The 72089-nt window shown below is 42.4% G+C and overlaps 2 protein-coding genes across 2 annotated transcripts in view; both read right to left on the bottom strand.

The window, feature by feature from the left end:
* Positions 1-17705: 17705 nt before the first annotated feature.
* Positions 17706-42056, bottom strand: CLDN11 (claudin 11). Its single transcript, XM_044667735.1, has 3 exons — positions 41831-42056; positions 36502-36666; positions 17706-18951 (listed from the first exon to the last, which is right to left on the bottom strand). The coding sequence occupies exons 1-3, from the start codon at positions 42054-42056 to the stop codon at positions 18719-18721; spliced, it is 624 nt and encodes a 207-aa protein (XP_044523670.1). The 3' UTR covers positions 17706-18718.
* Positions 42057-60110: 18054 nt separating this feature from the next.
* SKIL (SKI like proto-oncogene) overlaps positions 60111-72089 on the bottom strand; it is a 25932-nt gene continuing 13953 nt past the window's right edge. Inside the window, exons 3-7 of the mRNA XM_044667734.1 lie at positions 65522-65619; positions 63219-63469; positions 61792-62030; positions 61343-61567; positions 60111-60969 (exon numbers count right to left, since the gene is read on the bottom strand). Of these exons, the coding sequence (XP_044523669.1) occupies positions 60811-60969; positions 61343-61567; positions 61792-62030; positions 63219-63469; positions 65522-65619 (972 nt within the window). The 3' untranslated portion in view covers positions 60111-60810. The remainder of the gene's footprint in view (positions 60970-61342; positions 61568-61791; positions 62031-63218; positions 63470-65521; positions 65620-72089) is intronic.

Below are 72089 nucleotides of genomic sequence, written 5' to 3'. Positions count from 1 at the left end.
CTTAGTTCCTGATCTCAGAAAGCTTATACTCTATTAGAATTACTAGGAAACAGAAAGTCTCTTGATCCGTGGTCCTATATTAATCCTGTGAATGACTGGCTTGGATTCTACTTCCTGAGTTGTTTCCATGTCAGTTGCCTCCCCTGAAGGTACTCCTGGCAGTGCCATAAGAGCTGGATGACAAAAGTCAGAAGTAAAGGAAAGAGAGAAGTCAGTGGCCAGAATAATCCTCAGATTAGGTGATCTGCCTCTGACTTGTTCAACCTTGTATAAGAAGAGCTCTTTTCTGACAGCTGCCCTGGTTTGGGGTTGTTTGTTGGTGGTGGGTTTTTGTTGTTGTTGTTGTTGTTGTTGTTTTAATCAGACTAGCCTATTCACTGTGTTTAAAATAGAATTAAATGATTGAAAGGAGTTCTAAAACCTCCTCGTTTGCATTCCATTTCCTAAATGTTCTCCTGACTCAAACAGTCAGCTTCCATTCACAAAAATCAGCCTCTTGGGACCAAAACCACAAAATTCATGGGATGCGAGTTGGAAATTAACTCTTTCATCAGAAGCACTGAGAAGTCAATGAACAAACGTATACTTTTTTATAGCTTCTATTTAGGTAAAAAAGGGAGGAAAAAAAACAGCAAATTCTAAAACTCTTATACCTGTCATCCAAATTGTACTAGGAAAGAATGCCAAGAGGAATCTGATAACTGAAGTCATGTCTGATAATGGCACAAAATGAAGTTGGCACCAAATTCTTCTATGCACTAGGCCTGGATTCTAGGAGAATTAGGCCCTATGCTATGAATTTCTCATCTTTTATTTTACTGTGAACTTTTATTGTGATCTGTCAATGCATAAATAATAATCACAAAAAAAAACAAACCCAGAGTTCAGGCTAACAGAGGGAAGCTGTCAGAAATATACCCACTTAAAATAGTGTATTTTTTTCCTTATCCTTTCAACCAATATTGTCTGTGTTGTATCATGTCTTTATCCAATGATCAGAACACTTCAGTTTTCCTAAGGTGATGAAGTGTTTGCTCCTCTGGTTTTTTATCTGAAAGGTCTGGGCTTTTGTTTGTGTTAATCGGAGATAGAGCTATACTTTATTGTATTCCACTAACCTACTTTAAAAAATACATATATGGTGGGGCAGCTGGGTTGCTCAGTGGATTGAGAGTCAGGCCTAGAGACGGGAGGTCCTGGGTTCAAATCTGGCCTCGGACACTTCCCAGCTGTGTGACCCTGGGCAAGTCCCTTGACCCCCATTGCCCACCCTTACCACTCTACCACCTATGAGCCAATACACATAAGTTAAGGGTTTAAAAAAAACATATATGTGTATGTAAACAAAATATATATTTTCATGTTCTATTTTTAGTTTCACCACAAATTAAGAATGCCTAATAGATTGGACTATTACATTTTTACATTCCAGCAGAATATAAGCTCCTTAAAGACGTAGACTGTCTCCTACATTTGTATTCCTATTGCCTAACAGTAAGAACTCACTAAAAGGTCATTGACTGACCAATTAATTAATTAGACATCCCAACAGAAATCATAAACAAAGGCCTGGCCTTATAACATTTACATTGCTCTTTTAACCTACAAGAAAAAATATGTCATCATGCTTAATAACATTATTTAGTCCAAAGGATGAAATAATAACAATAACTTACTTCAGATTAAGACCATTCTAAATTCATGAGAATCTAAGGGATAAGGATATATACTGAACCTGTGGTTTCATTACTATAAGGAACTAATGAATAAGGGGATTTTCTCTACCAAAGGAGAATGGCACCTTTTCTGAAATTAGAGTCTTAGAAAGCTGCTTAGAGAACTAAGTCTTCAGGATCCCATAGCCAGTAGGTGTCAAAAGCAGGATTTTAACTCCCCTCTACCTGACTCTTGTGGCCAGCCCTCTACTATACTGTACTCTCTCTCCTTATTTTAGATTTGCCTTTTGTTGAATTAATAAAAATTATAGAATATTCCTTCCAGCACTCATTTTAATGACATTCAAGTTCCCTTGCCAAAGTCACAACTAACCAAGTGCTTACTTACAAACCCTGCTGAAGCTGCTTTATTGACCAGATAAGACTTATCTGTAAACAATATCCATGGGCTTACAAAGTTTCAAGGTGCTAAGATTGTTTCTCTTGACTTTAGTACATTGTTTCTTCGCAAGCCAAAAGGAAACCCCTCCAAACATTTTTCCCATGTTCTCCCAGAAATGTTTGCTACAAGTGACATAATTTAAAATATATTTGAATACAATCTATGAGTAAGTCCTTGGCCTGTCCTACTTTTCAAGGCTGCAAGATAGGGGACTTGTCCCTCATCCACAGTCTGAAAGGAAGCCCCAAGCTGGTGCTGGGATGAGAATAAGCCACAGATGGTCAAGATAGCCATGTGGAGTCCCCAAAGCACAGGGGGAGAATAGATGTCAAAACTAAGTCAAATACTCCAGATCAGAATCAGTTCCCTTGAGAGAAGTCAGAGACCAGGAAAGGTGGCTGAACCCCATGACTGTAGCATAGTTATAGTGACTGAATTGGGCAGCTAATCAACCCTTCTGAGCTTCAGAGCATTCAAATCACAGGCTGATTTGAATGATGTGATCTCTACATTCTAGAAAATCTGGACAGAGCCCTTTACCAAGGAGTGACTCCATGTTTTGTGATCAGATCTTTCTTTCCCCTCCTTTAAAGCACCCCCTTTTCCTCAAGGTGGAACATTAGCAGACATAATGTTTACAGCAGCTTAAATTGATGCTGAATCCCACCTCTGATGCTTACTACCATGGGACCTTTGGCAAGTCCCAAATGAGTCTTCCTCACTCCCAAATTGACCCTCTCTCCGTTATACCACAGGGTCTTTCTTCTTTCTTAAAAAGAAAAGGCACCCTTACTTTTTCTGATCTGCCTGAGTAAACCAGACAGTAACTGTATCATTGTTCATTTTCTCTCTGATTCTTTTTTTTTTATTCCTCTGTGAAAAAAATAAGCCTCCTTTTCCTTCTTCTCTCCAGTTCCAGAAGGTAGAAGGTACTATCTTTATTCCCATCTTAGACTAGGGAAGGTTATGATATTGGCACATGCTCTGAAATTGACACCTGCTTGCTGTCAATTAAATAGCGGAAGAATCCATAAGCAGCATTCTATGATGCATGGAGAAAAGATGACTTGTAAGACTCTCCCTTTAAGGAAATCATCTATGAATGCCATTGCAGAGAACGGAGTCTCTCTTGAGCTGGCAGCTCCCATTTATAATCATTTGGATCTCTCTCCTTTGGGGATTTTGAAGCATTTTTTGTGTCATGGACCCTTTAGGCAGTCTGGTGGAGCCTAGGGACCCTTTCTAAGAATCATGTTTAATTGCCTAGATTCACAATTGGAAGAAATACTGAATTAGAGATTAGTGAAAATAACAAATACTGTTTTTTCCATCCAAATTCACAGACCTCCACTGAAATCTATCCACAGACACCTTAAGGATGCATGAGCTCCTGATCTTAGAAGAGGCCAAGGAAAGAGACACAGCATTACTTAGAACAGTGATTCCCAAAGTGGGCGCCACCGCCCTGGTGGGTGCTTCAGCAATCCAGGGAGGCGGTGATGGCCACAGGTGCATTTATCTGACCTATTAATTGCTATTAAAATTTTTTTAAAAATTAATTTCCAGGGGACTAAGTAGTATTTTTTCTGGAAAGGGGGTGTTAGGCCAAAAAAGTTTGGGAACCACTGACTTAGAACTAGGAAACAAACACAGCTGAAGGATCACTAGTGTGCATTAGGTAACCCCTCTAACCTTTTCCCCATCAGTTGTCTTCACAGGCACCATTTCCGTGAGCAAGGATATTAACAGTGAATCTGAGGGTCACTGGATTTTTCCAGGAAGTCTAATCTCTGGGTTATCCTTTTCATTTTCATGTGAAGGTAAGGCATGAGTCCCCTTCTGTTGGGTCCTGGGAGTTGACTGTGCTCATGCCTCCCCTGACAAATAGCAAGAAAAGGCTAAACTGGGGAGAAATCCCAAGCTCCCATCTTCCAAAGCAAACATACTCTTTGGTTGCTGAATCATAAATACCTCAACTATTTTTGCTTACGTAAGCAACTCCCTAAGGTTTGCAGAGGACATCCCTGGTCCTTATTCTACTTGGTCACAACTGTCTGATGATGAAATTCAACTTCTAGCTTTCTCACTGTGGAAATATAAGAGAAAATCACTGTTTGATTTGTATCCAATGTTATAAATACAGCTTGTAAATCCTATTGACTTTTTGTTTTTGTTTGGTCCTTGAGAAGTACAACTTGCTTTCTGCAGATGGTATTTTCTGGTGTTCGTTCTCTGATGTTTCGGTTATGAAATTGCTGTATTCGTTTTTAAAAGTGTTCTTTTTTGTGGTTTTCAATTCCCATTGGTGCACCATACAATGGGGTCTTGTTGTGTGTTATAAAGAAAGAAAAAAAATATATGCAGATATATATTATGGAGTGGATTTTACGTTCCAATGACTGTAGTGTTCATATTATATTGACTTATTGAGAATGTGGGGAAATTCTAAACTTAACAAAATGTGTCTATTTTAATAAATACATAAAGCTTTATTGTGTGCCTTTACATTAAAAATGGGTTTATAAAGAGACTCAGGAACAGAAGTGTCTTGCTATAAATTTCCAGAGTAATGTAAAGCTTTTACACAGATAATTAAACCGAAATGACAACAATAATGGAGGAACTTTCCCAAACAGATTTTGTTAAGCTTAACCAATACCTAAACTCTGGCATTTTCTTTTGATCCTTAAGTGAAAATTAAGAGATAAATCTTGCCTTACATACTGCAATTTTCCTTTGCAGAAGGACCACTTAGAAGAGCTGATTTTGGTACTAATTGCTTTGTTGTGGAAAATGGTTTTAGTTTACACAATAAAAATATAAAAAAAAATCCAGCAGATTGATTTTTGAGATGTTAGTTTGGAGAAAGCCAGGTACACGGTCTCAAAGGAAAGAGCTCAAGTTCAAGTCTTGCCTCTGACACTTACTACCTGTGTGACTCTCAGCAAGCCAGTCAGCCTCAGTTTCCTCATCTATAAAATGGAAGGACTGGACTAGATGCTCTCAGGTCTTTTCTAATTCTAGTTCTATCATCCTTTGATTTGAGGTGTGCTGAATAGACCCCTTCCTTTCATGAGGATAAATGTCATTTTTCATAGTTATTCATAGGAGATTTCTACTAAACCCAGCTAAGTTTGAAGAGGCACATCGCCAGGTTGGCCTCAAGGGGATAAACACTTTGGCCACAGTAACTCTCAAAATGCACCCACTAAGTGATAGAAGAGTTCGCACTCCCTGAGTGGAAATGTCCAGAGCAGTAAAATTACACATACTGTAGGATTTCATGGAATATTAAATTTTGAGTTAAATATGACTTTAAAGAACATCTAATTCAACTCTATCTTACAGATGGGGAAAACTAGAAACATTGATTCAGAGAAGCTAACTGACTTGCCCCAGGTTACACAAAGAGTAAATAGCCAACCTAGAATTTAGACCCACATCCGTAAAGTATAAAATCCGAATAAGAAAGCATATAACTCTTCAAGTTCTTTCTCATCATTCTCTCTTTTTTTATATAACCTTTACCTTCTGTCTTAGAACTAATATTCAATATCATCCATCATCCAAGACAGAAGGACAATAAGGGCTAGGCAGTTGGGGTTAAGTGACTTGCCCACGGTCTCATAGCTGGGACGTATCTGAGGCCAACTTTGAACCCAAGACTTCCTGTCTCCAGGCCTGGCCTCTGTTCTCTTTTAACAAGAACCCAGGGGGCATCTGGGTAGCTCAGCGAATTGAGAGCCAGGCCTAGAGTCCTGGGTTCAAATTTGACCTCAGCCACTTCCCAGCTGTGTGACCCTGGGCAAGTCACTTAACCCCCATTGCCTAACCCTTACCACTCTTCTGTCTTAGAATCAAGTTCTAAGGCAGAAGGTAAGGGTTTAAAAAAAAAAAAAGAACAAGAACACAAAAGATTTCATTTCATATTGGCAATAGACCCTCCTGAACCATCCTATTTTAATTCACTAATTTCACTTCCTACTCACCATCAATATCAGTTAACAAGGATTTCTTGTTTATTATGAGCAGAACACCGTACTAAATACTGGGGTTACAAAGAAAGGGGGAGAAATAGTTGCAGACTGTAAGGATCTTCCATTCTAATGGGGGAGACAACAGGATAACAACAATGTTCCAACAAACTATTTACACAATTCATTAACGGGAGATAATCACGGAAAATTAAAGGGAATGACCATCCAGGACTGATCGGCCATATTCTCTAGCATCAAAATGCACTTTCTTTGGAGATATAATTAAAGCTTAACCAAAAAAATGAAGATGAGAGTTTTAAATGGGAGGTAGCTCAGGTTGGCAGATCTAATTGGCCTAGGAGTCAGAATCCTGAGATTCTAGTTCCGATTCTGTCACTAGAGATGTGGTATGTGATCCTAGGTATATCACTAAGTTCTGCTGGGATGAGGTTTTTTTTTTCTTTTCCTAATTTCTTTTTTTAATTCCATTTTTATTTTATTTTCAGTTCTAAATTCTCTCTTTCCCTTACCTAGAGAAAAGTAAAGTAAAACAAAACTACTGCAAACTTGGTTAATCATGCAAAACAAATTCCCTTGTTAACCAGGTCAGGAAGGAAGGAAGGATTCAGTTTGCCCCCTGAGACCCTCATGCTATCCACCTCCAGAGAGAGAATGAATAGAAATCAGTTTCCATGTATGCAAAATGGAAAGGGCTACAGGTAATCAGACCTCCTCGAACTTGTGAGCTGTGTGTTTCTTCTAGAAAATATTCAGATCTGGCCTGAGCTAAAAACAAATAAATTTTTTTCTTTAATTGAACTTGTAGACAAGTTGAAATATCAGGGATTCTTAATTTTTTAAGGAGTGGGAAACTTCTTTAGCTGTCTGTGAAACCTATGGACCTCTTCTCAGAAGGAAGCTTTTATGTGTTTTTTAAACCCTCAACTTCTATCTTAGGATCAATATTAATTATCAGTTCCAAAGGAGAAGAGCAGTAAGGCTAGTATCTAAGACCAGATTTGAACCCAGAAGCCCTCATCTCCAGGCCTGGTTCTCCATCACTGAGCTGCCTAACAGTCCCTGGAATTATTTTTAAATGAATAAAATCAAATACATAAGACTGAAAAAAAAACTATTGATGTGAAAATATTTTTAAAATCAGGCTCATGGAGCTCAAGTTAAGAACCTCTGGTAGATGACTTTCAAGGCATTCAAGGTCTCTTTCCATTCTAAGTCAATGATCCCAGTACTATCACCAGTACTATCATTCTGTCCAAATCACTGCCTCAATCTACTTCTTGTGAGATCCTAAGAGTTAGATCTGGAATAGATCTTGGACTTCACTTAACTTCAGCTCTTTTTCCAAAGTAAACAGAAGTCTATGGAGAAGTTCATTGACTTTCTCAAGATCACACAGGTCATGGAAGCAGAGATTTTTTTTTAACCCTTAACTTCTGTGTATTGGCTCCTTAGTGGAAGAGTGGTAAGGGTGGGCAATGGGGGTCAAGTGACTTGTCCAGGGTCACACAGCTGGGAAGTGTCTGAGGCCGGATTTGAACCTAGGACTTCCTGTCTCTAGGCCTGGCTCTCAATCCACTGAGCTACCCAGCTGTTCCACGCAGAGATTTTTTTTTAAGGCAATCTGCCCCTGGCCCAGGACTAAGAACAATGGTTAGAAAACCAATACAAGACTATTGATGCCATTTCTTTTACTCTCAATGTGGCTTAAGAATAGGTTAACTAATGGGGCAGCTGGGTAGCTCAGTGGAGTGAGAGCCAGGCCTAGAGACAGGAGGTCCTGGGTTCAAACCTGGCCTCAGCCACTTCCCAGCTGTGTGACCCTGGGCAAGTCACTTGACCCCCATTGCCCACCCTTACCAATCTTCCACCTATGAGACAATACACTGAAGTACAAGGGTTTAAAAAAAAAAAAGAATAGGCTAACTAATGTTATAACCCCTACCCAGGGTTGTGCTCCAAAGAGCATTGTAGGAGTTAAAAAACATCAATGGAGATTCAGAAACTACCTTCCCTGCTTCCTCAATGTCTTCTTTTTCCACATATTCAGATGACATCATTTCATAACCCATTTCCAAGTGCAAGTGAGCATCTTTGGTGCCAGAGGCCCCCACCTCACACACATTTCCTGCTCTATTCTAGGAGAGGTTTTGCTCACTGGCCTTCCATTAACCTCACCCAATCTAGCTCTGAAACTACTGAAAGCGTCTGAAAGCTGGGAGGTCCAGAAAGCTGACAGCATGCCTGAGCTTCATATAAGCGTGTGCAAGCCCGGTGCCCATGATGCATCAGAGACGAGAGAGTTTTGGGACTCTTTCCAAGTTCCTCTCCAGGAAAGGGGAGTCATTGATATCAATTAACCCAACCAGTTAAATGCTGTGTCAGGAACTCCTCTGGGAATGAGGAATGAAAATGACTGGAGGCTCTAACTGGCATCACATACGGTGACAGAAAGGCACTTCAGAAGCGAAATCCAAAAAGGAAGCAGAACTCATGGACAAGACTGCCCAAACTGAGCACAGGGGCCGGAAAGCTCTCGCTAGGCAGTGATTGGATCCCCTGACTCGGGAAAAGGTTTTTCCCAGGGATAGGAGGAAGGCAATTGCTTAGCAGTGGGAATTTCCCAATCCCATGAAGCCCTATTTCCAAATCAGTGCATGATAAACATGGTGCAGTGTAAAGAACTCTTTGGTGTCCTCAGTATCCTGGATCTCCTGACTAATTTGTAACCAGGAAGGGGGAGGTGGGAGATGTTAACTAACTCTGAGGGAGGGAGACAGGGGAGTAACACCATCTGATGTTAGATCATACATAGATTTAGAGGTGGGAGGGATTAAAGATGTCATAGGATAAGAGTAAACATTGAAAGGACTTTCTTTGGAGGTCATCTAGTCCAACCCCTTCACTTTACAGGTGAGTAAACTGAGGCCAAGAGAGGAAAACTGATTTGCTCAAGCCAAGTAAGAGAGCTAGGTCGCCAGACTCCGAATCCAAAGCTCTTTCCACTGTACCATCCTGTTATGATTAAGGAGGAGAATATGAATCAATGGGTGGTTAGACTGACAGGTGTCATGTCTACCAAGCAGGGCAATAAATTTAAAGATGGTAATCTGAGGACAAATAAAAGGAAGACTATTCTCATAGTGGGGAATAAATGCAAAAACCTCATTATCTAGAGACAGCTAGATAGCTCGCTCAGTGGACAGAGACCTGAACCTAGAGTCGTACCTGAATCCAAATCCCAGTCTGCTTACTGCCTGTGAGAGTCCCTTAGCAAGTCACTTGCCTCTGTGCCTTGATTTTCGCATCCATAAAATGAGGATAACAATAGCACCTATCCCCAAGGTCATTATGAGAATCAAATGAGGTAACATATAAATAGTAATCTGTAAATGTTAAATGCTAGTTATTATTATTTCCTCCAAGAGGGGATCAGGTTGAAAATATAACAACAAGCAAATATAGTCTACAAGCAAAGTACAGATGAACAATGTTGGGGGTGTTATAGAAGAGAATTCCTATCCGTATATTCAATTAACTAAATAGCCTCTGTGGTCTCTTCCCAGCTCAGAGATTCTCTATTTCTCAGGCTAATTGCCCCAGTTCATATATATGAATAGTTAACCATTATATCTCTATTATATTATTATATTTTATCTATACGCACTATATATCACATATTACATCTATATGCAAGGTAGATATAATAATTAGAAAATGATATTTAAACCTATCTCCTATATTATTGTATTCCTTTATATATTAATGTTATGGGTATTATTATATTTTATCTAGTTAATAATATAATTAACCTACATTATATTATTATATTACAGATATGGTTACATTATATCTAATTATTGTATAATATATCCATATCTAAAATAATATCAAATATATTCTATCTATATCTATTATAGATCTAATAATATATCATATCTATATAAAGTATATCTATGATATGGCATTTTATAGATATTATTATATCTGATTACTTATATGATAATCTCCCCATGATGGGTTCTTTTTTTTTTTTTTTTTTAATTTTAAACCCTTAACTTCTGTGTATTGACTTTATAGGTGGAAGATTGGTAAGGGTAGGCAATGGGGGTCAAGTGACTTGCCCAGGGTCACACAGCTGGGAAGTGGCTGAGGCCGGGTTTGAACCTAGGACCTCCTGTCTCTAGGCCTGGCTCTCAATCCACTGAGCTACCCAGCTGCCCCTCCCCCCGTGATGGGTTCTTAAAGTTATAGCTTTATTTTTTTTTTAAACCCTTAACTTCTGTGCATTGGCTCCTAGGTAGAAGAGTGGTAAGGGTAGGCAATGGGGGTCAAGTGACTTGCCCAGGGTCACACAGCTGGGAAGTGTCTGAGGCCAGATTTGAATCTAGGACCTCCTATCTCCAGGTCAAGCCCTCTAACCAGTGAGAAGCCGAGCTGCCTCGATTGCCCCAATTTTTTACTTCACTTTGCTAGTTTGCCCTTGGACATACACTTTCTGTGCATGATAACTCCAGCTCCATATTTATCACAGAAGCTGAGAGCTGACATTTGGAGAGGCTGTTTCCAAGGAGTTTAGAAAGATGAGAGATGGAAGCCTTCGGTCCAATTCCGGCCCAAAGTTAAAAAGCCTCGAAGCTTTGCAGAAAGCAGAGACTCCGTCCGCCTTGCGAGTTCCTCAGGGAATGCAAGCAGAAATCAGACAAACTTTTCCTCGCAGTTTCCTCGTTCATGTCAGGGTCACAGTCAATGACCAGCTCATTCGTGAGAAGGTTTTGGTGCCCCCGACTCACTCGCTAAATAACATTCATGCAGCATAACCACATGGGAAACAAGATAACTGAGGCGCAGAGAAGGGCCTCAGACTTTGGTCCACATTCCACTTTTGAAACTTATTGACTCTCTGATGTTGGGCAAGTTACCACTTCACAGTGCCCCAAGGTAGAATGAAGCAGAAACTGCCAGGAGGGGGGGCAGCTGGGTAGCTCAGTGGGTTGAGAGTCAGGCCTAGAGACGGGAGGTCCTGGGTTCAAATCTGGCCTCAGCCACTTCCCAGCTGTGTGACCCTGGGCAAGTCACTTAACCCCCATTGCCTAGCCCTTACCACTCTTCTGCCCTGGAGCCAATACACAGTATTGACTCCAAGATGGAAGGTGAGGGTTTAAAAAGAAAAAAAAAAAAAAAAAAAAAGAAACTGCCGGGAGGAATCATCATATTGATTTCTTTTTGCTTGACTCATTTGCCACCAAGAAGTTTCCACTGGTGACTGACAAAAGAAAGTCACACTGACATAGAAAACAAAAATGGCCGTCATCATGTACTCATTTGTACTAACTAAATTGCTGTTTCCTAAAAAGCAAAACATTTTTAAAACCAAAAAAAAAAAGGCCTTGAGTGAAGGACAACCCTGATCCCCCCTCCCAAGGCAATCTTTTAGACTTTTGGACAGCTCTGTGAGAATATTGTTCCTGACTTCAAGCCTAAATTCCTTTCTTTGCAGCTTACACCCATCACTTCAAGGTCTGCCTCCTGGGCCCAAGGAGAATGAGTCTATTCCCTCTTCAATACAAGGGCCCTTTGAACAGCTGAAAACAGCGATCCAGTCCTATTAATTCTTCTCTTCTGCAGGCTAAATATCCCCAGTGATAGCAACTGGTAGAATGTAAGATCCTTGGGTGTAAGCTGGGGGCAGCTGGATGGCTCAGTGGATTGAGAGCCAGGCCTGGAGATTGGAGGTCCTGGGTTCAAATCTGGCCTCAGACACTTCCTAGCTGTGTGACCCTAGACAAGTCACTTAACCCTCATCGCCTAGCCCTTACTGCTCTTGTGCCTTGGAAGCAATGTCTAGTATTAATTCTAAGACAGAAGGTAAAAGTTTCTTTTAAATTACCGTCAGAGGCCAAGAAGTGGGGAGGCAACATGATACAGGTGAAAGAACATTGCAGGGCAGTTAGGCAGCATAGTAGATACAGTACTGGGCCTGGAGTCAGGAGGTCTGGGTTCAACTCTAGCCTAAGACACTTCAGCTAGGTGTGTGACCCTGGGCAAGTCCTTTAATCCCTGATTGCCTAGCCTTGCCACCCTTCACCCTTCTCTCTTAGAAAAGAGAGAGAGAGATGAAAGAGAAAGATGAGAGAGAGAAAGAAAAAAGAGAAAGAGAAAAAGAGAAAGAAGAAAGAAAGAAGGAAGGAAAGAAGGAAGGAAGGAAGGAACGAACGAACATTTGATATGGAGTCATGGGATCTGAGTTCAAATTCTGATCCTATCACTTCCTACCTATTTGACCTTGAATTTTCTTAATCTCACTTTCTTCATCAATAAAATGAGGAGGCTGGACTCTAAAGTCACTTCCAGTTCTGGCTTTATGGTACTTGAAAAAGTCATTTGGAAGAGTTTTGCAACATTCTGAAGGCTTGACATTTCTTCATTTTTCTTTTCAACATAGGGGTCAAAGTAGTAATCAAAACTGGGCAATCAGGAATTTGACCCAAGGCACACAATTTATTTATTTTTTGTTTGTTTGTTTGTTTAAACCCCTTAGCTTCCATCTTGGAGTCAATACTGTGTATTGTCTCCAAGGCAGAGGAGTGGTAAGGGCTAGGCAATGGGGGTCAAGTGACTTGCCCAGCTAGGAAGTGTCTGAGGTCAGATTTGAACCCAGGACCTCCTGTCTCTAGGTCTGGCTCTCAATCCACTGAACTATCTTTCTCTCTTTCATCTCTCTCTCTCTCTCTTTTCTAAGAGAGAAGGGTGAAGGGTGGCAAGGCTAGGCAATCAGGGATTAACCCTAACCCAGCTGCCCCCCTACCCAAGACACACAATTTAGAGGGTGCTGATAGCTCTTGCGGTCCTTTAGCAGTGTAGAAACAGCAGAAATTAGCACCTTGTTCTCAAGGATAATTAATTAGTTTAAAAATTGGAAGCCTTCCGGGATCCTACCCACCCTTGCATGCTCTCCACACGCAGCCTCCCAACAAGGACTTTAACTGAGGAGGTAGCCCTTAGTCTCTATCTCCCTCTAGTCAGGAAATATACCCCTCTCACCCCATCACCTACTTGCTTTCGTGATGTTTGTGGTACTTGACCTGGGCACAAAAAGTCTAGTTATGGCTCTGCCTAGAGTATGGAGAGGAGACTGGTCCTTCCCTCCACAAGCCTCCCTTCCCCCAATGCTTGGTACACAAAGCTGCTCTCTGAAAGTGACATTCTGTATGATATTGAGAAACATGGATTCCTCAAGAGATGCTATTCAGGCCATGGACAGCATTGGAGGAGCATACAATCCACAATCCCCATTCAGTCTCCATAGAGCTGCACATCTGGGTGTTCCATAGTCCTTTGTGGGGGCCCCATCTCAAGAATCAATGGCAGCACTGATTCTGCCTCTCCTGACGGCCGTGCAGCAGCCCTGCTGTACTACCCAGCATGTGAGGTAATGGGCACGAATGTCCTGCCAAACATTTAAGAAGTTGCAGTCCACATTGAGTACATTGTATAGAAAGACAATATGCAACCCAGATTACAAAAAGAATACAGCAGGAGATAAAACCAAACTCTGTTCTTTTGTGCCCCCCTCCTCCCACCCACTAATTCAGCACAAATGTGGAGATTGTGCCCTTCAAGTACACAACCTTCTTTCTCTACCACTATCATACCTCCAGTAAAAGATTAGTTTCGAGATGCTTTGTTTAATCAGCCTCCCCTACGCTTCCCAGAAAACCATGAGTAACATTGGACTGTTTTCAAACCGACCATCACCAGCCCACAATCTACTCATAAGATGCCAAAGAGAAAAAAGAAAGAAAAAACTCAGCGTACCTCTCAAGGTCATCCTGCCTTCCCATTTTGACCAGGGATGAGGAGGGGGAGGCTACAGTTATCTCTTGACCAGAGATTTGGAGGCATAAAATGGACATAAGCATTGGAAGAGACCTTAAGGACTCATCCAGTCCAACTCTTTCATTTTACAGAAAAGAAAAATGAAGGCCAAGGAGAGAGACAATGACTTGATCAAGGTCACCTAGCAAGTTAATGATAACATAGGGGCTTGTCCCCATTTCTCCTGACCCTCAGTCTGGTCTTCTTTATTTGGCATTCTTCTGCTCTCATTCTCTTTGCTAATACACTCTTTTGCCCTAGTATTCAGATATGTGAACTTTGGATTCCCCATTTCATGGGTGAAAGTATATCCAGATTTGGACTATGCACATTAAAGCATTTCTGCTCATTCCCAACCCAGACCCAGAGTTCATAGAACAATTAAACACACACATACCTAGATATTATACATATATATGTATAAACATAGACAAAGAAGATAGATAGATAGATAGATAGACAGACAGACAGACAGACAGACAGACAGACAGACAGACAGATAGATAGATAGATAGATAGATAGATAGATAGATAGATAGATGGATAGAAGGATAGATGATAGATAGACAATTAGATAGATATACAGACAGATAGATAGAAAGATAGACAGACAGATAGATAGATAGATAGATAGATAGATAGATAGAGAGAGAGAGAGAGAGAGAGATAGACAGACAGATGGATGGATGGATGGATGATATATGACAATTAGATAGATAGATAGATAGATTGATAGACAGATAGATGGATGGATGGATGGATAGATGATATATGACAGATAGATAGATAGATAGATAGATAGATAGATAGATAGATAGATAGATAGACGGATGGATAGATGATATATGACAATTAGATAGATAGATAGATAGACAATTAGAGAGAGAGAGAGAGAGAGAGAGAGAGAGATCATCTGTAGGTCCTTAACAAATGCTTAATGAAATGACTATTCAATTACCTACCTACTTCTAGCTTACATTTTCATAGATTTTATATTTCTTTTTTCAGTGGGATAAGGGTGTTTGGGGAGAAAAATTAATTTTTGATCACTGAAAAGGTTATATAAAATAATATCAATACAGATATAATGATTTAGATAATATTGATAAAAAGGATATAGATAAAACCATAACTTTTAGCTACAAAAAGAGAAAAGGACATCAAGTGGATAGAATCACTGAAGATGAATTCAGACTCAAGGTGTGTTATTTGGATAAGCAGATGGGCCATTCTGCGGACAGCCTAGAATTTATTTTGAAACTTATTCACCTTTGCTAATGGACTTACCAACAGTTCTTTGAGGATAGGGACCTCTGTTTACCCTCATTTATTTTTGTGACCCCCAACACTTCTCACAGCAGCTTAGTAACACATAACTTATAAAGTTTAATTGACCCTTTGGAATAAAGTTACTTGAAGACAATTTGGATATCACACAGTCCTTTGTAGGATATTCAGTCTCATGAATTAATTCCTGTTTGCTCTCTTGACTCTGAGTCTTCTTATTCTATTCAACAAACTCCAATGGTTCCCTATTTCCGAAAAAATCAAATGAATTAACCTCGACCCTTTCTCACTTCTCCAGTTTTCTCATATTTTACACCCCTGCAAGGACTCCAGTGCCTTCTTGTTATTGATCCTCAAACATGACACTCTTATCTCTTGATCCTAAGCATTTTCCATGATTGAACCCCATACCAGGAATTTCTTCTTCCTCCTCTCCACTCCCTGGCTTCTCTGGCTTCTTTCAAGTATCAACAAAAATTCTTCCTTTTATATAAAGCCTTTCCCTATTCCCCTTAATGTTAATACCTTCCCTTCTGAAGTTATCTTATATCTTGTTTATACATGACTATTTGTATGTTCTCTCTCCCCATTCAGCAGAACTTCTAGAGAACAAGAATGATTTTTTGCCTTTTGTTGTATCCCCAGAACTTAGCACAGTAACTGGCACATAGTAGGCCCTTAATAAATGCCTAATGACTTGACTTGATTCCGTTCAATTACCCACTTCCACGATACATTTTCATAGTTCTTATATTTCCTTTTTCATTGGAGGGATGGTAATTGGAAAGAAATGTTAATTCTTGATCATTAAAAAAATAGATCAAATAATAAAATAAACTATCTTTTGTTGACTGACCAGTTTTTCATTCAGTGTTGGTTGGTGGGGGTTTTTTTGGGGGGGTGGGGATGCAGCAGAAAGCTAAGTCCAGACTTTCCAGGAATAACTGTTTGCTTTATGTCCTTACCACAATGATAAAATTGCCAAACATATGTACTTGGCCAACAGGAGGGCTATCTGGTCTGCACGAATGATTTTGCAAATGTTTTCCTGGAGATAAATTAAGCATCATTGATGAGATCCCAGTGCCAATGGAGTATTCAGCTGGGGGGATAACCTTCCTGATGGGTGCAAGCCTTCAAAACCACTCCATATCGAATAGAATGTTTATGCAATCCCCGACAACTAGAACAGATGTTCCCAAACAGGAAATGTTTGGCAGCTTTTGGAGCACCAAAATGTTTCTGAGATTCATATTTGATTTGAAAGACAAAGGAAAACAAACAAAGGTAGGGTAGTCTGTTTTCTCAGAGCAGACGCACATCTATAGAGACATCATAGAAGAAGAAAAAATAAAGAATTTAAAACTAAGTATTTCGGGGACAGCTGGGTAGCTCAGTGGATTGAGAGCCAGGCCTAGAGACGGGAGGTTCTAGATTCAAATCTGGCCTCGGACACTTCCTAGCTGTGTGACCCTGGGCAAGTCACTTGACACTTACTGCCTACCCTTACCATTCTTCTGCCTTGGAGCCAATACGCAGTATTGACTCCAAGACAAAAGGTAAGGGTTTAAAAAAAGAAAAAGGAAAAAAAAAAACTAAGTATTTCCATTACCCAACATTTACTGCTGCCCCACAAGATTGTGGCTAGAAATCATCCCTTTATTCAAAAGTTATTATTCCTTTAAAATTCCAAAAGGGTGGCTTTAGATCAGGTTTAAAACCTGTCCTGTCCCTTTAATCATTCTTTGGTCAAGAGGAAACTCTGATGAATAATTCTGTTCATAGCCCAGACTCCACATTCCACATCAAAGCATGGTGGCTTGATGGGCAGACATCACTCAGCCCAGGAAACCCATCACATTCCAGTTCCATTTCTACCATCAACCAACAGGAGACAGTGCTCCCCCTTGATGGAGTTTCCAACTAAAGAATGAATGGCCATTGGTGGGTACACTGATTGGTCAAGTACTAGCTGGCCTTAGTAAGCTACAAGATCCCTTCCAACTCGTTTTCCACTGATATGGTGGGTAGAAAAGAAGGATATTTTTATGCAATTCCTCATTGACTGGGAGTCAGAGGACCTGTGCTCCGGATGCCAGCTCCATTCTTTAACCTAATTTACCCAAGGGCCTCGGACCTCAGTTTCCCTATCTATAAAATTTGGGAAATGGACTGGATGGCCTCTAAAATGTCTTCCAGCCCTAGTGTTACCATCTTATAAGACAGAGCAGAATCCGCCGTCCTAAAGCCCAAAGGGACGTCCTTTTGACCACTAGTAAACATGGATGAAATTTCAAGTTTATAAAAAAAAAAAGTTATACCTCTGTGAGAGAGAGGAAGAAGAGCGAAGGCCAGTTTTGCAGAGTCTGTTATTTATTTTTACAGTACTTCACTTAAGGTACATCAGTACTTGGAGAGGTGGGCGTCTGTCTCTCTAGCGATGGCACAACGGGCCAGCATGGGAGGAGACCAAAGATACCCCAGTACAGCACATGTTCAATAATGCCACGTCAAGCTGGTTGTCAGAAGGGACACTAAGGGGGAAAGCCGGTGGTCGTGGTGGTCGTGGTGGTTTTTAAATGGTTAAATGGCAAGCTGAAATGACAGTTTAAGAACTACTCTGTACCCAGAAAGAAAGAAAGAAAAAAAAAAATCTGAAGCTGCTTTAGGAACTATCATTTGAAGCTAGGCGTGGTTAAGGACCGTGTGGTTAGAGCCTAAATGGTTCATTTCCTTCATGCCAATGAATGGAGAATTTCAGGAAAATCATGATTGCTAAAAAGAGCAGAGAAAACTCAAAGGTTATGTACAGAGAGACGGGAGGCCCCAAATTTTAAAACGGAAAAAAAAATCACCCGAAAGAGCCCCACCCCCTCGGACAAGTTACCAAAACTCAACTTTCCCCGGGCACAGCAAGTTCCAGATTTCCCGTCATCCCTCCCTCCCCACCCCATCCGCCCCGTTCTCTCTTTGTATTTGTTACAATTAGGTGACCTTGCAACTTAAGATGAGCCATCGGGGTGGCCCGGGAGGGAGCGCGACGAGGTTCCCGTGGTCACTGGAAACAGCTTGAAAGTGTCTTTTTTTTTTTTTCCTCCCTTCTCAGAAATGCGGGCTAAGAGAGAAGAAGGGGCAAAAATCACCCAGAACAAAAAGCCCTGCCAAAGCGAAATAAGATACCCAAAGCAAAAAGGATAAACAGAGGCGTGGCCCAAGGCTCTTTAATATGCATTGGGGGGAGACCTTCGACTGGGCAGAACCGTGGGCAACAGGAGGGGTACAACTGAGGGAGAGATTTTTCTTAAGGCAGCAGGTGGGCAATTCAGGCTACGGAACACTGGGGAGGAGGCTTTGCGTCAGAGCGTGGCGACAACCCGCTGGCACGTCGGTCCATCAGCTGGCGCACCTCAGTGGGCAGCCCGGGGAAGTCCAGTGGCTCCTTATACGTGGGCACTCTTGGCGTGAGTGGGAGAGCTGGAGCCTGAGGAGTAGTAGAAGCGGTTCTCGCCGAATGACTGCGCATCCCCGGAGCAGCACATGATGACGCAACCGCCGAAGAGGCAGAGGGTGGCCCCGATCCAGCCCGTGTACAGGGAGTAGCCAAAGCTCACGATCATGGTCTCGCGGTGGGCGCACACAGGGAACCAGATGGTGGCCACCAGGGCACACAGGGCTGGGGAAACACAAAGAAAGCAATGACCGGGGCGCACTTAGCAGTGGAAAGAATTCAAGACCTGGGTTCTAATTCTAATGGCTCTGCTATTTAATGTCTGTAGGGCCTTGTGAACGCATTTTTAAAGGGATTGCCATAGATGGTCATCACAAAGATCTTAGACTCTCCCTAGCTCTGTGACCCTGGGCAAGTCATTTTACCCCACTACCTAGCCCTCGTTGCTCTTCTGCCTTGGAACCAATACACAGGATTGATTCTAAGACAGAAGGTAAGGGTTTAAAAAAAAATGTTGGAGGAAGAACTGTGGGAGCAGAAACACAGAAGAAAAACAACTGCTTGATCACATGGGCTGATGGGGATAGGATTGGGGATGCAGACTCTAAAGGATCCCCCTAGTGCAAATATCAATAATATGGAAAGAGGTCTTGATCAATGACACATGTGGAATTGCTCATTGGCTACAGGAGGGGAGGGGAAAGAACATGAATCATGTAACCATGGACGTTTTTTCTTAATTAATCACTTTTAAAAAGTTGGGAGTTGTTATCACATGTAATTGGGAAAAGAAAATATTTTAAAAAGATCTCTTGTATCTCCAAACCTCTGACCCTGGGCTCCTAGCATGGAGGTCAGGTCTCTACAGGAGTCTTTAGCCACATTTAGCAGTAGACAATACTGATGAAAAAATATTTGTTAAAAGGATACAAAGGTTTTGCCAATACACACCCACCCTAAAATGGAAAGCTAAACTATTTTCTAGACAAGTCATGCTTAAAAAAAAAAAAAAAGGCAAAAAAGACACTGGCCTGAGCTATCCAAACAGGGAAGGGAAAAGGACACTTGGCCCAATTCTCCACTCACTTTATTCATATGGAGAAAATCACATTACATAAAACTGTCTATATATGTAGCTCTATTGTAAGTTTGCTATAAGGGGTATTGCTTAAAATAAATTAGCTATGACCAACTGGGGCTATGAAATCCCTCTGACTTCACTATTTATAGGATTCCTAAATGCAAACCTATGAAAGTAAAAACAAAAAAAAACAAAAAAAAAAAACCTGAATACATCTATAGAATGTTGAGGTTGGACAGGAATTTAGAAATCACCTAGTATGGGGCAGTTATGAGGAAAGAAGGAAAGGAAAGGAAAGGAAAGGAAAGGAAAGGAAAGAAAGAAAGAAAGAAAGAAAGAAAGAAAGAAAGAAAGAAAGAAAGAAAGAAAGAAAGAAAGAAAGAAAGAAAGAAAGGGAAAGAAAGANCCTCAGTCTTCTGAAGGTTGAAGTTATCATTAAGACAAATCATGAAGTTATTGACTGCCTTTGATTTTGAGAGGGAGGGAGAGAGGGAGGGAGGAAGAGAAAGAAAGGGAAAGAAAGAGGAGAGAGAGAGAGAGAGAGAGGGAGGGAGGGAGGGAGGGAAGGAGGAAGAAAGGAAAGAAGGAAGGAAGGAAGAGAGATAGAAGGGAGGGAGGGAGGAAGAGAGAGAGAAAGAAAGAAGGGAGGGAGAGAGGAAAAAATGAAAGCATCTAGTCCAGACCCCTCCTTTTACAAGTGAAGAAACTGAAGTCCAGAGGAATTGATTTGCTCAGGTGCACATAATTAGAAAGTAAAAGATAGATTTAGAACCCAAGAACCATGCTTGGAGACTAGTACATTTTTTGCTCTCTACCACACCATCCTTTTTCTTTTTTTTAACCTTTACCTTCTGTCTTACAATCAGTACTGTATATTGATTCCAAAGTAGAAGAGCAGTGAGGGCTAAACAATGGGGGCTAAGTGACTTTTCTAGAGTCACACAACTAGGAACTGTGAGGCAACATTTGAGTTCAGGTCCTGTCATCTCTGGGCCTGACTATCCACTGAGCCACCTATCTCCGTCCTCACTGACCTTTGAAGCAAAAGGAGATGATTAAAAACAATATATTGTTAATGAACTGGAGGAGTTCCATGTGAACTGGAAAGACCTCCGGAATTGATGCAGAGTGAAAGGAGCAGAGCCAGAAGAACATTGTACACAGAGACTGATACACTGTGGTAAAATTGAACGTAATGGACTTCTGTACTAGCAGCAATGCAATGACCCAGGACAATTCTGAGGGATTTATGGAAAAGACGCTACCCACATTCAGAGGAAGAACTATAGGAGTGGAAACACAGAATAAAAACAACTACTTGAACATATGGGTTGATGCGGACATGATTTGGGATGTAGACTCTAAACAACCACCCTAGTTATCAATAATATGGAAATAGGTCTTGATCGATGACACATGAAGAAACCAGTGGAAATGCACGTTGGCTAGGGGGAGGAGAGGGAGAGAGAATAAGAACATGAATCATGTAACCATGGGGAAAAAAAATTTTTCTAAAAAATTAAATTATAAATAAATAAAAGATCATGGAGAAAAAAGAAAAGATAAAAGAAAAAATATATATTGTTAGAATGAGATTTGTTGTGATAAGGTTTAACGTGGAAAACACAGGGATTTTGCATTGTGTGATCCATGTTTAATTTTTGTTTAGATTTCATAGAAGAAAAGGACGACAAATAACTTCCAAAGCCATTTAGGCTCATCCCCTGCTTCTAGACCAATTTGTCACTAAAATGTCTTATGCAGCTGAGTTTTGTTGTTGTTCAATCATTTTCAAGCACATCTGACTCTTTGTGACCCCATTTGGGGTTTTCTTGACAGAGATACTGGAGTGATCTGCCATTTCCATCCCCAGCTCATTTTAGGGAAGAGGAAACTGAGGCAAATAGAGTGAAGTGACTTGCTCAGGGTTGCATAGCCAGTAAGTGTCTAAAGCCAGATTTGAAGTTAGGAAGGAGAGTCTTCCAGACTCCAGGCCCAGCCCTCAATTCACTGTGCCACCTGGCTGCCTCTATGCAACTGAGGGACCTATCCTTATTTCCTCCTCTCTCCAGAAGCTGTGGGTAAGAGCTTGCAATGCCCTTACTGCCTTCTTGGCCTTCTCTAGAATGAGGGCGCTTTTGCCATAGAGGTTCTTGAGCATGGGCGCACTGCTCCTGGGAGTATCTGGAGGTCCACTTCCTTACAAATCCTATCCCTAATGGAGACTTGATTAGCAATGCTGCCAAGATGGCATGAGGTAAAGGGTGCAGGCTATCACAAATAAGGAAATTGAGTTCAATTCAATAAACATTGATTAGGTACCTATTGTGAGCCAGGCATGCCAATACAAAGGCAAAAATGAAATCATTCCAGCCCTCAAGGCGCTTCCATTCTACAACAAATACAAAATACGTAGCTTCCATGGGAGAACACACCAACAATTGGTTGGGACTAGGAAGGTGAGTCAAGAAAAGTCTCAGGATGGAGGCAGAACCTGAGAGGTGTTTTAAAAGATGCCAAGAATTCTTCTTTTTTTCCCCAAACCTTTCTTCCATCTCAGAATTAATAGTAAATATTCAAATACTCCAAGACAGACGAGTGGTAAGGGCAAGGCAACTGGGGTTAGGAAAGGCTAGGAAATGTCTGATATCAGATTTGAACTCGGGTCCTCCCAACTCCAGGACTGGCTTTCTATCCACTGAGTTACCTAGCTGACCCTAGGATGCCAAGAATTCTAAGAGGACAAGATAAGTCATGTGATACTATTTGAAAATAGTAAAGGGTTCCATAAAAGTAAGGTAGGAAGCAAATATCTTCACGATACCATTAACCCACTTCCATTTCCCAGCTCCCAGCTCCAGCAGACGTTCCTACACCTTTGGATTTGATCCATTTTTTCTTACACCATGAGTTCCAGAAGAGCAGAAATGGTTGCTTGTCTTTCTTTTTCCCCAGTATTTGGCACAATACCTAGCACATAGTAGGTGTTTAATAAATGCCAATTAACTGACTGTTAAGTTCTTTGTGAGTAGGGTTTATTATATTTGTATCCCCAGTTCCTGGCATATAGTAGGTATTTAATAAATGCTGGTTAACTGACTGAAAATTCTTTGTGAGTAGGATCTGTTTCATTTATTATATTTGTATCTCCACTGCCTGGCACATAGTAGGTGTTTAATAAATGCTAGTTAACTGACTGTAGATTCTTTTTGAGTAGGGTCTGTTTCATTTATTATATTTGTATTTCCAGTGTCTGGCACATAGTAGGAGTTTAATAAATGCTAGTTAACTGACTGTAGATTCTTTGTGAGTAGAGTCTGTTTCATTTATTATATTTGTATCTCCAGTGCCTGGCACATAGTAGGTGTTTAATAAATGCTAGTTAACTGACTGTAAATTCTTTTTTGAGTAGGGTCTGTTTCATTTATTATATTTGTATCTCCAGTGCGTGGCACATAGTAGGCAGTTAGTAAAAGTTGGTTGTCTGCTGCAGAGCCTTACTCAGTTACTATGTTTATATACTTCCAGCCTGTGTCCGCACAGGAGAAATACTGATACTTTCCTTTACCACTGGCACTCAAATTGGAACAATCTTTCTCTGTTTCTTCTACATTTGGAAAAAGATTCAACATTTCCTCACCAACAGGGAGCCCTTCAACCCATTGTACATAAGTTGATAATAACTAAAACACTGGCTTTTGTATAACAAGTCCTGAATTTCCACAATATATTAGGTGTTGGTTGAAAAAAATAGGAAGATGAGCCTCTATCAATGAGGAATGAGATCCCATATAACTGTTAGGACATAGGGCAACTAAGTGGTTCTGTGGATAAAACACCAAGATGGGAGACAGGAGGACTTGGGATCAAACCTGGCCTCAGACACTTTCTAGCTGTGTGACCTTGGACAAGTCACTTAACCCCCATTGCCTAGCTCTTACCACTCTTCTGCCTTGGAACCAATACACAGTATTGACTCTAAGGTGGAAGATAAGGGTTTTGTTTTGTTTTGTCTTTTTAAATAGCATTGGGGGATTGGGTCAGGTGAGGGTTATCCAGCTTCTCTGTCCATGCAACCCAAATTTACTAATGAAACTATAGATGGAATGTATGTGGCTTGAGGACAGGGTCAATTTTCTGTTATGCTCTTATTCCTCATCTTAGCATGGAAGTTCGAAGTTGGGTTAGAGAGTCTTGGAAGATAAACCCCGTTTATAGACTTCGGGCCCTTTGTCTAAAGACTAGTCTAGATAAGTCCCCAGGGCTTGGTGTAGCATGATGAATTCTCTGGCCAGAACAACTCCCAAAGACCTACTCAGTTACTGAGGGGTTGAGACCTGCATTGGTAGAGGAACTCTTCACACCAACCCAATCACAAATCCTTACAGGAGCCCTGGCACTGTGAATTACACATAGTAGGTGTTTAATAAATGTTGGTTGACTTGAGCCATCCACATCATTTGGGACTGTGCAAAAATGTGCAAAAGTTTGATCCAGGGCTAGAAGAGCCCTCAGAAGCCCTCATACAATTCCTTCATTTCACAGATAAAGAAACTGAGGCCCAAAGGTGTTAAGTGACTTATCCACAGTCACCTAAGTAGCAAGTGGCAACTGGGAATTTTAAGCTGTGCTGTGCTGACTTAAAAAGCCATTGTCCTTGGGGCAGCTGAGTAGTTCAGTGGATTGAGAGTCAGACCTAGAGACGGGAGGTCCTAGGTTCAAATCTGGCCTCAGACACTTCCCAGCTGTGTGACCCTGGGCAAGTCACTTGACCTCCATTGCCCACCTTTACCACTCTTCCATCTATGAGCCAATACACAGAAGTTAAGGGTTTAAAAAAAAATCCATTGTCCTTTTCTATCCACCATACTGCTTCTCATGCATGGTAAGAACCAGGTGCCATCTTTTGAAAGATGGTGCTGACAAGTTATGGGCTCAATTTATAATTTAGTTAACAAATTAGAGCTTGGGAAAATGCCTAGAAAGGCACTGATAAGATGGAATTTTTCATAATCAAAGATGGATATGTATACACCTACTTATTTGTACCTACTACCTAATCAGGAAGCTTAAGTCTTGTCTTTTGGCAAGCCTGTGTTTCCCCAACAACTCCTGAGACCACACATTGAAAAGGAAATATCAGGGGCAACTTGGCAGCACAGTGATCAAGCAATAGAACTGGGTATCTCCTAGATGTGTGAAAACTGAGCAAGTCACTTAACCCCAATTGGCTAGCCCTTGCTGTGCCTCTCTCAGACTTTTTTTTTAAACCTTTACCTTCATACTAACTATATGTTCTAAGGCTGAGGAGTAGTATGGACTAGAGCCCTACCCCAATTGCCTAGGCAAATGAGGTTAAGTGATTTGCCCAGGATCACACAGCTAGGAAGTATCTGAGGCCAAATTTGAACCCAGGTCCTCCTAACTCCAGGTCTGGCTGTTTATCCATTGAGCCACCTAGCTGCCTCTCTCTTAGAACTCGTAAGACTGACGTTGAAGGTTTAGAAAAAGGAAATGCCGATCTCCAACAGTGGAGGGAGATTCAACCGTAGAGATATCCAACCTACACTGATGCAAGTCCAGAACCCTCCTCCTCATCTCACACAAAAATAAACTTATAATTCTATGTAGTACATATGCATGTGGTAGCTCATCTCCTTCCAACTCTACCCCCTCCAAGGAGATGTTCCCAGCTAGGCTAGAAAGATCATAGCTTTGGGATCAGAGAACTTGGGTACATAGTGGAAGAGACCTCAAAGGCTATCTCATCCAACCCTCTCACTCTACACATCAAGAAAATGAGCCCTGGCAAGGTAAGTAACTTGTCTGTGATCACCCGAGTCCTAAAGATCACAGAGGGAATTGGAAGCCAGGTCCTGTGATCACAGAGTTCTTCCCACTAGACCATAATGACAACCACCTGGTATGGCTTTTTACTTCTATGGGGCTCAGTTTCCTCACAAAACAAGAGGATTGGACAAAGTTAACTCTCAGATGCCTTCCAGCTCTATCTATTATCCTTTGATCCTTTTCTGTCCCTACATGGCTTCCAAAAATGACAGATCCTCACTCTGATTCCTCCATGTCTTTTCGGTATAGCGGCAAGAGCAGGGCCTCTGGAGTCAGAGGAACTTGGTTTCAACTTCTGCCTTTCATGCTTCCTATCTGTGTGGTCTTGGACAAGACATTTAATTTCTCTCGGCCTCAGTTTCCTCAGCCATAAAATGGATGAATGGACTACATGGTTCTAAATCTATGATCTTATAAATATACCTGATGGTGCCCAGACATCCTGTTCTTCCAGCCTCCTAATTCACATATTCTTAAAGTAAGATGGCACTCAAATGCCAGAAACATCTTGATTTCCTAGCAGATATACTAGCCTTGGGTGGGATTCCTGTGGCTCTCACGAAACCACCACATCAAAACCAATGGAAAATGACAGACTGACTTCCATACCACAAGAAGAGAAATAAGAGGGTCATTTGAGATGCTGACCTTCAGTTGCCCTTAGGACAAAGAATGTTTGGGGAAGAGACTGAAAATAAAGGAAAATTTACTCTGTTACAGAAATGGCTTTGGAGGAGAGAAGAATCTATTTTGTCCAGTAAGAGCAAAACACAAGCCAAACCACTATTGACCCCAAGCCATTAGTAACAGCAGCTCCCATTTCTAGCATTCTTTCCTTTCAATAGCCTTGGAAGTTAAGTGATCCAAGTTTAACTATCACTATTTTACAGCCAAAGAAACTGAGGTTTAGAGAAGGTAAGTCATTTCTCCAGAGGTTCACAGGCAAGTTAGGTGTCAGAACTGAGATATAGACACAGATTTCACCAGCCTCCAAATCCAAGGCTCTTTCCACCATGTGGCCTCCACTATTAATAAAATTGCCTGCAATGGGGACCACAGAAGGCTCAAAGACCCACAAGGAAGACCCCACACACCTTAGATAGATCCTCTATGGTATGAGCCCCTCAGAAGGAGAATATGGATGGCTTGAGATTTTCACAAGGGGACACATCTGGGAGATCTCAGGTCCATTGAAATTATCGAACTCTTAGGGCATCGTTAAGGAAACTAGAAAAGATTTAGTAGATTTTTCCAAGCAATGTCTCCAGAGAGACAAATGGAAACCTGCCTGATGGTTTGGAAGGTTCTCCCTGATATTAAGGTAAACTTAAGTGAGGGTGACTTTTTTCTAATAGAAATAATCCAACACCAACTAGGTATGGGGATTTGAAGAAAGAAAGGGGACAGGGACAATCATCTTGACCAAATACTCATTTCTGGCTTTCATTGAAACAGACATGATCTGGGCCCTAGAAATGAGAAAGGTGACCATAAAGTCAACAGTGAAGTCACAATGGCCCAAGTCTTTCCTTCCTGTTTCACAGAAAGTAATCACTGAGAGGGAGAGAGAGAAGAGAGAAGGGAAGAAGAGGCAGAGAGGAGATGCCTGTCTATTTGTCTTGAGACAAGGGAAGGAAGGGCTGAATTCTAGAAGGGAAGGAGAGGCAGAGAGGAGATGCCTGTCTATTTGTCTTGAGACAAGGGAAGGAAGGGATGAATTCTAGAAGGGAAGAAGAGGCAGAGAGGAGATGCCTGTCTATTTGTCTTGAGACAGGGGAAGGAAGGGCTGAATTCTATTTCATAAGCCCACAGAGAGCTCTCCTGTACAGACAGAGGACTAGTCTAGCCTTGGCCTGACAGGTTGGAAAAAGGGCCTGAATGCTCTCTTCCTCAGCAACAGGAAATGTTTTGCCTTAAGTTACTTTCAAATAATGGGAGAAAAAATAACCCTTGATTGGTTTCCATATTCATATATATATTTGTTATTTTATATAATTGGTAATATATATCACAATATATATGAATATGGAAACCAATTAAGGGTTATCTTTTCTCCCATCATATATATATCACAAAATATATATACATATGCATATATATATATACATCCCAAAAAATATATATATTTTTTAACAATTACATAAAATAACAAATTTCCATACAAGTTTTCCTGAGTCATATGATCAAATTTATCTCCCTCCCTCCCTTCCCTCTCCTGGTGCTGGCAGGCCATTGGATCCAGGTTATACATACATTATGGTTTTCATATTCTTAAAAAGAAACAGATTTCCATATAAACAGTGAACAAACTCTTTCTCAAATATAAAATCTTGATGACAGAATAGAAGCTAGCTGATGATTCCTTCGGGAAATACAGTAAATGACACTCCATAAACAAAGTGACTGAATAAATTAGACTTAAAGATGTTGGTGTTTTGACTTTGAAATTGTGACTTTCCTAATATTCCTGAGAGAAAAAAGAGGGGAGGAAGAGAGGGAAACCTTACTGGCCCCCTGAAATGTCTGTCTCTTTTCTGGTTTTGACACTCTCAGTATTACAGACTAAAAAGTCAAGGAGCTTTATAAAATAATGCTTTTAGAACAAGGAATGCCATTGTCATCACAATGGATCCTGCATGACTCTGGGGTCTTGTACAGACGGTACTGAAAACTGTTTCCCGATTCAGTTTGTTTATACTAATGTCCCAATTCTGACACTTACTAGCAGCGTGCCCTTAGACAAGGCATGTAATGCCCTCTGGACCTCAGTTTCCTCAGCTGTAAAAGGCAGAGTTCGGAGAGGAGGTGGCTCACAACATCCTTTTCAGACTTAGATCTGTGATCCTATGATCCCTGCCTTTTATAAATGCTCTGATTATGATAACAGACTAAACATAACTAACTTTTCAAAAAAGAAAGCAAAAAGTTGTAATATTTCTACTGTTTCCACATGGCCCATCTCATTTCATTTTTTTAATCATTTGAGACTGGAATGGCCTTTGGTTTCCCCTTTTCCAATCTATCTTTTTCTGAAATCAAAACTTTTTTTTTTTAATCCATCTGGCAGGATGCACAGGTTAGGCTCAATTTGGCCAATTGTTTTTATGATGATTTGATATTTACAACAGACATCAAACCAATGGAAGAACTGAGCACACTATTTTCCTGGCCAACTTTCAATATTTTTTCCTTTATTTCTAGCCCACACAAGTCACCACCTTTTTTCCTTTAACCCTTTCAAACACTAATCTAAGTCATTTGTCAGGCACACACACACACACACACACACATACACACACACTATTCTGGTGAAGCTGGAGGGAACCTTAGAAATCCACTCATTTTCCAGCTGACATCAATCTAATATTGAAAGAAAGAAAAAGCATCTCAGCGCTCATATGAATTTGCTGCCATGTTGCTGGGTAAGAGTATGTGAAGGAGGGGGCAGCTGGGTAGCTCAGTGGATTGAGAGTCAGGCCTAGAGATGGGAGGTCCTAGGTTCAAATCCAGCCTCAGACACTTCCCAGCTGTGTGACCCTGGGCAAGTCACTTGACCCCCGTTGCCCACTCTTACCACTCTTCCACCAAGGAGCCAATACATAGAAGTTAAGGGTTAAAAAAAAAAAAGAGTATGTGAAGGAACAGCTAAAAATGTAAGAGAAGCCTTCATGAAGGGTCTATCTATGTTTCTAATGTGGTGAATCCAGAATCATCAGACCATGTGTACTAGGATTCCATTAGTGTTATCACCTCTCCGAAATTACCTTGTATTTAACCATTTTATATGGATTTGCTTTTATTCTCTTGATATAAATGTTCTCTTTATTCTTTCTATTTAAGCTAGGTGTCTCCTTATTCTCTCAATGTCAATTATGTTTTTATTTATTCTCTCGGGGCAAATTACTTTTCTCTTTAGTCTCTCGGTATAAATTATGTTAAATTTGTCTGTTTACACGTGCGGCTTTCTGGTCTCCTCCATGAGAATTTCAGCACTTTGAGAGTAGGCACTGCTTCGTTCCCCCATGCTTATGTCCCCAGAGTCTGGCACACAGTAGACACTGAACAAATGCTTGGCGATACTTGTGCCCATCAGCTAGTTTTCTACGTGTGACCATCCAACGTGGTGCTGTAATGTCAGCCTCTTCCCACCCAGCTTCCACAAAAGAAAATCACTGAATCAAATTCTTAGAGATGATTGGAAAACAAAGAGCAGAGTTCCCAGAGTAAGGCAAAGACATTTCAGATTGGAACTACCAGGGGGATGCCATGTAGGAAAAAAGATGTTTTTTCTAACTCTAGAAAAAAAAAGGAAAGAAAATGGATCTCAATCAGAGCCAAAGTCCAGCTTCACCTTTGGAAATTCCTGTTGTGGCCCATAGTTTTCATAAAGCAATAAGCAAAGATCCAATCCCAAAACTAGGATCCATCTACTTTTTTTTTCCCTAAAACTCCTACCTTCTATTTTAGAATCAATACTGCATATTGGTTATAAGGTAGAAGAGAGGTAAGGACTAGGCAATGGGGGTTAAGTGACTTGCCCTGAGTCACACAGCTAGGAAGTGTCTGGGGCCAAACTAGAACCCAGGACCTGGCTCTCAATCCACTGAGCCACCTACCTGCCCCCCCATCCATCTACTTTCTCAAAAGAGACTAAGAAAATGTCAGTGATTGGGGCTGCTAGGTGGCTCAGTGGATAAAGCTCCAGACTAGAGTCAGGAAGATCTGGGTTCAAGTCTGGCCTCAGATACTTCTTAGTTGTGTGTAATCCCAATTGCCTAGCCCTTACTGCTCTTCTGCCTTGGAATCGATACTTAATATCAATTATAAGACAAAAAATAAGGGTTATTAAGGAAAGAAGAGGAGAGGAGAGGACGAGGATGAGTATGAGGACAAGGACTGGAAGTGAACAGGCTAATGTCCATGTCTTATTAATCTTATTCATGGGGAACATGAAGTAGTAGATAGAGTGCTGGGCTTAGAGTCAAGAAGTTATTGTGGTTTGGGTATTTTTCCAGTTCTGTCTCTTATGACCCCATTTGAGGTTTTCTTGGCAAAGATCCTGGAGTGCTTTGCCATTTATTTCTCCAGCTCATTTTACAGTTGAGGAAACTGAGGCAAACAAGGTTAAGTGACTTGCCAAGGGTCACAAAGCTAAGCTACTTAGAGAGGTTTGCCATTTTCTTCTCCAGCTCATTTTACAGATCAAGATACTGAGGCAAACAGGGTTAAGTGACTTGCCCAGGGTCACACAGCAGCTAGTACGTATATGAGGACAAATTAGAACTCACGAAATTGAATATTCTGATTCCAAGCCCAGGTCTCTAACCATTGTGCCACCTAGCTGCACCTTTCTCTGAATTACTATAGCCAAATAATTCATGTTCTAGTAGCCAAGCCCATGGGGATTCAGATCAATTCAATGCAACAAGTAACTGTGGGGAGCATTGCCGATACAAAGGGGAAACAGACCCTGACCTCGTGGGGCTTCTATTCTAGTGGAAGAATATATACAAGTAAGAATGGACAAAGTAACGCTCCCCCTTAGTTGAACCTGTCTTAGCTACACTGTCATAGCCTCCAAGAACCCAAAGTCACCTCCATGTCACAACGAGGAAGACTTTAGCAGAGGAATTAAAATTATTAATGTTAATGATAATCATCTCAATCTCATATGAGGGAGCAAGGCAGCATAGGGGATAAGGGGGCTGAACTTGGGGTCAGAAAGGCCTTAGTTCAAATCCTGCACGAGCACTTATGAGACGCCCTGAGCAAGTCACTTAAACCCTCGGTGTTAGTTTGTTCATCTCTAAAACGAGAAGGATTAATAATAGCACGAACCTAAGTCAAACTTTTTTGTGTGTTTGTCAGGGTTGGGGCCGATTTCTTTCTCTTCTCCATCTTTTTTTTTATTCTTTATTATAAGGAATGGTTCAAGGGAAGGGGCACTGGATGAAATCTAGGCTATGGAAAAGCAACAAATGTACATAAAAATCTAGTCTAAAAAATGGCAATAATAGCACCAACTCCAAAGGTTGTGATGAGGACCAAATGAGATCATATTCACAAAGGGCGTCCTTAGCACCATGTCTAGTGCCCAAGAGGCACCAAATCATGCTCATTCCTCTTTAGGCACCTCTCTAGAATAGACTGCTGAGAAGGTACCAATCTGCAATGGAGAAGGGAGTCTCCTAAAATAAGCACACCACCACGCCAGTCTCTCATGATTACTTGATGGAGTTTAGATAGAAAAGCTTTGTCTCTATATTGTTATTATTCTGTGACTTTTAATGTTCTGTAGCCTATATTGAAAATGTGGACAAAATGGCGGCCTTTTTGAATCGAACTGGGTTGAGTTCATCTGTAGGCTTCCTGAATACATCTTGATTAAACTTCTATTAGGACATGAACAAAGGAACTAGGCGTAGCTAGGTAGTTCATTAGATTGAGAGCCAGACTTAGAGACAGGAGGACCAGGGTTCAAATCTGACCTCAGACACTTCCCAGCTGGGTGACCCTGGGCAAGTCACTTCACCCCTATTGCCTACCCCTTACCACTCATCTGCCTTAGAACCAATACACAGTATTGATTCTAAAATGGAAGGAGAGGGGTTTTATAAAAGAGAGAAAGAGAAAGGAAGTGTTAAAAAAAAAATTGAAGATCCATTATCTATAGCAGTATTTCCCAAAGTGGGCGCCACCGCCCCCTGGTGGGTGCTGCAGCCATCCAGGGGAGCGGTGATGGCCACAGGTGCATTTATCTTTCCTATTAATTGCTATTAAATTAAAAAAAAAAATAAGTTTCCAGGGTGCTAAGTAATATTTTTTCTGGAAAGGGGGTGGTAGGCCAAAAAAGTTTGGGAACCACTGGGTTAGAGCAAGACTAATGCAGATATTATTAAAAGTTGCCCATTTGCCCACTTTGCACTGTTTTCAGAAGCTGCCATCTTGGCCTCTGCCCTCATTGGTGACCCCTGGGACCCAGCATGAGCTCAGCACTAGCTTCTCCACCAACAGGAGCCCAACCCGAGTCAGAGACACAAAGGACTCCCTTCTCTTCCTCTCTCTCCTCCCACTCATTAAGCCAACTAGAGAGAACAAGGCGCTTCAGGGCCTCGTGGGGAGAAGACCCGAAAGAAAATCTGCAGGTGCCACACTTGAGACAATGAGCTTCACATTTCCAGGGCCGTCCCTCGGAGTCACAACAATATCCCACTCACTGAGCAATCCGAGCTTGAGTGACCAAGGGGGGAGGTGGGCACGCTGGCAGCTCCAGAAGAGACTGATCTGTTCCCTTATCTCTGCAGAGAGAACATTTCTCTGCCCGGCCCCAAGATAACAATCAGGCCCAGGATTGGTGGGAGACGTGCAGCCTCAAGGGGCCAACCAGACCCACGGAATCCAGGGCCACAGTGTCAGTCCAAGCCCTGGGCCCGAGAACTCTCCAAAAAGAGCATCCATACCCTTCTGCCAACCCCATCTTACTCCTGTTCAGTCTCCGGCTACGTCTACACATAAAATCCAGTTTGAGGGAGAAAGAAATCGTTTAATATAGCCAGTCCATTATTTGAAAACAACTGGGTTATCTTAACAACAGCTGTTTGTTCAACTGAGCTCAACTGGTTTGGTTTTCAGTAGCGAGGAGAATACAAGATTTGACATCAGAGGTCCTGGGTCCGAGTGGCACCTCTGACATTTATTAGCCATGAGACCTTGGGCAAGTCATGGGATCCATGAGGTTCTCCAGGAAAGGACCTCAGCAGCCATTGAGTCTAAGTCCCTCACTTGACATTTCCTCATCTATAAAATGGGAACAATAAGCCCTTTTCTGCCTACCCATTGAAACTCAGCTAGTATCAGGATCATGCATGCTTAGCACATGAGATAATGTCATGGACAGTTCTTAGTGAAACTTGAAACGCTCAAGAAATGTCAGCTCTCAGAGCTAGGACGGGTGGGTAGGTGATGCGGGTGGATAGGACGCTGGGACTGGAATCAGGAAGTCCTTAGTTCAAATCTGGCCTCAGAAGCTTATTCCCAGAATGATCTTGGGCAAGTCACTTACCTCCTGTTTGCTCCATTGAGATGAAAATAGCATCTACCTCCCAGGTTATTGAGAGGATCAAATGAGCTAACCCCAGCTTAGGACAATGTCTGGCACAGAGTAAGCACTATAGAAAGATTAACTATGATAGAAAAGACATCGGGCACCATCAACTCCAAACGTTCCCATTTCGCAGAGGAGCAAACTGAGGTTCAAAAAGGTCAATTCAATTTGATTCTATTCAATTCAAACAATAACTAGGTACCATCAAGGTCAAACGTCTGGTTTTATACACAGTGACAGAAGCTCATTTCCACCCACGTTTCCTGACTCCCAAATTCGGGCTCTCTCCACTGTAATGAACTAATGTGTGTGCCTGTGAAGACACAAGCTTAGGTCCCAGGTAGATATTGCATGTGTCCAGAGGCCCCTTTTGAGGATACTGGCTGGGGGATTGGTCCAGATGGGTAAAAGACCTCCAGGTGAAGAGAGTTCTCTTGCCAACAGGTCGCTGTTGTGCAGCTTATGGTCCTAGAAGACTGGCTGCTGGGGACACTGAACCCGGTCACAAAATATGGCAGGGACAGGGCTTGGACTCACATCTTCCTGCCTCCAGAACCACTCATTTTCCACCCATCATCCCATGCTCTTTGAGGACGAATAGGTTTTTTTTTTTTAGGCAATGGGGGTCAAGTGACTTGCCCAGGGTCACACAGCTGGGAAGTGTCTGAGGTCAGATTTGAACCTAGGACCTCTCTTCTCTAGGCCTGGCTCTCAAACCACTAAGCTACCCAGATGGCCCCCCAAATGGCTTTTTCAAAAACTCTTACCTTCCATTTTAAAATCCATATTAAGTACTTGGTCCAGGACAGAAAGAAAAGCGTTAAGTGTCAGGCAACTGGGATTCAATGACTTGCCCAGGGTCACACAGCTAGGAAGTGTCTGAGGCTAGCTTTGAAACCAGGACCTCCCATCCTCAAGCCTGGCTCTCTATCTAGCTACCCCTAGGATGAATAAATTAAGGATGCAGATTAATTAGAAGCATCCAAACCACTGGGCTTACTGGTTTGAGGCTGCTTTCTCTGCAGCCAAAGAGGTGGTCCCTTCTAGCTCCACTGTCTACATCTGTCAGCCTTCCTAAATCTGTGAGCGTGTGTAGGAGACATCAAATCACACCACTGGGGCTGGGGTGGGGGGAGCTAAGGGGTGACAAGTCCTTCCACTTGGATTCCCACCAACACGATTTCCCTAGTGGAGCTCGAGCTGATCCACCAGCTGGGAGAACAAAGCTGATACAAAGCCCTGCCTATCAAACATTCCCTACAGACATCCCCAAGAGTTTGGGGGGGCGGTCATGTGACCATTGTTTTGTGTATTCCAGGCAGATAAAAAGGCTTTGTGCCTGAAGACCAAAAGTGGATCCACTGCCACTGGCCCCTCAAGCCCTTCTGCAGAAATTCTGAACCCCTGGATTGTTTTTGGAACTGTTTTAAGAAGAATCCCAGCTTTCAGATTTGCAAAGCAATTTACAAAAAATGATCTCCTTTGAGCCTCATAATAATTCTGTGAAGTAAGAAGCTGTTATTATCCCCATTTTGTGGACAGGGAAACTGAGGTTAAAAGAGAAATCTCCCGGGGCAGCTGGGTAGCTCAGTGGATTGAGAGTCAGGCCTAGAGACGGGAGGTGCTGGGTTCAAATCCAGCCTCAGACACTTCCCAGCTGTGTGACTCTGGGCAAGTCACTTGACCCCCATTGCCCACCCTTACCACTCTTCTGCCTTGGAGCCAATACACAGAAATTAAGGGTTTAAAAAAAAAGGTATAAAAAAAAAGAAATCTCCCCACAAAGAATCACGCTACTGCCCATCAGCACAACTGTTGTTTGCAGCTTAGGAGGGGATAGAATTCTCATTCCACATGGCTGTCATTGTCAAAACTCAGAGGAATGACTTTTCTAGTATATTAAGGCACACAAAGCTCTTTGCATACATCATCTCATGTGAGTCTCCCAAGAGCCCTCTAAAGGATTTATTTATTTGTTTGTTTGTTTGTTTGTTTATGTATTTGTTTGTTTGGTTGTTATCCTTTTTACAAAGGAAGAAACTGACTCTCAAGTTAAGTCACTTGTCCAGGAACCCTTAGCTTGTGTCAAATGCAGAATTTCAATTGGATCCAAGGCTACTAAGATGGAAATTGAACTTCAAAAGGAAATAGAATTCTAGAAATGTAATTCTGGGGACAGAAATCAGCCAGAAGACCTTGGGGTTGTTGTTCAATTTTGTCTGACTCTGTCTCCCATTTGGGGATTTTCTTGGCAAAGACATAAGACTCATTTCTCATTTCCTTCTCCAGTTCATTTGACAGATGAGAAAACCGAGGCAAACGGAGTTAAATGAATTATCCAGGAAGACATAGCTAGTAAGTGTCTGAGGTCAAATTTGAACTGGAAAATCTACCCCAGACCCATGCCTATAGGCAAGGTAGGACAATTGTGAATTTGTTTTTAAACCCTTACCTTCAATCTCAGAACTAATAAGTATCAGTTCCAGTAAGGCTTAGGCAACTGAGGTTAAGTGACTTGTCTAGGATCACATAGCTAAGAAGTGTCTGAGGCCAGATTTGAATTCAGGACCTCCCGTCTCTAGTTCTGACTCTCAATCCACTGAGCTACCCAGCTGCCCCCCATGCCAGTATATTTTTCATTGGACTGCTTAATGACAGTTAATATCTAGGAAGCTGATGGAGAGGAGTAGCTGCTTGATGGTTGTGATGGAAGAAAAGCTGGTGGAAAAGCCACTCTTACCTAGCAGAATCACCATGATCCCGGCCAGCTGAGAGCGCCTGTACTTGGCAGCCCCTGGCTCATGGCCCATCCGGATACAGGGCAGGACAGTCAAGAGCAGGAAGATGGCGGGTAGACCCAGCACTGATGCTGCAATCATGAGGGCTCGGCAAGCCTGGACATAACCTGTCAGGAAGAAAGTCGATGAGAAAGGATATTTATTTCGATCAAAGATGGCCCCTGTTTGAGTGGGCAAGGTGCCACGAGAGCTCCCTGTCCCCTCCTTCTACTTGCTCTGGATGGAGAGGACCATTTCTGCATAAAGTAAAAGATCTGACTCAGGGCTTCTAACAGGCTCAATTTCCAAATGGCTCCCTCCGGGTTGTCACCTTTCAAAATAACTCGGCTGAGCCATCTTTTGTTCAGTTCCATCAATGATGACGGTACGGAAGTGTCTTTGGGTTTTCGGAGGCTGTACCAGGAAAGGATTTTGAGTCATGCCTGAATGTGCTGCCCTCCGTGCCCAGCCTAGCTGAGTGTGGAAGGTTTATGACCAGAAGGGCAGCCACAGCAGCTCAGGGGTAGAGACAAAATTACAAAAGACGCAAGCATCCCCTCTTTTCAGGAGGGACGATGAAGATTCTGAGAGGAGGTGTTATGCTCCAGTCAGATCCAAGAGACATCCTTCCCTGACGTCTATTTTTAAAATAAAGAATTCCATGGAGGGTTTTTTTCTCTACTTGCTTTATGATATCCAAGGTCCTGTGACCTTAGGTAAGCTAGTCCAGGGCCTATCAAAACTTCAACCTGACCTTAAACTTCTGGAGGAAGCCAGGTATGGTGGGAAGAGTGCTGAATAGAGTCCCATTTTTGAACCTAAGTTCCAATCCTAGCTCTGCAATTTACTGCCTGCAGGATGACCTCAAACAAGTCATTTTCTTCTCTCAGCCTCAGTTTCTGCATCTGAAAAATTGAAGAGGTTGGACTGGTTAACCTCAAAAAAAGATCTTCCAGCTCTAAATCTTCAGGAAAATCAACAATAAGGATCTAATCTTTCTCTGCTGCCTAAAGAGTTCCCCTTTCTAATCCATGTAGGTGGGTGTGTAATAGATTTGGTCCAGACTGGAAGGGGTGGGGAGCAGGAGAGAAAAACAGAGAGAGCGGATTGTTAAATTTTCAGTGTGACAATTTATACCTAGGAAATCAGCAAATGTTGATAAATTAGAGCTTGATTTATCATTTTGTTGATTTCTAGACTTAAGAAAACTGATGGATGATAATGCAGATTCAACTTTAAAGTGTATCGTGTGCATGTTTTTTTTTTTTCCAGAGAGCTGATTGTGAAATACTTATCAGCATACTCAGCATATGGGGCAACCAAAGCCAGGAGGATGTTTCCAGTGGCCAAGTCTTCCTTTTGAAATTCTTTTATGGAGCTATAGAAATTCAGAGAGGACTTTACAGGTCATTGAGTCTAGCCTCATTTTACGGAGGATGAAACTGAGTCCCAGGAAGGGCAAGCAACTTGTCCAAAGATAGATTAGAGAGATTCTAATCATTGGTTCATAGATTTAGAACAGAAAGGGACCACAGAGGTCAAGTAGGTGTAAGGATGGGATTTGTGCAAGGGGGATGGGACAAAAGGAGCCAGAGAAGGAGTGGCTCTTTTTATTCTTACATAGGCCAACCACTTCATTGTACAGATGAGAAAACCAAGGTCCGGAAAAGTTTAATAAAGTGCTCAAGGTCTAACAGATAGTAACCAAAAGTAGGATTTGAACACAGGTTCTTCGTCTCCAGAGGTGGTACTCTTTTGACTATACTTTCACCAACCCTCTTCCATCATATTACTTTAGCGTTTAGTATTTTATACTTATGAGGGGCAGATAGGGATGGATTAAAGCCAACCCCCTACCTGCTCCTGATTATTGAATTTTCAGTGTGAGCATTTACATCCCACAAATTGGCAAACACGACAAATAAGGGCTCGATTTATTGTTTTATTGACTATCTAGACTTAAAGTGATAGAGAAAATGTCAATAATGCAGATAAAACAAAAGGATGTTGTGTGTATTTTTGGGTGGGGAGAGCTGATTTTTAAACATTTACTAGCACATTTCTGGGTATAAGGAACAAAAAATTGACAGAGGTGTCAATTGATGGAGGAAAAGTATTGGAATCTGACCTTAGGAAAAAGAGCCTCAATTCTCAGTCAGTCAATAAATATATTATGGTTTGGATTGTTTGTTTGTTTTTTTGTTTGAACCCTTATCCTCTATCTTAGAATTGTTTCCAAGTTAAATCAGTAAGGGCTAGGAAACTGAGATTAAGTGACTTGCCCAGGGTCATACAGTTAGGAACTAAGACTCACTCTCTATCCACATAGTCACCAGCATAAGCCTTTATTAAGTGCTTATAGTGTATCAAGCACCCCTGGGAATGGAAAGAGACAAAAATACAGTCCCTATCTTCAAGAGGTTCACATTCTAATGTAGAGGCATTATGTAAATAAATAGGGATAGCCAAGCTATATGCAGCCTAAACTGTAAAAGGAAGATAATTTTAGAGAGAAGGAGCTAGCAGAGAAGGTGCAAGGAAATCATCCTGAAGACGGTATAGATTTGAGTCTTTTTTTTTTAACCCTTACTTTCTGTCCTACAATCAATACTAAATATCTGTTCTAGGCAGCTGGGTAGCTCAGTGGATTAAGAGTCAGGCCTAGAGACAGGAGGTCCTAGGTTCAAATCCGGCCTCAGACACTTCCCAGCTGTGTGACCCTGGGCAAGTCACTTGACCCCCATTGCCCACCCTTACCATTCTTCCACCTAGGAGCCAATACACAGAAGTTAAGGGTTTAAAATAAATAAATAAATAAACAAACAAATAAATAAATGATTAGGTGAGCAAATAAATAAATAAATGTCTGGTCTAAGGCAGAAGAGTGGTAAGGGCTAGGCAATGGGGGTTAAGTGATTTGCCCAGCATCACACAGCTAGGAAGAATAGAGGTCAGATTTAAACTCAGTCCTCTCAACTCCAGGCTTGGCTCTCTAGCCACTGAGCCACAGAGCTGCCTGTAGATCTGAGCCTTGAAGGATGCCTGGAGGTGGAGGGGAGAGGGTCAGGATTCCAAGTCGGGGAGACAACCAGTGAAAATGCAGTCAGAAGACAGAGTTTCTAGTTTGCAAAACAGATGTCACTGGATCATAGTGTGTTATTCCAGAGTTCTTACTAGAAAGACAAGGAAGGGGCCAGTTGTGAAGGCCTTTAAATGCCAAACAGGATTTATATTTGATCCTGGAAGCAATAGAGAATCGCTGGCATTGGTTGAGTAACTAAGTATGATATGGTCAATCCCATACATCTGGGAAAATCACCTGGGCAGCCTGAGAGGAATGATCCATTCTCAGAAACAGAAATTGCCCTGGGCATCCTGGCTCTGCTCCCACCCACCATGGGGCTCTTGGCATCTAGAAAACATCTTTAAGGGAGAGGGAAGAGGCAGAAGAACTCTCATGAATCGAACAAGAGTTTGAGGATCAGAGACTCTTCTTTAACATCTCCAGATGGTCTTCCTTGGTTGCCACACCCAGTCTCAGGGGAGAAGGGAAAAAGAAAGGGGTGCCACTAAGCCCAGAAGGACCAGAAGGGTTTTCTGAATGAAATTAATTCCTACTGTGGAGGGGGAGGATGTGGGGAGAAAGTGGAGAATAAAGCAATGGGACCAGGCAGGGGATCTGGTTATGAAGTGCTGAGAGCCAAAGATCATCAAATTTACACAGGGGGAATGTTTTCATCTTTCCACATGAACCCGTCAGTCCCCAACTCTGCAGGATACAGAGCACTCAGACTCACCCTGCTTTAGAAGCAACAGGGGAAGAGGCAAAGGGGCCATTTTGGCTCTCTGTCAGGAAAAACATGCCAATTCTTCGAGCTATTCCAAAATGCCTTGGATGGTGTTGGTTTCCCTCCTCCAATCAACCATTGGAGAACTTCTGGCAGATGACTTTTTTTTTTAAATAGAAACCCTTACCTTCTGTCTTGGAATCAATACTGTGTATTGGGTCTAAGACAGAAGAGCAGTAAGGGCTAGGCAATGGGGGTTAAGTGACTTGCCCAAGGTCACACAGCTAGGAAGTGTCTGAGGCCAGATTGGAACCTAGGACCTCCTGTCTCTAGATCTGACTCTCAATCCACTGAGCTACCCAGCTGCCCCTGGGGTTCTATTCTTTTTTACTATTATTATTAGTTATTTACATGTTATAAATCAGAGTATGAGCTTAAGCTCTGGGACTGTTTTTGTTTTGTTTTGTTTTAGACCCCCTTATGAGATGACTTTTTGTTGGTTGTGTTGTAGAAAGGATTTTTGTTCCAATAGGGATTGGACTAGATACCTGGGATCTCTTCCAACTCTAAGGGTCTCTGATTCTGGGTCTCCTCAAAGGAAAGGTTGGTATCATCAAGTCCCTTTGGTTTCCTGATCAAATGTAGTGTGTGGATTGGGTAGGAAGTGGAGGTTAAGGCAGGGCTATTACTTCATTCCTGAGCCCCACAAAGAACTATGGGGCAGAGGGAAAAGGTAAAGAGTTAGCGGGAGGACTTCTCATTGGCACCTGCCTCCCTAAATATGAGAGCTAGAAAGTGATCTTAAAGTCTTGGGACTGAGAGAGGAAGAGAATTTAAAGACCAGTAAGTCCAGCCCTTTCCCTCTGCCATGAGAGACTGATTTTCCCCTCCGGGTGACTAGCAGACCACAACGGAGCAGGTCCATCAGGTTGCTGAAAGTAACTGGACCAAGGTCAGGCACAGAGGAAGTCATAAGCTTGGAGTCCAACCTATTTCTTCTCATTCCGAATATCTCTTTCCCCAGAGCCCCCCCCCCAAAAAAGAACACTGATTAGCCTTTCAAAGGACTAGGATCAAATACTCTACCTGATGCTTAACCGGCAAGCACTTCACTTCTCTCTGACTCGGTTTCCTTTCAGTAAAATGAAATATTTTAACTGCTCGGTATCTGAAGCTCTGCCCCTAGTTCTATGGAGCCATAGATTTAGCACTAGAAGGGACTTATTTTACAGATGAGGAAGCTGAGGCCCAGAGAAACAAAGGGAATTGTAGTGGGGGAGGAATTTGAAGCTAAGTCTCACTCCATCTCTGGTACTCTTTCCTAGAAGGATGGCAAACCATTTGAGCCCCTTGTTTAAGACTCCCAGCACCCCATGCTAGAGATGAGGAGTAAAACCCAAGGATGACTGATGGGAGAAATGAGGACCCAGGCCTGGGCTCCACAGAAGCGGCCCACAGGAGTGGACAGAGCAGGTCGAGGGGGAAGAAGGAGGCAGTCCCCTACCTGGCAAGATGAGGATGTCCACGAGTGGCTTGCAGTGGTACAGCCCCGTAGCCATGACACAATCTGCCCAGAGCCCCTTGGAGCCAAGCTCGTCCATCTTCCGGCAGGTGGTGATGGTGTAGCCGCAGGTCACTACCCAGTCATTAGTGGACGTGGTGACCAAGATGCCGATCCAGCCCACGAAGCTCGTCACAAATCCAACCAGTTGCAGGCAAGTGGCAACCATGGCCGCGGCCCCCCAGCCCTCCGCCCTCCTCAGCCCTCAAGCTCGCCAGCTGTGCCCAGCCCCGACGGCGCGGACTGCCCTCCGCTGCCCTGTGCGCTTCCCGGTGCTTCTTTCTAGGGACACCGGGTGGGGAGACTTCGGGGCTGCAAAGGGGCTGGCTGGGCAGGCCAGGAAGGAACAGGGGGCAGGAGCGGCAGTGGAAGCAAGGAACAGACTGGGCAGCGGCACAGGGCGCACAGCGTTGATCAGAGCCAGCCTCTCCTATACCCCGGGTGGACTGGCTTAGGAGCGCGCCCCCGCCCCCAGGTCTTTAAACCGAGGGGCCCCGCCTTCTTCCGGCCAATCGGAAGCGCCCGAAGCACAAGATAACCAATCAGAAAGGAAAACCAAGATGGGGCGTGGTTTGGAAACTGTTGAGAGAAAGGAATGATACAACCGGGGTTGTGGGGGGCACTAGAGGTGTTAAGAGTGTGTGTGTGTGTGTGTGTGTGTGTGTGTGTGTGTGTGTGTGTGTGTGTGTGTGTGTGGTGTCTGTCTATCTGTCTATGTGTCTGTGTGTGTGTGTATCGTGGAGGAGGAAAGGGCAGGAGAGGGAGGGAAGAAGAGAGGCAGGGTAGGAGAGAAAGTGTGGGGAAGAGGGAGGGAAAGGGAGGGAAAGATAAAGAGAAAAAGGGAGGGGAGAGAGAGAGAGAGAGAGAGAGAGAGAGAGAGAGAGAGAGAGAGACAGAGAGAGAGAGAGACAGAGAGAGAGACAGAGAGAGAGACAGAGAGAGAGACAGAGAGAGAGAGACTGTGTCTCTCCCTCTGTGTCTCTTGTCAGTTTCTGGCCATAGGTCTGTCGTCTCACTAGCAGTCTATCTGTCTGTCTCTACGTCTGACTGCCGCCTCTGTCTCTCTGAAAACCAACACCATAACAAAGCTGATTTTCTATCTCTCTCTGTGTCTGTCACTGTCTTAGAAGGCAGTCTGTGTCTTCCATTTCTTTGCAGCCTCTCCCCTGCCTAAGAGCCTTACACAATGTAGTGTAAATTCAATACAGTGCATGTTTGTTGGAAAAATAGAAGGAATGAATGTATTATTAAAAAGAGACCTAAACAGTGTGGCCCGTGTGCCTATACCTGTATGGGCTTTTTTGTTTTTAATTTGCAAACCCATCAGGATGGTTTGCATTTAAAAAAAAAAAAAGCACACAGGAAGATGAACTGAGCCTTGATCAAGGTCAGGAAGGTAGGAAATAGAAGAGCCAGGGCAGAGAACTTGCATCTCCTATTTCTCAGACCAGCACCATCATCTTTCCTCCCAAAAATCCTAGGAGGTAAATTGGCAGTTGTTATTATCTCCATTTTATAAATAAGAAAACTGAGGTCCAGAGATGTAAAGAAGGAGCAAACCTGGGATTGGAATTCTGGTTGTAGACACAAAGATTTGGAGCTGAGCTGGGCTGGGAGTTGGCTGTCATATCTTATCTGAACCCCTTCTCTGACATTTAAGGAAAATGAAACATTTGAGATTTGAGAAGAGATTTAAATGCCCAAGGTCACACAGGAAGGAAGAAAGAACCAGGATTACAATTTGGATATTCTGCCTCCCTGGCCAGTTATCTCTTCTACCGCAGGAGAAAGTGGCAGACTTACTACCTTAAAGCCCTTGCTTTCTTTCCAGGAGTCTCTTTCTCCTCTGAACTTTCTTCATCCATTCCTATGCTTAACACCCTTTTCATCACATAGTGAAATCCACCTTGGAAAGTCTTAACTCTTTTTAGTACAGTTGACTAAGCTGATGATTTGGGCATGTTGCTAGTTTATAACCTCCTTTTTGATGCTACATATCACCAACCCTGAATATTGCTACCAGAAGGGAAACATTGTAAAGAACTATGATAAGAAACATTAAACAGGAATGTTCCCGGTGACCACTTCCTCCAAGTTCTGAGCTACCTGGGGTTTATTTTTCTTTAGATTGTAAATAACATAGAATGTTGGCTTTAAGTTACAAACCAGAAAGAGGGCAAGTTCAGTTTGCTAGGCACAAAGGGCATTAAAAAGACTAAAAAAAAAAACTTCCTTGCAACCTTGAAGAAATCAGGGGGAAAGAGGAAGGGCATCTCTAAGGAACATGTATCTCTTCCTGTCTCTACAGCTGTAACTTTTTAAATTTTTCTTCAGAGATTTTGACTTTCCATCCAGCTATCTTGGCAAAATTTCTACAAAGGCAGTGTGACATAGTGCGAAAGCTCAGATTTAGAGTTTAAGAAGAACTAGGTTTAAGGCCAGTTCATGTGACCTTGGTTGAATCATATCACTTAACTGGGCCTCAGTTTCCTTATATGTAAACAAAGGAGTTGAACCAGGTGATCTCCAATGTCCCTTCTAGTTCTTAGCCTTCTCTGCAATATGATCTTGCCTGTATTATAGAAGTGCTCAAATGGGCATCAGTAAAGAAAATTTAAATTCAAGGTTCTCTTCTAAGCTTAAGCATGTATAAAACTCACTTCTAGACTAGGACATCTGGCAAGGAGGCTAAGAGAGTAATGGGGCAGTGAGGTGGCATAGTGGACTTGAAGTTAGGAAGACCCGAGTTCAAATCCAGCCTCAGATACTTATTAGCTGTGTGACCCTGAGCAAGTCACTTAATCCTGTTTGCCTCCATTTCCTTATCTGTAAAATGAGCTAGAGAAGGACATGACAAATCACAAGTATCTTTGGCAAGTAAATTTCAAAATGGGATCATGATGAGTTGGACAGGACTGAAGGGCAACAACTTCATTCATACTAATTGGTCAGAGCTAAATTCCCTTTATTCTGCAAATTCTTCATCCTTCAAGTAAATTAAGCCTGTATAAGCCAAGGTTTCCACAAAAGCTAAATCAGAGGTGTTCATTGGCTTCACAAAGGAGAGTTAGTCGGTCAATATTTTTTGAATATCTCCTGGGTACTGAGCAAAATTAGACATAAGTGAAGTTTCCATTCTATTCCAGCCTGGTGTCATGGAAAATGCAGTGGATTTAGTCAGAAGCCCTGAGTTCAAACCCCCAAGTGCTACTCATTATTTACATGTTCTTGACCACGTCTCTATCCTCCTCTGTGACTCAGTTTCCTTGTCTCTAGAATAAGAGAGTTGGACTAATTAACTTCTAAGAGAACTTCCAATTCAAAAGTTATGATTCTATGACGTGGGTTCAAATGCTTACTCTGCCACAATTCTTGCCTTTGGCCTCTCCGTGCCTCAGTTTCTCTATTTGTAAAATGAAAGGAATGAACCTGATGGCTTCTAAGATCACCTCCATCACTGACTCTCTAGCTCCTGTGACTTTATGATCTCCATTTAAATACGTACTCTTCTACTTACTATATGTATAACCTTAAGGAAGTCACTTCCACTCTCTGTGACTATGTTTCCCTATTTATAAATTGGAAGGGTTAGACGTGATGATCTAAATCTGAGGCTTCTGGGCAAGATTTAAATCCCTCTTCTGGCACTCTTACTGTGCCACCTTCTCTGAGTCTCAATGGCATTACTTGTAAAATGAAGGAGTTCCTTCCATGAACTCGAGGGAGTTTTCCCCATCATATGAAGAGGGACATACTCTTCTTGTATTATTAAAACCCAGTTGGGACTAAAGAATCCAGAATTAATTATTAGTTTATGGAAATTATGGGACATAAAGTCCAACCTCATGACTAATAAAGCCACGTGTGGCGATTAGCAGCCCCAGAGCCCACATCCTTAACTGGAGCCTCATGAAATAGAAATGGGGCTTTAGAGACAACTAGTGGATTTTTTAAATCATTGCAGCTCGAGTCAAAGAGAAAATGTATTTCTTCTCAGTTCTGGGCAAACCCTATTTGTCCATATCTAAATAAATCTATTCCCAAACCTCATTCATACTAGCTTCATTCATGCAAGATGTGGAATAAATGGTCAGATAGTAATTGTTAATTCAATAATAATTGTTATTCTACAAATCCTTCCTTCTTTAGGTAAATTAAACCATGTAAACTGAGGTTTACATAGAAGATAAATTAGAGTTGCCGACATGCTTTACAAAGGATTCTTAAAATAACCCTTTCATTTTATGGATAGGGAAACTGAGGTCTAGGGAGGACTTGCCAAAAATCCCAGATAATGAGCATCAGAGGTAGGATCTGGACTCCTGCCTTCTAATTCCAAATAGTTATCCATCAACCAATTAATCAATCAACAAAATGTGACCTTGGACAAATTACTCATCCCCTTAGTTTCCATTTTTTTAACTAAAAAAATGGGAATGGGGGAGCTGATGGCTCAGTAGATTGAGAGCCAGGCCTAGAGATGGGAGGCCCTAGGTTCAAATCTGACCTTAGACACTTTCTAGCTGTGTGACCCTGGGCAAGTCACTTAACCCCCACTGCATAGCCCTTACCACTCTTCTGCCTTGGAGCCAATACACAGTACTGACTCCAAGATGGAAGGTAAGGGGTTTAAAAAATAAAAATAAAACGGGAATGATGCTACTAATACTTGCTTCATATGATCAGCAGGACTGTGGTTTAATTAGATTGCTCAGTTATTTTTCAGACATATTTGACTATGACCCCATTTGAGGTTTTCTTGGCAGATTTAGTGGACTGGTTTGTCATTTCCTTCTCCAGCTCATTTGACAGATGGGGAAACTGAGGCAAACAGGGTTAAGTGACTCACCTAGTTACAGCTAGATCTGAATTCACAAGAGCTCTATCCACTGCTCCACCCAAGTGCTTTTGAGCTAATTGTTAAATTTTTGATGTGAGCATTTATTATTATTTATTATTATTCCTGTTGACTCCTTAGGAGCATAGGGCCGCAACCATCTCACGCCAACGGACTCTGTTCTGGGCAACTTCCCCCAGCTGGGCCCATGACATTCCGACTGTTTTTGTTTCATTTTCGGCAGAACTTCGCCAGGTCTGTTTTGGTCTTCCAACCTTCCTCCTCCCTGAAGGGTTCCAGCTCAATGCTTGTCTGGCTACGTTGTCTTCCGGTTTTCGAAGCGTATGTCCTATCCATCTCCACTTACGTTTCTTTATGTCCTGACTAATGGGATACTGGATTGTTCTTTCCCAGAGACTAGCATTGGAGATCTTTTCAGGCCATCTGATGTTCAAGATGTAGCGTAGACATCTATTAACAAAGACCTGGAGTTTGTTGGTGTTAGCGCTCGTCACTCTCCAGCTTTCTGATCCATATAGGAGGACGGCCTTTACGTTGGTGTTGAAGATTCGGAGCTTAGTGACGAGGGACAGTGCTTTGGAGGTCCAGACAGACCGCAGGGTGTTAAATGCCTGCCTGGCTTTGTTGATTCGGTTTCTGATGTCCTCATCTGCTCCGCTGTCCTTACTGACGATGCTACCCAAATAGGTGAAGTGGTCCGTCTCCTTGATGTTTTCTCCCTGTAGTTGGATTGGCAGGTCCTGTCTGCAGTTGACTGTGATCACCTGGTCTTCTTCTTGTTGATCTTCAGACCTGTTTTCTCCGCTTCTTCAGAGAGTCGTGCAAGTTTGGCTTGCGCATCCTGCTGCTTGTGAGAAAGGAGACAGATGTCATCCGCGAAGTCAAGGTCCTCGAGCTGCTTGGTGTGAGTCCATTGAATGCCCGTATTGTTGTCCTTGGTAATTCTTCTCATGGTCCAATCTATGACCATCAAGAAGATAAGGGGCAAAAGCATGCAGCCTTGCTTCACTCTGGTCTTCACTGTAAAGGGAGCCGTCAGTTTCCCATTGTGGATGACCTGGCAGGTAAAGTCTTCGTATAGCTGCTGGATGATGTTGATGAGCTTCGGGGGAATCCTGTAATGTTGCATCAGTCTCCAGATGATGCTCCTGTCCACGCTGTCAAATGCCTTCTCGAAATCCACGAAAGTCATGTAGAGGGGAGACTGCCATTCGATGGACTGTTCGATGATGATTCTTAGGGTGACGATATGGTCGGTGCACGAGCATTTTCACTTTGGAAATCAGCAAACTGTAAATCAGGACTTGAATTATCATTTCACTAATTATCTAGACTTAAGAAGTAATGGAGAAAAGGCAACTAAGCAGCATAGTGGATACAGACCCAGATCTGGAACCTGGGTTCAAATCTGGCCTCAGACACTTCCTAGCTGTGCAACCCTGGCCAAGACACTTAACCCAGTTGTCTAGCCCTTACATTTTTTTTTTTTTTTTGCCTTGGATCTGGTACTTAGCAACAACTCTGAGACAGAAGGTAAGGGTTTAAAACAATAAAGCATAGATAACATTACATTTTAAAGCTAAGGCAATATGCGACCAGTAGAGATTCTCATCATGTTTTGTTTTTGTTGTTTGGTCATTTGAGTCATATCTAACTCTTCATGATCCTATTTTGGGCTTCTTTCTTTCTTCCTTTTTCTTTATTTCTTTATTTCTTCCTTTCTTTCTTTTTCATTCCTTTCTTCCTTCCTTTCTTTTTCTTCCTGCTTCCTTCCTTCCTTCCTTTCTTTCTTTCTTTCTTCCTTCCTTCCTTTCTTTCTTTCACCTTACCTTCTGTCTTAGAATCAGTACTATGTATTGGTTCCAAGTCAGAAGAGAGTAAATGGAGATAAAGTGACTTGTCCTGAGTCACATAGCTAAGAAGTATCAGAAGTCAATTTGAACTCAGGACCTCCCATCTTTAGACCTGGCTCTCAATCCACTGAGCTACTTAGCTGCCCCCTGGGTTTTTCTTGACAAAGATCCTGCTGTAAGGAGGAAAAAGGGGGTTTTATGGGTTCAATATATTAAAAGGTGGTCGCCAGGGGAAATTTCCCCAATTAAGGAATAATCTCAAGTCAAAATTGACTTTTATGGGAGTTTATTTATTTACAATTAGGAAGGTTGAAGGTAGGGAGATTGAGAGAGAGAAACTCTGGCCTGGACCAGGTAAGAATTTAGAGCCCCAGAAGAGGGGCACAGAGGTTAATTAAACAAGGCTTCTAGCCACAAAGCCTACTCCAATAAGAGAGGCCTCCTTAAGGCTGGAGCCTCCAGAAATGACAAGGGAAGAGAAATAAAGTCAGCCTAACTTACCCACGTGACAATTCAAAGGGAAGCAATCAGAGGTCCCACCAGAGTCTCAGCATTCCAACACTCCTCCATGAACCAGAAGAGGTCCTCACCTGAGGCTGTCTTCCACCCAGTCCCCCAGCTGACTGAGGATCCTCTCCTTTTAAAGGGCTCATTTATTCATCACTTCCTGCTCCTCCCTCCTAATTCACATGTCCAATCACAATAGACACTTTCTATGAGAAAGCGTAGGGGGCGGTGCCTCAACTTTGGTCTGTTACTCACTCTAGCACATGTGGGTTAGGACCTCCCAGAATTGGAAGGTGCTCTCACCTTTGTGTAGACTTAATTTAATTATCACCCTGCTGTGGTTGATCATTTCCTTCTTCAGCTCATCTTACAGATGAGGAAACTGAGGCAAACAGGGCTAAGTGACTTGCCTAGGGTCATGCAGCTTAGTAAGTGTCTGAAGCCAGATTTGACTTCAGAAAGATGAGTCTTCCTGACTCCAGACCCAGTATTCTATAGATTGCACTAACTAGGTTCCCTCTCATTTACATTTGAGTTTGACAGCACTGGTCTAGACTACAAATCCTTTAGCTGCTTAAGAGTTAGCCCAAACAGCAATCAATGCTGAGGAGGAAAGCTTCACCACCAGAGAGCAGTTGGGATTTAGAACGTTTCATGATCCAGACAGGGAATACCCTGCTTCCTCTCGAGCTATAGGATGTCACCTCTAAGACAGCCAGGATGCCTTCGTTTTCTAACAGAAAGAGCTTTGCAATTAGGACTAGTCACAAAGCATTTTTGTTTCTGCCATAGTTAATCCTGTCCTCAGCCTTACAGGCATTACCTTGGCCACTGAAAGGCTCTCATTTTCCTAGGTCTGCTAGAGAAAGAAATTAAAATGGAGCTGAATGAAACCCATTCACGCAAAGACCAAGTTATGTACAATTTAATGATTCTGGAAATTAGATTGAGTAACTATTTTCCATTTGCTTATTGGGTAACCAAGAAAATTTTTTTCAAACTATTCCATTAAATGATTTTCCACATATCATGCTGTGATTGACTTTTCATGATGGCGACAGCAGGGACATGTCTCTAATTTGCTTCCAGGTCATTGAAAAAATTGTCCATGATCCTTAAAACCAGGTATTGCTTTTATGTACTTATTCAACTGAATACTATAGGGATTTTTTCTTTTTAGACCCTTAACTTCGGTGTATTGTCTCATAGGTGGAAGAGTGGTAAGTGTGGGCAATGGGGGTCAAGTGACTTGCCCAGGGTCACACAGCTGGGAAGTGGCTGAGGCTGGGTTTGAACCTAGGACCTCCTGTCTCTAGGCCTGGCTCTCACTCCACTGAGCTACCCAGCTGCCCCCACTATAGGGATTTTTAAACCAATGAGTTCAGCCTTCACAAAGTGCCCACCATTGGAAAATATTGCCCCAAAGGATACTCAAAGAGTTTTCTACGGCATTGATTTGAAAGAACACAAGTGAAAATGGGATTTTATTGTATTTTCAATGTAGTCATTTTTCTGAGATTAAAGCAGCTGGTTTATATTATATGAGTAGTTAGTGCTTGCATCATTTATGCACTTTTCGACTGTTTCATAGTTCATTTATAAGGGAAACAGAGGAAACTTGGCATATTTTAACCGTGTTGTTTAGAGTATTTCAGCTTTGTGGTAAAATGATGGATCTGAGCGAGAATGGAAAGGTTTTGGTCTGTGCCACACACGGGAGGGAATATTCATATTGATAAGACTACAGATCTATCAGAGAGCTAAATATTTTTCTTAATGTACAAAATAGCAAAATAAAAAAAGTCACCTACTCTAGTCTCAGGCATGTTCCATCTGTGTGACCCTGGGAAAGTCACTTAACCTCTATGTGCCTCAGTTTCCTCAATTGTTTTTGGTTGTCGTTTCCATCATATCCAACTATTTAAGACTCCATTGATACCAAGACAGAAGGTAAGGGGCATAGAGGGCACAATATAAAGGCTTATTCCCTTCCTGTTCCCTACTCCAATTTTGCCAGGAAAATGGATTTCTGAAGAATTACCTTGGTCCCAAATCACTCCATAAACAGATTCTATAAATGCCCGCAGTTATTCATCCTTGCATAGTATCTGCTTTTTCCTAATTGGTCTACTTTGACTTAAAACTAAAGGCAGTAGGGGCAGCTGGGTAGCTCAGTGGATTGAGAACCAGGACTAGAGACAGGAGGTCCTAGGTTCAAATCCGGCCTCAGACACTTCCCAGCTGTGTGACCCTGGGCAAGTCACTTGACCCCTATTGCCTACCCTTACCAATCTTCCAACTATAAGTCAATACTCAGAAGTTAAGGGTTTAAAATTAAAAAAAAAAAAAAACTAAAGGCAGTTTTGTGTTCCTAGATGAATGTCAGACATCAAAATTAATATTAGGGTCATACATACAAGGAACTTCCTTCCTCTAGTCTAGGCAAAGGGGAAAAAGGAGGGGACCACAAGAAAAGAATCTATCATTAGACTTAGCCACTGTGTTCAATGCTTTTTGCTTGTTTTTTCTTGGTTTCGTGGACGAGTCTAACCTTGGGGTGGGACCAATGGCAAGGAGAAATATCCAGAAATGAATGTGATAGAAAAGCAAAACTCACCAACACAATCTATAAGGATATTTGATGTTGTTCAATCATTCAGTTGTTCTAACTCTTCATAATCCCATCATAAGGTTTTCGTGGCAAAGATACTGGAGTAGCAGGTAGGTGGCTCAGTGGATAAAACACCAAACCTGGTGTGAGGAAGACACCTCAGACATTTCTAGCTGTGCAGCCTTAGGCAAATCACAACTCCAACTACCTAATCCTTGAGGCTCTTCTGCCTTGGAACCAATACACGGTATTGATTCTAAGATGGAAGGTAAGGGTTTAAAAAAAAAAAAAGATACTGGAATAGTTTGCTATTTCTTCCTCCAGAAGACTAAGGTAAATATAAGGTAAGTGACTTTCCCAGGACCACACAGTTATTAAATACCAGAGGCCAGATTTGAATATAGTTTCATAGACGTATTTATTTTAAAGATTAGATTCACATGAGATTAACTACTTAATTAACTGTTCCACCAAAACCAGTTAACGTTTAATAAAGAAGTTTCATCAGTCTTTCTATAGCAATGGTTCTCTGTGAGGGTCCCCTTTTCTAATTCTTCCCTAGTCTGAGATCATCCCATAAAAATAGACATTCCCTTTATCTACACAAATCTCAAGCCCTCTGTTCCCTATTATCCTATGTGCATCAGTCAACAAGCATCTTTTACATCTTAACTATGTGCCAGGCACTCTGCTACACTTTTCTTCCTATAAAAATCCTCTTTGGGGGGATGAGGGGACTTGTCCAACATTCTGAGGAACTTCCTCTCATTCTCTTGACACTGAATGGGCATTAATGAAGAAAAGGGTCTCTCCATTGGTTCTTTCTCACTCTCTCTGCCTTACTGACCCAACATTTTTCCCAGTCCTAAAGGTTCCTGATGATAGCCTTTGTGCTCCTGTTTTTGCACAATTAGTGAAATGGGAGCTGGCTAACACCCACCATGCACTTCTCCATTGACTTTTGGGGGATCCTTGACTCCAATTCTTGAAAGCCTGGATTATTCCATGACTCAAAATGTATTGGCCGTTCTCCAAACTTGGAATGCTCTCCCTCATACCTACGGTCTTACCTCCTTCTACAGAAAGAAAACTCAGCACTCCCTTCACCATTTACACAAGATTCACTTGTGTAAATCTGACTACCCTGGCACCCACTGCCTGAGGCATGTTACATATCTTCTCATCCCTAGGGTTCTTTGGTATCCCCTAAGGAGATTAGGGAGGTCTAGGCTTTACCATTTTCTTGGTGTTCCCCTGCACTTCAGTTTCATTTAACTACTTAACTAGCAAATTGGCTTTTACATAGAAATATTTAGTTCAAAAGATATAATCACACACATACAAATGTACTCTTTAGTTTACACTCCCAGGCCATACCGCCTCAGTTTCTAAGGGAGGGAGAGGAATTAGATCTAAAATTTAGCCCAGTGCCTATAAAAGCTTATTCTCAAGTTCCAAGTCCAAGATATGCCTTGGGCTCAAGTCTTAAGCACTTCTTAGGTCTTCCTTACTAAACTGCCTAGCTGCAAGGTCAACAAGGCTCAAACTCTCATAGCCAATGAGGATTGCCATCAGTACATGGAACTGAAGACAAATGAAACAGAAGAAACAGAGATATTTCAGGCCCATCCCTCAAGAGTCAGAGGATGAAAGGAGAGAAGGGGAAGGTAGCCTTCTTTCTCAGTGAACAATCTGTAATATTCACCCTTTGGACTCAGCAGAAAAAACCTGACAAGAGAGTGTGATTCTTCCCATCTCATAGATTGAAAGAAGCAGCCTGTTCTGGCTATATTGCCAACCAAAGGAAGCTATTCCTACCCATGTGGTAAGAGAACACAGAATTAGGGGGCCTCTAAGACAGGCGATCTGGGCATGCTCCAAGGGCCCTTTAAATCCAAATCTAGCCTCAGGCACTAGCTGAGTCACTCTGAACAAGTCACTTAACCTTGTTTGCCTCAGTTTCCTCATCTGTAAAGTGAGCTAGAGAAGGAAATGACAAACGAGTTCAGTGTCTTTGTCAAGAAAACCCAAAATGGGATATTAATGCACTGCTGGTGGAGTTGTGAATTGATCCAACCATTCTGGAAGGCAATTTGGAACTATGCACAAAGGGCGCTAAAAGACCATCTGCCCTTTGCTCCAGCCATACCACTGCTGGGTTTATCTCCCAAAGAGATCATAAGGAAAAAGACATATACAAAAATATTTATAGCAACTCTCTTTGTAGTGGCAAAAAAACTGGAAAATGAGGGGACGTCTTTCAATTGGGGAATGGCTGAACAAATTGTGGTATCTGTTGGTGATGGAATACTATTGTGCTCAATGTGAACTAGAAGAACCTCCATGAACTGATGCAGAGTGAAAGGAGCAGAACCAGAACAGAGACTGATACACTGTGGTAAAATCGAATGTAATGGACTTCTGTACTAGCAGCAATGCGATGACCCAGGACAATTCTGAGGGATTTATGAGAAAGAACACGACCCACATTCAGAGGAAGAACTATGGGAGTAGAAACACAGAAGAAAAACAACTGCTTGAACAAATGGGTTGATGCAGATATGATTTGGGATGTAGACCCCAGTGCAACTATTAATAATATGAAACTAGGTCTTGATCAAGGACACATGTAAAACCCAATGGAAATGCGTGCTAGCTATGGGGGGGGGGGGGGGGAGGAAGAACATGAATCATGGAACCATGGAAAATTTTTCTAAAAAAATAAAGAGGGAAAAAAATGGCATCATGAAGACATGACAAAAAATTGAAAGATGACTCACCCTCAAGGGAGAAATCAAACTTTTCCTGGATGAAAATTCATCCATCAACTTGTTCAGTTCATAGGATGATCCTATTGGAAGTCTGAACAAAATCTTCCCGGTTGTCTCTTCAACACACATAATAGATTGGGGAATAGAAATTGGACTTGTGATTTTATTGATGTTGAGAACTCCCAGATAAGAATTCTCCCCTTCCCCAGTGCAGGTGGGCATCTTCTCTGAAACCTATGGTTTTGTGAGTTTCCTAGAAAAGTGAAGTAAACTTGCCCGAGGTTACACAGCTAACATATGCCTGAGGGAAGAATTTGAAATCAGGGCTTCCTGACTCTAATGCCCTAATCCAGTGATGGTGAACATTTTAAGAGTCCAAGTAACCAAACTGCTCCCCTACCCCAGTCAGGGGAGGAAGTACCCCGACTGGGCTTCTGGGCAGAGGGACAGGTAATGTGAAAAATGTCCTCCAGAGGAGGAGGGGGGTAGGAGAGCAGCCCCTTCTGGTATGTGTGCCCTAGATTTGCCAACATGGTCTTAATCTCTATGCCACCTACCTGCCTTACAATGATAAAAACACTAAAACAAAGCAGAATGAGTAAGTGATAACCAATCTCCAAACAGGAGAAGAAATGGGGAAATACATCTCTTTTTCTTTGGTCAGTACATAAGGGACTGTGGCTGCCCTCTCAGATGCAACCCTGGTATCCACAGGTTTTGCTTAACTATTTCCTTACACAAGAGCAGGTTTATGGGTCAAAGGCATGGAGTAGGACAGCACAGGATCACAGGAGCCAGAAATAGCTGATATAAAAACAAGAGGCAGTTTTTTAAAGGCAAGATCAGGTCTTGTCTGAGTTTAGAAATTTGGCTTGAGGAAAAAGACCAAAGTCTGGGGTCCACTAAGCAGAGTGCACCCCAGGAAGCAAGCCCCGGCCAAAACCGGTTCCATTAAAATGAAACTCAATATTCATCTTATTCCAATAATGGAGATGATCAAGTGTCTCTCACCTGTTCTTGCATAGCACTTTTCCCTTATGGAGTTCCATTTTCACTTATATCATTGTGTATATATAGCATCTCATATTCTATCACCAAGACTACATACATTAGGGCAGGATTCATGTCTCATTTACAAAGTAGTGACCAGGAAGAGCATTGGCTCACTGGGGTGGCCCACAGGAAAGAATGCCTTATTTAAAAGAAATTCAGTTCAGGGTCCGAGGGAAATGGGGAGAGACACAATCCTGGATGCCTCAGGTCACTCTAAAGCCAAACTAAGAGAAGCTCTAGCTTTCTATTTCAGCTAATTGGTTTTCTCACTAGGTGCTAAATTCAGTTGTTCCCTAGACTCAAAGAAGTAGGTTATGTCAGGACCTTCCTCTCCTCATCCCCAAATTTTGTCACCTAGCAGGTGGCCCTGTCCTAGCTTAAATCAGAATGGCTACTCATTTATAGGTATCCTCCTCTGTGCCTAGCTCAGTACATTGCATAGAGTAAGGACTTAGTGTTTGCTGATCCCCAAAAATGAATAGATGAGAGATTGGGGGGGGGGGGTCTATGAAATTGGAGAAACTCTTACCTCCTGTAATCAAAATTTGAGTGACAAGAGGCAGCTAGGGGTACAGTGGATAGAGAGCCAGGCCTAGAGCTAGGAGGTCCTAGGTTCAAATCTGGCCTCAGACATTTCTTGGCTGTGTGACCCTGGACAAGGCATTTAGCCCCTATTGGCTAGCTCTTACAACTCTTCTGCCTTCACACCAATGTACAATATTGATTCTAAAACAGAAAGGGCATTTTTTTAAAATTAAGTGACACAAAAAGAGAAGATCAAATGTACTGGAAAGCCACTTAAAGGTTTTACGTCATAATTATATAATATTGAAATGCTAAAGTAGGCTTTTATTTTTTCAAGTATAAATGGACTGAATGTAAATTAAAAGGCACGAGGAAGTTACATTTACACACATGACCTTTTCAATTCAATTTTATCATTACAATTCTTTATTTGGAATTGAATCCAGTCTATACAAGGTATTTACAAGACATGAAAATGGAAGGGGGGGAAAAGCACAAAATACAATTGAGGTATAGGCTAAGAGCACAGTATGTCATGTTTCAATAAATATAATTCAAAATTTGTAAACTAGGTGACCAGATAGATGCATCTTGGTTTACTAAAACCATATAAAATATTGTTTAATTTCATGTGAGGTAGAGGACAGTTTGTCTCATGTAATGCAACCACAGCAACTTTCACCCTCAAACTGTACATCATTGGCAAAGTTAGTATAAATCGTTGAATACACTGACCATAATTCCAAAGTCTTCATTTTCTCTTTTGCTACAGTTTCAGAATGGGTATTTCACTTGTTGTTTTTGGGGATTATTAGAAATACCTTGGTGTGAATGACTATTGTGGATAAACAAATACTTCTAACCGCATGGATTAAAACAAATATGTGTGTGTGTAAGTGTGCGTGTGTGTGTATAGTGTGTATATTTATATACGTGTGTGAGTATATATATATATACACACACACACACACACACACACACACACACACACACACACACATATACACACATATTATTGACGGACTGTAAAAACCCCAAAGGCAACCCGATGGCAGCAAATTCTTTTTAGACAGAACTTCTATGTTGACTAGAACTCTTTTAAGTATACTGTGCTTTCTTTCTTTTCAAGTGAGGTATCTATAGTGAAGAAAAATATTTTAACTATTTCTTTTTCTATTAAACTAACCTTCAGTGTGTTATTTTTATTTTCCTGGACTTAATGGAAACATTTGTCCATGTTGTATTGAGCATCTTGTAATTCAGTAATCTTGCATATGCTTAAGTTCTAAGTGACTTAAGAAACATATTATAAAATGTATTGTTTCAAATTTGCTAAGTTTTTATCTTCCCCCCCAAAAAAGCCCAAATCCCTAAAAAGCTGACTCTCCCTTGAATTTAGATGCAATAAATAAGTGTATCAAATATAAAGTACTCAACTATATGTTTCTTCCCATAATGAAGATGCTTGAGTGTCTCTTTCTACAAATACAATGGAAACTTTTTTCAAGCTTTAAAAGTTTAGTCGGTCCCCCAACTTTTATAATATAGCAATTGAGACGACTGTGTCAGTCCGAGCACAAAACTGGATGTAGTCTAGAAGTGTAACAGTCCACTAGGAAAATGAAAAATGTGCTCAAATGTTCTGTCATGTGGATTACACACGGCTCAAGAGTGGGCAAAAATGGAAAATCCGTCGCATCTTTCGTGAAGAATCAAAAAAATCTCTGTGAGAAGAAATTTGAGAACGCTGATCAAAACATGACTTCAGCACCAGATTCGCCATTCTAAAGAAATGTGCTGAGTAATTTCCTATTACTTTCAGGGACCACAATCATTGCTTTTCCCAAACTGAAGCCAAGGATGAACAAACACACGAACGGTTGTTCATCAGGACTTCTAAGACAGATGGACAGCCAGCAGATGGTGCTCTACATCCCTCCTCTACATGGCTTTCTTCAGTTAAGTGCATTATGATATCTTAATATATACAAATGATTTGACATCTAGGTTGTTAATATATTAAATGTGTTATAAAATTAGCTCAGGAGGTGAAAAACCTCCTGTCATTTCCCTTGGAACTTAAGCTAAGGAGAATGCTTTATAAAAACTAAAGCATGGCTTTATCAATAAAATTTTTATCAAAATCTTTTTGAATGATATACAGCTACACTTCAGAATCCAAGAAGTTTGAGAGCTTCCAAGGACACAGGAACTTGCTCCTTTGCTTTTGGAAATCTAGTCCATTTTTGATAGAAACATAGCCTTGAACAAATTAACAAAATTATTGCCCAGCAGAGAAAGTAATGTCATACGCTATTGCTTCCCTCCCTCAAAAAAAAAGTTACCTAAAATAAGCTTTTTCTCACTGGTTGCTTTGGATGTTACTTTGTTTTAGTTTACTAAAACAATAGCATGGGGGGAAGGGGGATGGCCCACAAACAATTGCCCAAACTTTCTACCAACAATTTTTTAAGATTAAGTTCATGTTGGTAGTGTTTCTTGTTCTTTTTTAAGTCAGAGGGTTCTATAAATGTTTATCCAAAATTTCTGCAGGTATTCAAGTTATTATGTAGGGCATATAATAAAATTAGTCATCTTAACTCTTGAAAATCGGGAGAAGAGCTCAGTGTAAAAGTATAGAAACATGTATACTATTTACAACTTAATTTTTTTTAAACTTTTTATAATGAATTCAGGCTGAGGCATGGCACATTACTGTATCACTTGTGTGAAATTAAGTCTAAGTAGTATGTGGGAATGGTTCATTATATGAAATAAATTCTTTCTGCTTGCTGTTAAATTTAAAGAGATTGGAAATTTTAGAAATAAAGGAAATTTACAAATATTAGTCACTTTTTACTGGATTTTATGTTGACATGTTAACTAAGCCTACCATTTATAGTCTTTGTAAGACAGACTGTTTGGAGTGACTTTGAGAAAAAGGAAACTTTCTCCATATGCTGAAGAGATAAAAAATAACCATGTATCTCCTAATTTTTAACAACTGGAATACAAGATCATAAACTTTTGTGTTTCTCTCTCTCTCTCTAAAATGGGCGGTGCTAGTTTTGTCTGTTTGAATATTAACTTAGGAAAACTTCAATGAATGCACAAAAAACACATCTTATTTGTTTGAATTGATTCTTTGTTCATTTGAGGGGTACAAATTATTTTAGGGCACATAAATACCATTTATAGTGAATCACAAAATTAATTCTTTAAAGTAATGAACCAGAGGCTTAAATGTTTTTAATCGCTACAAAGTGCCTAATTTGCATCCATCCTGAAAGCAGGATTTGGTAATCTATATATCTAAAAAATAAAATAAAATAAAATCCAACCCTATATCTATATTTGTAAGTGGTTTTATCTAATAGTTATCAAACAGTACCTTATGAGAGACTATCAAAAAGCATGGAAAAATATTTTCAATGAATGGTGGCTTCAGTGTATGTCATGAAAAAACTTGAATGCTACTATTTTAGCTCTTTTAAATAAATGGATAATTAAGGTGAAATCTGGCATTAGAGAATGACAGACTTATCTGTGCAAAAAAAAAAAAAAAAAGTGCAAGAGTTTACTTTCCCACATGGAATTCCTGTCTTGCTTCTGGAAATTGTCTGAAAATCAGCAGATATCTGGATTTTCCCATGCATTAATTTATGGTGCATTCATACCTAATGGCTGCAAATTCCTGATTTTTAATATTAAAGAGCTAAATGAACGTGGTCCATTTGCAGAGATTTTGGTAAGATTTACCTTGACATTTAAATATACAAAAATTCAAAATGGCCATCCAAGTATTTCATATTTTACAACCCAAAGAAAAACAAACCCACAGTATAAACATCGGTGTGATCCCTAACTATATATAAAAACTGTACAGGAGAGAAGCTAATAGATACCAAAGTAGCTGATCTACATGAATGATAACACAAGTGATTCCCTCCCTTCCCCACCCCTAAAAATTATTCCTTTTTTCATGTCACTTTTAGGCCAAATAATTAGGCTCAGGGAATCTAAAAAATAAGTCCCAATTATTACTTTTAGTTCAACGTCCTAGAGTTGCTGCCTGAAAAAAATAAAAATACCTCACACAAGCACATTTAAACAGGGAAAAGAAAAACAGGACACCCCCCCACCCCCGTCTGTCGGCCGGTTCTTTCCCATAGCAGCAGCGCATCGTGAATCCCTCCACCATCGTTTGTGGAACTTCCTACCACAGTCAAGAGAGTCACCCAGGAACGTTCTCTACGGAGCCGGGAATCGGCAACGGCCACTTACCGAGAACACGTCGTCCATTTTAACACTCAAAAAAGACAGGGCCGGCGCACATCCGAGGTTTAATAGTGAAGAATGAAGACACCAAAAATCTCATGGAAAGCGTTTCCAAGAGCAAGTGTGAAAGGCGGGAACGAGAAATGGAGCAGAGGGCTCTCCCGTCTGCGGCTGCTTCACAAGGGCAGATGGCAGGCGCCTGCCTCACAGAGGGGCAGATGCCTGGGCTGCGCCTAGTCCGTGTGACTAGTTGTGGGAGATATTTTTTAAAAAAACACTAGTACAAAGAAGCAGATTTTCATTCACTTGGAAAATCTAAAAATCTTAATATATATGTGCATATTTATAATCTCTTTACTTTGTGAACCAAAGTCAAAAGCCGGCCTCGGGGTTCTCCGTCCAGACGAGGCGGCGCAGTGAGAGCCCGCCGGGACGGCCGGGGGACCCGCAGGGAGGCCCCCCAACGTCTAGTCCTTGACGGGCTTGGAAGACTTCACGATCTGGTGCTTCAGCTCCTTTATCATCATCTCCAGCTTCTGCCGGGCTTCCCGCTCCTGCCTCAGCTCGTCCTGGAGCTCCTGCCGGTCCGCCTCGGCATGGTCCAGCCTCTGGCGCAGCTCAGCCAACTGCGTGCAAAAAGAGAAGCGCTCAGGACAGGCTCCCGGAGGAGGACAGTCCAGGCTGGGGGTCAGCCCCAAGGGGGGCAGGCCGCATGGGGGAGGGGGGCAGGCCCTATGGGGGGAGGTAGGCAGTCAGCGGAATGGGCGACCAGCCAACAATCTCCCGGGGGGGGGGGGCCTTGGCCATATGGGTCCCAAAGGGGCCATTTGTCAGAGCAGCCCCAGGGGGAGCCGCCCCTGCGCAGCAGGAGCGGACAGGCTCAGAGGGGCTCAGAGGGGCTGGGAGGGGCTCCCCAGGAGGTCCCCAGGAGGTCTGGCAGGCTCTGCTCTGGCCAGGCCGGGGAGGGGCAGGTTCACGCTGAGTCGGGAGGCCCCTCACCTGGGCCGCGTACTCGGCCTCCTTGTCCTTCTCCACGGTGGAGTCGCAGGCGCACTTCTGGCGCATCACCTGCTCGAGCTTCTTCTCGAGGTCGCGCTGCTCCACGTAGAACTCCTCCATCCTCTGCGCGTGCTCGCTCTGCAGCGCCTCCAGCTCCTTCTGCAGGTTCTGCTGCTCCTCCGTCAGCTCCTTCATGGCTCGGGAGCTGCTCAGCATCTCCACCTCCTGCGGAGACCAGCGGGCGGGAGGCGCCGTCACTCTGAGGCTCCCCTCCGAAGCCAGAGAGCGGCCGGGCCACGAGGGCCGCCTCAGACACGGCCGGAGAGCCAGAGGAGCCCCGAACCGAGCGCCGAGCCCCGCCGGGCCGGAGCCCCGTGTCTGAGCCGTTTCCAGGCCGTTTCCAGGCCGTGCCCGGCCGCGGCCGCCCGCCCTCCCGCCACCCGGCTTACCGTCTGGAGCTGCTGCTTCTTCTGCAGGATCGAGTTGAGCTTCTCCTGCTTGCGGATGTACGTCCTCATCACCTCCTCCATGATCTTGCCCTTGTCGTCCTCGCAGCTGATGTCCTTGATGATGGCCGGCCACGCCGCGGGGGCCTCCCGGCCCGCCTCGGCCCTGCCGCCGTCGGCCTCGCTGCCACCCTGGGCCTCCGCTTTCCTCTTGGGGGCCGAACCGGCAGGCGCGGAAGCGTCTGTCAGGGAGAGAACAGAGCCGTGTCTGAGTGACCCCCGAGGCCGGGCCGGCCGCATCGTCCTGGACAAGTCACGTCACCCCAATTCTGCCTCGGAACCGACCCTCAGCTGGAATTCTAAGTCAGAAAGAAGGAAGGGGGGTGCGTGTGTGTGCGTGTGCACGTGAATGGATGGGTGGATGGACAGACATACTTCTGTAGAGACAGCAAAAAGGATGGGTGATCTGCAGAACAAATGTAATTCAATATAAAAGTGACGCACGAGCGTGTCCTAATGATTACTTTAAAGTGTTCTGAATATCAAAAACAGATTTTTAAAAGGAACCCAGAAAAAGATTCGGGTGCTCCTTGGGAGGGGTCGGGTTTCTGGCCCCCTCGGCCCTACTGGACATGGCTAAGCATCTGCTCTTGGGGATGGCGAGTCCCCACATCCCTTCCTGACCTCGCCCTGCACGCCGGGGGGCCTCTGCGGGTCTCCCTTTTCCTCCCTGACCCCGGGAGCCTTTCTCACACCTCCAGGCAGCCCTGCGCCCCCCTCAGAAAGTGCCTCTCCAGGGGTTCGCTAAAAGCCGGGCTCTCTGGCCCTCCCTCTGGCAGACCCAGCCCTGCCCAGGGCACGGGGAGGACAGAAACTCTCTGGAAATCCTATGCAAGAACCACAGAGGCGAGGAGGCAGCCAGGGATGGAGGGGCCCAAGGAGGGGGGGTCCTGGGCTCAAAGGTGGCCTCAGACACTTCCTAGCCCCAAGAGCCCAGCCCTCGCCCTCCCTCGGCCCTCGTCCTCCCTCGGCACCGCTATGGAGACAGAAGGGGGGGGGGGGGACAAAGAAAGAGCCCACAGTCTGGCGGGCACCCCCGGAGCCTCGGATCCTCTTCTGTCTCCTGTTAAAGCGGTGACACATCAAGGGAAACAGGTGGCGCACACTGTGTTGGGGGGGATCCCCAAACACAACCACATTCTAAAACTTTGCTTCACTGTGAACGTCGCCTCAGAAAATGCACTGAACGTGGTTTGGGTCTAGTGGTTTAAATGCGTATCTTTGGGGACATTAAAAATCATCTTTTGTACTTTTTTCTTTCAGAGATTCTCCACCCTTTGGGGGAGCCTTTAAAAAAAAAAGTAAACACACTAAAACCCCCCAACCCTGGAGTCGCTTGAGAATTCCCTTCGCGCCCGGAGGAGGCTCACCTAGGCGGTTGCCCAGTTCATGGCCGGATTTCAGGTCCATCCTCTCCTGCTCCTCCAGGGAAAGCTCCGGGTACGAGGCGACCTTCTTATATTTGCCGCCGCTGAACGCCTTCTCCGGCGGCGCCCCGGGCCCGGCCTTGCCGCCTTCGGCCATCTTAGCTCCGGCTCTCGCGACTTCCTTACACGGCGACACGGCCGAAGTGAGCGACACGTTGGGAGCCACCACCTTGTCACACATGTAGAGGTAGTAGCTGAAAAGAGGGGACAAAAAGAACCCGGCTGAGGAGGGATGAGGCAGCGAGCGGAGGGGGAGGGGGAGCCGCGCCCCACTTCTGCGTCTTGCTCTGGTTCCGCATGGCCAGGCCCCTGGGCAGCCCCAGGGTGAAGGGTGCATCCCACAGGAGGGCGCACAGCCCAAAGGCGAAATGCCTAAAACCTGATCCCACAAAATGATCTCCCCTAAATACTTGAGTACTTGTATGACAACACATTAGACTTATGAACTATTTTCTGAGTTTTTTATTAATTTGTTTGTTGATTATCTCAAAATTCCCAGGCATCCCCCCTGCTTCTGTCCCTCCCTTCCCTGCACCACAGAAGGGCTTGCCAAAAAATGCCTGTGTGTAAATAAACGATGTCTTTCCTGTTTTGTGTATCAGTTCTTTCTCTGGAAGCGGACACTCACGAGTTGGTTTTGTTGTTTTGTTTTTTAACTCTAACCCTCCGTCTAAAAATCAATGCAGTGTATGGGTTCCAAGGCAGAAAAGTGGTACGTCCCAGGCAATGGGGTCAAGTGACTTGCCCAGGGTCACACAACTAGGAAATGTCTGAGGCCACATTTGAACCCAGGACCTCCCAACTCCAGGGTTGGCTTTCAATTAACTGGGCTACCTAACTGTCTCCACAAGCTAGTCTTCAAATATTAGTTCTGTGGCTGAATATGCTTTCTTAATTCTACTCATTTCTTATAATTTCATAATTTTTAAAAATTAGCCTGCTCATCATTTCTTACAGAGCAGCGGCCACAATCATTCCCCAATGATGGATGAGACTTATTAAGATTACTATGGAAGGGATTGGCAATGGGCAAGGAAGAGGCTGTAGGGGGGGCTGGTCATGCTGCAAAATCTGGGGATCCGTGGGAGCCAGCCTAGGTGCCTGCATCACAGCCCCCCTCCCCAAAAACCAAAGTCCAGCCACCCCGAGAGGAATCCTTGGCCAGGCTGCGCTCTGCCACCAGAGGAAGGGAGGAGGGAGATCATGGAGCCACGGAACTGGGCCAGAAGTGAGAGAGGCTGACCTCTGACCCCTGATCCCATGACCCCAAGTTTCCTAGGCTAATTAATTGACAAGCTTGTGGGATAAATGAATGAACATGAATATAGCAAATTATAATTACAAATGATCGAATTAACAATGCTAAACTGTAGAACAAAGAGACTTTATCACTGTAACTAGAAAGGGAAACCGGTGCAGCTGGCCTCAGAGCTCTCTTCCCCTAACTCTCCATTTCTTTGGATCATCTCAGCAAATCGCCTAGAAGTGACTTCCTTTTCTCCAATGCTATGCCCCCCCCCCCCCAGGGCCTGACGAAGGTCCAGCAGGCTCACTGTGGCAGCTCCTCTCTACAAAACCTCCAATGGAGCTGATCTTTCCCTCCAAACTTCTCCTTCTGCCTTGGCTGTGGGTGGCCTGCCCATCTCGCCTCCCCTCCTCTGGACTCACAAACTGTCCTTTACCATGCTGTGAAAGGTAATCATCTGCTGAATTTAAATTCAGGGCATTTAAAACAAGGCAGAGGCTCTCTCTATTTCCAGACTTAGGGAATGCATATTACCCAAGAGAAAAATCAAGGAACAAGAGAAAATGGAGACACAAATCTTTGATGTTCTCAGTAAAAATATGAAAAATTATGATTGTCAATCTGAAGCTATTAAGAAAGCATCTTTGTTTCAAAGTAACCTTTAAAAGGCAATCTTCGAGGAAAGGTGATTTACATACCTCTAAAAGAAAAATAATTTAGAAAAAAAGCCCACAACAATGGAATCTCCCTTGAGGATCAAAATACTCAATAGAACTCAACATAATGGAAAACTAAAATTCATGTTTCCAGTCCAGATCTTTCCTGTATCTCTAGACAAATTTCTATAGAACATAATTGTTATAACTTTACTATATTAAAAAACACAAACCAAAATATATGTCTAGCCAAAATACTCTTTCCCAAAATGATCAACATTGGATTTTTAAAGTTAACTTTTGAATAATCAAAGAAAGAAGTTAAATGAAAGATGGCTACTTACCTGGGATGGATGAATGGAGTGGGCTGAGAAACAGAGTCACCTTCCTGCTTTATAACTGGATACCATGATGGTAATTCCAGCCCTGGGGGTGTATCTGACTGCAAAAAAAAAAAAAGGAAGACAACACAATTCAATATTCATCTTCCAATATATCAATTTTTCCCTAAAAGTCTTATCACAAAATAACAAATATATGCAATATTATAATTTCACCAAACATTAATACAGCTTGTCCATAAGTTAACAATAGATTTTTCAATTTAAAGGATTCATGAATTATCCAAAGTGCATTTTGAAGTGGAGAACCCTCCCAAAACTTATAAAATTTCAATTCCACTTTGTTCCTGCAATTGCCACCAACCAGAGTGCTCCCCTACCAAACTGAAAGTGCTCAATTCTAACAGACTTTAGCTAATGTTCCATACTATTTAGGCAGAGGCTAAAACCAAAACTATGTTGTCCCTTTGATATAATAGTACCTACTAAAGGGCCCAAAGGGCTTTGAAAGACTGTCTGCCTTTTGATCCAGCCATACCATACTGGGTTTATACGCCAAAGAGACCATAAGGAAAAAAACTTGTACAAAAATATTTATAGTTAACACTTTGTAGTGGCAAAAAATTGGAAAATGAGGGGATGTCCTTCGACTGGGGAATGGCTGAACAAATTGTGGTATCTGCTGATGATGGAATACTATTATGCTCAAAGGAATAATGAACTGGAAGAATTCCATGTGAACTGGAAAGACCTCCAGGAATTGATGCAGAGTGAAAAGAGCAGAACCAGGAGAACCTTATACACAGAGACTGATGCACTGTGGCACAATCAATTGTAATGAACTTCTCTACTAGCAGCAATGCCGTGATTTGGTACAATTCTGAGGGACTTATGAGAAAAAAAAACACTATCCACATTCAGAGGAAGAATTGTGGGAGTAGAAACACAGAAGAAAAACAACTGCTTGATTACACGGGTCAATGGGGATATGATTGGGGATGTAGACTCTAAGCGATTACTCTAATGCAAATATTAATAATATGGAAATAAGTCTTGATCAATAACACATGTAAAACCCAGTGGAATTGTTCAATGGCTATGGTAGGGGGGTGGCAGGAGGGGAAGGAAAGAACGTGAGTCATGTAACCATGGAAAACTACTCCCCAGGTCAAAAAAATAAAAATAAAAAATAAAGGACCCATCTATCAGCAGAGAAGTTCCTCCTGTCAACAGCTAGGACAGCCAAATCAGCAATTTTTTATCTCTAAACAGCATCCAAAGCTGCTAGGAAGGTGAAGAGGAAGCAAAGAAAAAGAGAACTATCACTGCTATTTCCTTTGTATTAATTAGGTGGGGAGAGTGAGAGAAATAACAAGGACATGGGAACGGATCTAAGGAGAAGCAAATCAGGTGGGTGAGAGCAATGGAGAGAGTTATGGAAGGGAAAGGGAAAATATCAGAGTATATCCCATTTGCCAACCACATAGCACCAAGGAGAAAGCTTATCATACTACTTTTCTCCATTTAGCAACTAAAATACTTGCTCCCTTTTGAGACCCTCTTTGGTTTTCTCCAACATTTTTTTCAAGCTGTTACAAATATGGTCAAAAAACTCAGAAAGGTTAATCTCTAACCCATGAGGCAGATATTTAAATAAATTTTTTAAAAAGACAGATAAATACTATTACTAGAGAACTTCTCCTCAAATCTCCCTCCCCCCAAATCTGTAACCAGTATAAATCTTATAATATGATCATCATACTTACCATATGAGAATATGATGCCTAACTAGAGCATTGCCAGTTTCCTAGTTCCCTTTACATCCATCCTACAGTGGCCTGCGCAAGGAACTTGTTGCCAAACCTACAACTGATGGCAAAACTTTGGGGCTAGACCTGACTTCTTCATCTCTCTCTCCCCTCCATGACTCTTCCAAGATGCTCTATCAACAGATGTCCTGGAGTCCCACTTTCTCAGGGTAAATAGAAGCTATCTGCTATGAGCTCCCCTTCCTTGTCCCCATATTTCCAAACCTCCTCTTCCTCATCACCACTCTGTCCTTCACTCTTTTCTCTAAGTAGAGGTGATCTTTGTTGCCAAGACCAAACCTTTGACCAGTGTTTTCAATCCTAGGCTCCCATCTCCTTCAGTATTAAACTCTGTTAATCATTTCTATTCACCTCATCTTCTCCCTCTCCCTGAAACCTATAAATATACTTTAGCCTAACTCATCCTTTTAAGAACCTTTACTTGCCCTGCCATCCTATGAAGCTGTTGTCCTAGATCACCCTTCTTTCATTGTCAACTTCTAAAATCTTCTACATTCCCTGCTTCAAAACCTACTCACTTCTAAAGCCTCACAGACTTTGACTTTCAGCCATACAACTTTACAGAAACTGTTCTCTCTCCATCCCTATCCTGTCAACTTCCATGACACTTTTTTTTTATTATAAAGATACTTTACTTTTATCAATTACATGTATTAACAAATTTCTACATAAATTTTCTGAAGTTATATTATATATATATATATATGAAGTTATATTATCTCCCTCCCTCCCTTCACTTCGCCTTCCTGGGGCTGGCAGGCAATTCAATCTGAGTCATACATGTATTATCATAAAAAACATTATCTCCATATTGTTCATTTTTTGTAAGAGAATAATCATATAAAACAAAAGCCCCAAGATTAAAAACCCAAATAAACTACAGTGAAAAAGTATATGCTTTGAACTACATTCTAACTCCAACACTTCTTTCTCTCGAGGTGGATAGCATTCTTTGTCATAAGTCCCTCAGAATTGTCCAAGATCATTGTACTGTTGAGAGTAGTTTAAGTCCATCATAGTTAATCATTCCACAATATTGCTGTTACTGTTCTCTTGGTTCTGCCTATTTCACTCTGCATCAGTTCATGTAGATCTTTCCAGCTTAACACTGTTCTTTCTGGATCCTTTTCTTACCTGGCTGATAATGCCTCAGTTGCCTTTTCTGTGTCAACATTAAGCATGGACTCCTCTTCTCTCTAAGACTCTATCCTGGGCTGTCTCCTCTTTTCTCTTGATGATCTCAACACTTCTCATGGATCCAATATTATCATTTCTTTGAAGGTAACTATCAAATCTATATAGCTAGCCCTAAACTTTCTGAACTCCCTAACTCCCAATTATCCTTTCTCTGATTTCCCTGCCCACCTGCCAAAATCATCTTCACAGGGCCCAGGTCTGGCCTTGCTCCAAACCTCTGGCAGTTCTCCACTGTCTACTATTCGTCCAACAGGCCTGGCTTAGGCAGCCTGGCCCTCAAACCTCATTTTTCTTCTAGCCCAGATTTCTTATCTACTTCACTATTCCCCTTCTCATTCTCTAAACTTCCAGTCAAAATCTACTTCTGTGCTTTCACACAAGTCATTCTCCATGCCTGAACACATTCTTCTTATTTCGGCTTCTGAAGAACCTCAACTTCCTTTGAACCACATTCTCCCGAAACCTTCCCTGGGCCACCCTTCCTCCCCCAGGTGCTGATGCTTTGTTCCTCATTTTTCATTTATCATACTTAGTTGAGGACCAATCGTATTCCAGCGGAAGAATGTAAACTACTCTAGAGCAGGAACTATTCTGTTCTTGCCTCTGTCTCCCCAACACTCATAAGCACTTAATATTTGATGGCTGAACAAGATAGAAAGTAAAAAACAAAAAACAAATCCCTCTAATTTGTTAAACAGATACCCAGGTTACAGATTATAAATGACAGAAAGATAAAGGATCAGGAAAAGAAGGTTGCTAAGTACTTATCCTATCCTATGCACTAGCTAGATCCCCTGCCTGGGATTTTTTGTTCCCCTCATGTCTACGTCTTCTTCTTCTTCTTCTTCTTCTTCTTCTTCTTCTTCTTCTTCTTCTTCTTCTTCTTCTTCTTCGTTTCTCTGACTTCCTCCCATTCACCAGCCCAATGCAAATGCCTTCCCTCTTCACCTTTGTAGCTTCAGCTCTTAGCATGGTGCCTGTCACATAATAAGCCTTTAATAAAGGCTAAGCTGACTGCCTGACTGACTCTCAGGTAACTAACTGGCTCTGTTTCCAGGCCAGCCTCAAACAATGATTCAGAGATTTGACCTGGCGACTGATACTCCAGGTGCTACAGTCCCTTTCTCCTTAGTAGCCACAGCTGCAAGAAAGCCCCGGAAAAGAAAGTTCTCAACCCCAAAAGTCTTTGGCACTAGGGGGCAGCTGGGTAGCTCAGTGGATGGAGAGCCAGACCTAGAGATGGGAGGTCCTAGGTTCAAATCTGGCCTCAGACACTTCCCAGCTGTGTGACCCTGGGCAAGTCACTTGACCCCCATTGCCTACCCTTACCACTCTTCTGCCTTGGAACCAATACACAGTATTGACTCTAAGACGGAAGGTAAGGGTTTAAAAAAAAAAAAAAAAAAGTCTTTGGCACTGCCCAGTGACTCATCATCAGAAATGATCTGGTTTTATCAGTGGATATTAAAAAAGATATACCCGCCCTAAGGACTGTTAGGCCTTCCCATCTCATTTTCAGCTAAACCCTTTGTGTTGTCCCTTCCTACTCAAATCAGAGCTTCTTGAGATCAGCCACCCTCTTGCTTTCTTGATCCTAGAACTTAGCCTAGTCCTTTGTACCTAGTAAGCATTTAATACATACTTTTCATTCATTCGTTTATTCATTCTTGCTAGCAGGGTTTCAGTGCACTGATCTCAATTTTCAAGTGGACAGAAAAGTTATGAAATAGATAAAATATATTTTTTGGCTTGAGGAAAATCAAAGTCTCCAGGGAGGCTGAAGAAACAAAGTCAGTGGGAACTCGGGCTCATTAAGGAGTGACTCCACAAGCAATAATGGATCCATGATCCCTGGGGGATTTTAGAAGTTACTTCAGTCTTTATCTCTAATTATATATACACTACTGCTCACTCCCAACCATGTGAGTTTCTGTGCCTACCCTGTCATTATGAAATATAAAGGTTGGCTACAGTAGATAAAAACAGCTCAAACCTAGGTCACACAGAAGGGCTTCTAAAAGTTAATTAAGTCCTTGGCAAGTCAGTGGACTTTGAAACATAACCAGGAAATCTTCACATCCTACACTTGTAAGAAGAAAGGCAACAAGGAGAATTCCAGGCTCTCTTCTGGGGATTTTTCCAAAGCCATTTTCTATGCCCGAGTCATGGTAGAATGATCATTCCAACTCTTAATTTCTCAACAAGCTAGACTCTAGGGACGGCATTAAGGAAAGTCCACGTCAAGAGTCTCAGTCTCTGCATCCTACAATCAATCAATCAATCAATCAACATTTTTTTTAAATCCTTACCTTCTGTCTTAGAATCAATAATAAGTTTTGGTTCTAAGGTATAGGGTATAAGAGCTCAACAATTAGTGTTAAGTGACTTTCCCAGGGTCACACAGCTAGGAAATAGCAGATGCTAGATTTGAACCCAGGACCTCTCAGCTCCAGGCCTACCTCTCAATAAACATTCATTAAGCACCTCTTATATGCCAGGCACTATAGTAAGCATTTGGAGACATAAAAAGAGACAAAGTAGGGTCTCTGCTTTCAAAAGGTGCTTACAATCTAATAGGGAAGTCCATATGCAAACAAATATATGCAAAGCAAGCTAAAAAACAGGCTAATAAATAGGAAATAATGAACAAAGGAAAGGTACTAGAATTAAGAGGGGCTAGAAAATATGGGATTTGGGGTTAGGACTTAAAGGAAGCCAGGGAAGTCAGTAGACAAGAGTTGAGGGGGCATGGGGCCAGGGATGAAGTGTCATGTGTCACAGGATTGAATGGGTCAGAGAGTAAGACTTAAGATGCCTGGAAAGGCAGGAGAGGGCCAAATTATGAAGGGCTTTGGACACCAAACAGAGCATTTTGTATTTGATCCTGGAGGCAATGCAGAGACACTAGAGTTTATTGAAGGGGGGATGAGGGAGATGGTGGCTGAACAGAGGATGGACTGGAGTGGGGAGAGACTTGTGGCAAGCAGACCCATCAACAACTACTGCGATAATTCAGGTGCACAGTGAAGAGGGGCTGCACCTGAGTAGGGGGAGGAGAGAAGGGGCATATTTGAGAGGTTGCAAATGAAATTGATAGTCGTTGACAACAGCTTAGATATGATGAGGAATGCAAGAAGATTCCTAGTTTGTGAGTCTGAGGGACTGGTAAGGATGGTGGTGCCCTTGACAGTAACAGGGAAGGTAGGAGGGATCCATAATGCATCATCCCATGCGAAATGGATTTTCTGTCTTTCTCTTTAGAGCTTCACTTAGATAGTGTTTCAAGGGCACATACAAATTATTTGATATTAGTCTGCCATAAATCGTTACTGACTCCATGTAAGCTCTTTGTTAAAAGGTACTATCGTTATTTCTGTTTACTACAACCCTTATCTTTCATTCTCTCTTTCCATGTCAAAAAGCACTTTGAATTCTTAAAAACAATTTCCTCTACAGTTGACTTTTCCATATTGAAGGCCAATAACAGAGGCTCACATGGGATAAAACTTTTATTACATAAAATTTTAAAGTTTTGGCATTTAAAC

The sequence above is a fragment of the Gracilinanus agilis genome, chromosome 3, assembly GCF_016433145.1.
Source record: "Gracilinanus agilis isolate LMUSP501 chromosome 3, AgileGrace, whole genome shotgun sequence".
NCBI classification, from domain to species: Eukaryota; Metazoa; Chordata; class Mammalia; order Didelphimorphia; family Didelphidae; genus Gracilinanus; species Gracilinanus agilis.
The sequence above is the reverse complement of the archived record's forward strand: the minus strand, read 5'-3'. Positions and strand labels throughout refer to the sequence as shown.

Bases quoted from the DNA above. Each gene is read 5' to 3' on its own strand.
- CLDN11 (XM_044667735.1), bottom strand. From the start codon at position 42,056: ATGGTTGCCACTTGCCTGCAACTGGTTGGATTTGTGACGAGCTTCGTG. The intron at 36,667-41,830 runs GTAGGGGACTGC...TCTTCCTGACAG, and splicing joins GGACATCCTCATCTTGCCAG to GTTATGTCCAGGCTTGCCGA. The intron at 18,952-36,501 runs GTAAGAGTGGCT...GTGTTTCCCCAG, and splicing joins GATCATGGTGATTCTGCTAG to CCCTGTGTGCCCTGGTGGCC.